Source organism: Impatiens glandulifera, chromosome 1 (genome assembly GCF_907164915.1).
Source record: "Impatiens glandulifera chromosome 1, dImpGla2.1, whole genome shotgun sequence".
Taxonomy (NCBI): Eukaryota; Viridiplantae; Streptophyta; class Magnoliopsida; order Ericales; family Balsaminaceae; genus Impatiens; species Impatiens glandulifera.
Genome location: NC_061862.1, coordinates 73867387 through 73939475, shown reverse-complemented (window position 1 = coordinate 73939475; position 72089 = coordinate 73867387). Strand labels below are relative to the sequence as shown.

Here is a 72089-nt window from a genome sequence, read left to right as displayed (position 1 = left end):
ATGCCATTTGTGTCTTCTAGGAAGAAATCTGTGAAATAACCGGCTTTGTGGGATTTTGAGGTTTACCTAAGAAAATAAACGTCTTCCTTGTTCTATCACCAGGTAACACATCCAAAAGGAATAACTAGGGCATCACCCTTCTTGATCATTACCAATTTCTCTTCTTTCTCTGGCATTACAATACCAGTAGCAACACCAGCGCCTATAAATGGTAACCATTGTGGAATATTAGAAATAGAAAAAATAATCTCAAGGAATGGAAACAGGACGTGAAGGGGTGTTTCAAACAGAATCAACTAAGTTATTTTCTCATGATTTGATCACCTGAAAATTAAGAACTCAAGAACATCCATCGCAGCTATAAGAGAATCTATTGCAACTATTCATTATTTGCATTCAATTTATCTCATGTACACCTAATAGGGGAATTTGGGAGCCTAATCTATCATTTTCACTCAATTTTTCTCTTTTTCAGGCTCAGTTATTTGGATTTTATTTGGATTACAGAGAAGAGAAGGCAAGTTTACTTAATTGAATAAAGCTTATTCGCTGCTACTGAGGTTAGTCGCCAATGTCAATCTATTACACTTTTAAAATTTATTATTGCATGTTACATCCACCATAGCTTTAAAAATAGTTTCTTTTCAATGACCAAAAACTAAATGCTGCCTAGATTGATTAAACATCAATACATACTTAAAACAATAACAATTTCTTCTTCTACCTTCGATCTCTTCAATATAGTCTAAACTTTAGATATTAGAGAAGTCTGGTTGTAATCCAAATAACTGAGATCGATATAAACTGTTTCTTGAATTAAATGAATATGACAAAATAATGACAGCATCTTTCAAATAAGCTGATCATAATGGTCTTCAATTGGTGTTTTTGAGAGTTGAGATTGATCGTTGTGGGAAGTTAAAATTAGAGGGAATTTAGAGATAAAGTGAGAAAGGAGAAAAATAGAACAAGAAACGGCTTTGATCCAGATCATTTGGATCAGCCGGGCAAAAAAAATTTGTGATTACAATCTTCAATTTGGATGCTACGGGTTAATTTTCTCAAAGGACTGGTGACAAAGTGCTTGGAGTTGGGGGCATCAAAGTGCTTGGAGTTGGGGGCATCGGCGACAGAGGAGAGAGGCTGGGTGTGAGGGGAATCAGAGAAACCAGAGATACATAGTAGCAGTTTGTACCAAGATACATCGTTGTCCTCTACATATTTTCTCAAATTGAAAAGCTAAAGATCATGAGGGGATGAACGCCTTCTCACCTCTCTTGAACATTTTTCCCACTCATAATTATTAACTTTAGGTCTTTTACCCAGTTGTTCACGTTAGTGAACAATCGACTTATTCACTCATAAACTCAAAATAAGATTAAAAAAGTGAAATAATTTTTTTTTATTTTAGTCCCTATTAAACAGAAAATAATAATGTCTAATATTACCTAGAATTTAATTTTTATTAAGACACTTATTAAACAAAAGATAATAACGTCTAATTTTCAATTAATTAATTTTATTTTCAATACTTCCCTATAAAATTATTTTTTCTTCATGATTCCAAGCATACTCCTCATTCTGTTGAAAACTTCCACTTCAAGAGGCTTCATAAAAATATCTGCAATTTGATCAACATATTTCACATATTCAAGTCTGATCTATTTTTTCGTCATACTCTCTCGGATGAAGTGATGTCGCGTATCGATGTGTTTACTTCGATAATGAAAAACATGATTCCTTGCTAGAGCTTGAGAAGGCTTGTTGTCGACAAAAATTGTGGTTGCTTCATTCTTTGACAAACCTATCTCCTTCAACATTCTTCTTAGCCAGATTGCGTGACAAGCACATGTTGTCATCGCGACATATTCAGCTTCACAAGATGATAGTGAGAATATCGCTTGTTTCTTCGAACTTCATGAGATTACATTAGACCTCATAAAAAACACAAATCTAGTTGTGCTCTTCTGATTATCTATATCTTCAGCACAATCACTATCGGAATATCCAACAAGTTGAAATTTCTTGGACGATGAATAAAACAGTCAAAAATCAATCGTACATTTCAAATATCTCAAGATCCTCTTTGTCGCCTTCATGTGCTCCGTCGTGGGCACCTTCATGTATTGATTAATAATTCCAACACTAAAAAGAATATCTAGTCGAGTACATGTCAAATACCTTAGACATCCAACGAGACTTTTAAACAATGTTGGATTCACTTTTTCTCCCTTTTCGTTCTTGCTCAATTTAGCTCCAACCTCCATAGGGGTAGCTATTCAAGATATTCAAGATATTGAATCTATCCAGAACTTCCTTCACATATGTTTGTTGTCCAATAAAAATTTCATCATCCGATTGAAACACTTTTAATCCGAGATAAAATGACATTAAACCAATATCTGTCATCTCAAAAGCTAATATCTATCATCTCAAATTCTCGGGTCATATCATTCTTGAAGTCTTTAAAGAGACTTGGATTATTTCCAATAAAAATAAGATCATCTACGTAGAGACAAACGTATAAACAATCTCCATATTTATTCATTTTCACATAAGTTCAAACCCAACTCATAAACAGGGATCTTATGAGTACTGGGGATGAAAGGTCTATCGTCTCTAAGTGGATGTTGATCATCTGTAATGTTGCCTTGTTTTGGTCAGCCCATTTCCTGTTTAGCCATGAACAGTTTCTTTCTAAAGTCAATATCATTAACAATGCAGGCCTTTAATTTGGTGGTTCACTTGCATTGCTATACTAAGTATCTTATACTAAATTTAGTATAGGAGGTTTGAGGAATGGGGGATAAATTGATATTGACTCACAAATGGATGTACTTGTGTTAGCTGACTATTATGATTTCTTACAAACAGCTAACTATCGATATCACTAGCATAGATAATTCTCTCATCCTAACCATGACTAGATCGACCCTCGTTATCTGTAGCGTCGTGGATATCTATAAACTCATGGAGCTCGATAACACAATGACTATCATCCTCGAGGGGATTCCGATATTGGTATTGGATGGATACAACTAAATGAATGATCATATTAATAATTGTTATAGTGGCTATTAATAAATAACGATAATCTATGTATAACGAGTCCCTTACGGATAATCACTCCTTATAAGCTTCGAGCATCCCATGTTGATGAATAACGCTACAGTTTTACTCAAATAAAATAGTGAAATTGAATGGCTACCCATGATCTTTGGACATTATTGATGAAAAAATTATTCTGGCAAATTATTCCAGAACATTAACAATGCCAATAAGGATGAGTTGTGGTGTCATCCAAAATAAAAATATTCCTATGGTCCCTTGTGTGCCAATGTCGAGGCACTCGACACACTCTTAATAGTTCCCGCCACCACATTAATAGAAAGATAAATCTCACTCCAGCCTCAATCATTTGAAGGAGTGTGACACTACTTTAGAAATAGGTCAATCTACTAACTAATCGATTAACAACACGGTCATATGCGATGACAGTTATAGAAAAATGATCGAAGGAGTATACGAGAGAATTATCAACAGGATTGTTACAGAAATTCTGTGACAATTCATCCTCGTCACTTGAGGGACGAGGAAAATATTAGTGAGCAACGATGAGACGAATAACAGAATGGTAGTGAGAATATGATGAGATATCTGAATCAGGCTTTTGAGTTTTTCTATTTTTTGAATGCTCTTTAACTTCCAAGGATTCGTTGGCATTTCATCTTGGTTTAATTCGTCGTCCTCTTGAATTATTGAAGCCTTTTTAAGAAACCGGATATAAATAATATAAATTATTAAACATGAAGTCTTAACAAGTTAAGGCGAGATGAAAATAATATTTATATTATTTTTCTATCAAGTTTCTTAATAAGGCTTAAATAATTAAAAAAGACGACAAATTAAGGCGAGATAGAAGGTCATTGAATACTTGGAAGTTAAAGAGCATTCAAGAAGTAGAAGAAGTCAAAAGCCTAATTTAGATATCTCATATTCTTCTCACTACCATTTTGTTCTTCGTCTCGTTGTTGCTCACTAATATTTTCTTCGTCCCTCAAGTGATTAGGATGAATTGTCGCGGAATTTCTGTAACAATTATGTTGATAATTCTCTCGTACACTCCTCCGATCATTTCTTTTATGACTAACATCAAATATGACAGTGTTGTTAATCGATTAGTTAGTAGGTTGACCTGTTTCCAAAATGGTGTCACACTCCTTCAAATGATTGTGGCTGGAGTGATATTTATCTTTCTATTCATGGTGATAATTGGAACTGTTGAGAGTGTGTCGAGTGCCTCGGGATTGGCACACGGGGGACCATAGGGATATCTGTATTTTGGCTGATACCACAACTCATCCTTATTGGCATTGTTAATGCTCTTGAAATAATTGACCAGATTAAAATTTTTCATCAAGAATGTCTAGAGACTCCTCGAAGCATAGGTAGTCATTATATTTCACTATTTTATTTGAGTCAAACTATGACGTTATTCATCAACGTTAGACTCCTTGAAGCTTATAGTGGTTATCCGGATATGACTCGTTAACATATTATTTTTATCTATTGCAGTTATCAATATGATCATTCATTTGGTTGTATCCATCCGATACTAGTATCGGAATCCCACCGAGGATGTCGAGCTCCATGAACTTATAGATATCCACGATGCTACAAATAACGAGGGCCGATTTAATCACGGTCAAGATAAGAGAAATGTCCCTACTAGTGATATCGATAGTCAACTAACACAAGTACCTCCATCTGTGAGTCAATATTCATTTATCCCCTATTCCTCAACTCTCCTACACTAAATGTGGTAGAAGACACTTAGTATAGCAATGCAAGTGAACTACCAAATTAAAGGCCAACATTATTTACTAATAGGAAGATTTTGAGAAAACGTTTATTGAACGAAGGGATCGAAAGAGTCTCCCATTATCTCGATTCGAAAACCGAAGCCAAGATTTGCAATGTTGTCTAGTGAATGAGATGATTGAGAGAATCATATGAACGTACACATGGAGAACTCCGGGTTGGTTAACATTAATTTATATTGTTTATTCAAAAGAGTTTCGAATGGTCTTCCATTTATAATCATACTAAAATTCAATTAAAACATATGTTTAAGATACACTAGATGTGTGTATCTTGGTGGATAGATCGTGGAAGGCGCTAAAAGATCTGTAGAAGACACTCGAATAGCGACGATCATGGAGCGAGAATCTTAAATTCTACACTGGATATGTGAATCTTGGTGGAGCGATCGTTGGAGGCGCTAAAGGATCTGTAGAAGGCACCGTCAATACCATCCTTACAAAGATCTTCAAGTTTCAATTCGAAACCTTTATAACCTCCCTAACAATAGTGAGTGTCAAAAATGCTTGAAAAGATCCAAGTCATTGAACGAAGTATCCTGTCCTTGTCCTTATCGTGCTAACTATTGTTGCCACTATTTTCGTAGAATTCGTTATTTCTGCAAATTTCGTCATTATCACAATTACACTAACAAATTCACAATCATACCAGCAAAAAGAACTCAAAATTATACCATGGAGTATCCTGCGGTTTCAGTTTCAGATTCATAATCAAATTAAGATAAGACACATAACTTGATCCAATTATGTTAATTACCTGCGTAGAAAACCGGCTTGGCTAAAAGCGCTATCATAACATAAGCCATTGTAGGTGTCTTTGAAGAGTTCAAACAGAGTAAAGCTACCCTAGTCCAATGAATCCAACAAACTAATAACAATTCACAAACAAAAGATTGTCATCACATGATCAATCAAACTCATCATTATATATGGCATCTTCACATAACATATACCCACATCACTTTCCTCGGCAACGTTAGTGAATACCTTTCTCCTATCATGAAATTCAACGCCACTTCTGCTATTGTTGTCCACGCTACAACCCTAAACCAAGCTGCTTACTTTAGATTCATATCAAATACCTAAAAAACACTCCATTTCATTCATTCTTCATTAGAAAAATATGAGACAATATGAATATGTTTGTTTACTTCCAGTTTTGAAGTAAACATGCATCCATGATAAAAGAACAAACTATCCCTGCATTAATATGAACATGATTCATCAGATAATGTGCGCATATTTGAAAATGAGAATGACAGGCTTACCCAGTTGTTAGTAATGTTGGAAAATATGATAGCCCAAGTGGGTAAATTCGAGAAAAAGAGTTGCAAATGTGGAAGCTCTCCGCGATTAACAGGAACATCAATAGATTTTCCTTGTCAGATTAACCGAAGTTCCTACTTTGAAATAGAAAGGCTATGATTGGGATCATTTGAAACAGAGTAAGCCCGTGTTGATAGCCATAACAAACCAAGAGATGCAAAGAAAATAAAAGGGTCTGAAATTCTAATAGTGGAGGAGGACAATGCAATTGGAGTTAACCCTAATCCAATAACATTACCCATATGAAATTGATATACCAACCGCGGTTGCTCTTTCGTGAGTGGGAAACCATCGAGAGAGAGAGAAGGGTGTTCATAGAAGAAAGAGCCACACCTCCCGTTAGACCGAAGAAGGCTCGAACCACTGAGAGGGTTGCAGTTGAATGGGCCGCGGCTAAGGGAATTTGCAATGTGGCTAACGAGTAATGAACATAAACCTATTCCCTTTCATTTATAGGTCTTATTCAGTTAGGGTTCTGGAAAAAATTTTGATAATGTTATGTTAGATGACTTTGAGAAAGTTAAGATATTATTTTTGGTAAAATTTTTTTAAGAATATTAAAATATATAAATAAAATAAAAATTTATAATTTATTATAAAGAGTATTTTAGAGTTTAAGTTAATAAATTTACTGTTTTGATAGATGATAGGTGGAATGAATTAATGTTTGATTTATTTCGATTATTTGAATAACTAAAACTCAAAAAAAGCCTAATAGTTATATATTAATTGACAACATCTTCTATTAACAAAATAAGACAAAGAATTTACATTTGGCTGAAATTGTGATCTTCCAAATATTCCTAATTAAAAAAAGAAAACAGAAAATGTGATGTCTTTCATTACTCCCAACCCTCTCATAGTAGGATAAAATAAAAAAAATGTAAATATAAAATGTTGATAAATTTTATACCAAATCACTTATACTTTTTACTTTGGGTGATTTTCCAATTTAATTATTATTGTGACTATGATTATAATAAAATATAGACTATTGTCTCTTTTTTTTCTTTCCGTCTAAAGCCATATTATTTTATTAATAAAAGACAACCAAACGTCACTATATAATATTTTTATTATAATTATCCGACCATTTTTAAGATAATATATTTAATAAAAACAAATCAAAGAAAAATCTCTGAACAATTCAAACAATTTTTATCATTTAAATTTCTCTTTTTCATTTTGTGATAATATATTTAATAAAAACAAATCAAAGAAAAATCTCTGAACAATTCAAACAATTTTTATCATTTAAATTTCTCTTTTTCATTTTGTGAATTCTACTGCTTGGGCTTTCCAATCCCCACTAACACTTTCTTTTATATGCATTCAGATATTTTTTTCATGTTTTATATCTAAAAACAAATCTTGATTTGATAATTGCACTTGCATTCCTTTAGTTTAAGCACATCCTAATTCATAAACAATTGTTGCAAAAGAACACTTTTAGTGATTTACTGTATTCTTTTGATCATCATGCATTTTAAATAAAAAAATTTTAAAATTTCATTTATATATAGAAACTGCCTTTTATAATGAGCCTATTTGTTATTGTATTCTTTATGCTGATCATTATCCAAAACAATATATACTTATTATGTTAGTAAAAATATGTAGAAAATAATTTTGATCTTCATACCAAATGAAACTTTAAATCACATTATAATTTGGATTATGAAAAAAATCTTATACTAAACACCAACAAATCACTTTTAATTTTTAATATGGTAATTTTCGAATGAGATTGTGATTGATTACAGATGTGAGATAAACTACCTGTTTTCAATTAGGCCATCTGTTATCTATAGATTTTACAGATATTAGTTTTCTTTTGGTGGCATAAAATGAAAATTTTTTGAGATCTCTTTTTTAATGCCATTTATTATTAAAAAAAACAATTCAGTCTTCTTATAATGCACGTGTATACTTTTGTGTTCTCTTAGGAACAATAATAAGGAAAATTCATTTGCCCACTTCACATGGGTAGAATAGTGCAGGACCAGTATCTTTTGATGATGGTGATTCACTAAGTTTTTATCCGGTCCTTAATCTAAAACAACGGTTCTTTTGGAAAAAAAAAGTTTGTGACGGTATCTTTTAACGTAAACCTTTTGACGAATCTTCTCATGTTCTCTTCAAGTATGTTTAAATTTTTAGTGACGGTTTTCCTTTAAATTATTCAGAAAGCTTTGTAAAAAAATTTGTGACGATAAATATTTTTTGTTATTATATTCGATGACTTAACTAAATTTTAAAAAAATACATTCAAAAATAATATTTATATAATTATTTTATTAGAAATAATTTTATTTTATATTAAACATTATTTTATAAAATCTCATAAATCAATAAATCAATAATATTAGATTAACTTAAATATTAATGTATAACAACCATTCTTTAACACACAATCGTAAAAATAATAAGTTAATTAAATCCTATTAAAATAACACCAATTATTCTCATATCTACTTCTAAAAGTGTAATATCATATCTTAATATAAAGTTATAAAACATATTCAAATTAAACCATAAGAAATATCTTCATTTCCAATAACCTGCAACAATATCAACAAACATAATTAAATTAGACAATTATCCTCACATAATATTAATATTTAAACATAAAATAGATGAACAACAAAAGAAGCCAATAAAACGACATGTTACATATACAAATAATCATGTAAATTACTAAAACTAATATAAGTTAATGATAAGAACAACAAAATGAATCAATAATGTCAAATGATACAAATTAGACAACTAACATCACAATCAATTTTTATTAAAATCAACACAACTGAATTATAACATTTTATTAACCATATTTAGCTTGATGTCATAACTATTTTTATAGATTTTAAGATATTTGAAATTTATTAGACTGATTTTAGATTCTTACAAGATTATAGTGCAAGCTAAAAAGGGAGCAAACAAAGAGTAATTGGTTGATTTAATGATTTAAAATTCAATTCATATCTAATTGAAAAAATAGTTTGCACCGCTTAATTATCAACTATTAAACTAGTTTGAAATTAAATCTTACACCTACCAAGCTATCTAACTTAATTTAAATTCCATTTTTATTGATCATCATCGATTGTGTTACTTACCAAGTTATGTTTTCTTTTGTGATCCTCTTCAACAAGTGAAAGACAATTATCCTATATATGTCTTTCATATCTTCCCAAGCCTCCTGCATTAATGTTCAAACATAATAGAATAAATCTACCTATGAGACTGATTTTTGACATAATGTGAAACGATAATCAAATTATACCATAAAAGAATGGTTGCATAACTTGTTGGGCCATCATTATCAAGGCTGTTAAAATCTCGAGTTAACTCTTAAAATCTTACGATTTTACGATTTCACATTAGGTTAACGAGTCTGATTTTAAGTAAACTCTTAAATAGGTAAACTCTTACGATTTTAAATTTACGATAATAAGATTTTACGATTTTACGAGTTTATAAATAATTTCGATTTTACGATTCTATACGATTTTACTTTAAAAAATCAAATTTATATCTAAAAATTAAAAAATAAAGTTATTGGTTATTTAAATTAATTAATTAATATAATTAATTTTGTAATTATAATTTTTTATAGTGTTATTTATTTATTATTATTTAATTAATTTTATATGAAAGTATATAATTTCTTAAAATTGGTTAAGTATAAAATATTTAATTATATATAAAAATAATAATAATATATAACTATTATTTTTTCAAATTAAACTCTTACGATTTCACGTAAACTCTAGATTTTACGAGTTTACAACCGGCTAACGATTCTACGTAAACTCTCGATTTTGACAGCCTTGATCATTATTTGGTATCACTTAGACAGATTTAAACATGTGCAAAAAAACTGATAATATATCAAAACACTGTCTTAAAAGATAAGAGTTTCTATAATATATAAAAACACAGCCTTAAAAACTAATAATATGTAAAAACACTGCCTTAAAAGACAAGTAAATACATAATTAATTTCTATAATATAAAAGTGCAAAGTGTATGAAATATCAAATTCCTTCATTTTCTAAAAATTTATAGCTCACAAGAATGATAGAACATGATAAAGTTGAAAATTCAATAAGAGTGTAAGAGGATTTCTAGCAATAAAGTGGGACTTACTTGTGGCCATGTGGAAGTGGAAGAATTAACAGAATGTCAACAATGAAGTAGGAATACATGTAACGCCTTGCAATAGCATAAGAATCTTCAACCAATTCATCCCTCCCTTCCAAGTACTTTTGAAGAAGTAATGAACCCAGTGCGAAATTGAAATATGATGCGCAATATGTAAAAAATATCTATGAATGTTCGTAGAACACAATCAATAATCTGCAAATTCCTGTCCAGCATGAAACATTTTTTCACGGAATCTATGACTGGTATGTATTAAAACAATGGATATACAGACACCGTTATTACACCATAAGAGCACAAACATCTTGTTCTCCTTCAAAAGCAATGATCCTTGAGGATGAAATATTTTCTTCTTGGATTCCCCCTTCTTCAGGGTTTTCATGTGGTTTAAGGCCATTCAGAAATTGTTTGAAGTTTTGAATACTTCTATAACCACATTCAAATCCTTTACTGAGATAATTGTATCACCATTTCTCTTAAAAAAAAATTGTTTTTTTGAAAACTTGGTGAACTTTGTAAACTAGGAGCCTTAAACATGAATATCGCATGAATGTAACATATTTAGAGCGATAATATAAAATTGGTTAAAATTTACTAACTAAAGAGAACTGTCTTCATGAACATCATCCGGATTTAGTTTGATAGTTTAGCTGAAAACATCCAATAGGAGAATGCAAAGTTATTAAGTAAATCCAGGACTTTTGAACCTTAATGACAGGTGCAGACTTCATATCTAATTAATGAATATGAACGGTAAAAAGAATCAACAGTAAATCTAACCTAACAAACCGGATAGGTTTGAAATTCATATCTGCAACTGAACTCCTTTTAGTTTCACTTGAAGTTTCAAATCCTTTTAGTTTCACTTGAAGTTTCAAATTATTGCATTCAACGACCTGCATATACATAGATTTCAGATTTCACAGTAAAATTTTAATTAGGTTTAGAAAACAAATACAAACATCATATTTCGTAACTCAACGAAGAGAGATAAATTAATATCACATACCGTGAAATAGAAAACAAATTGAAGCAAAAGAAATTTATGGTCCACCTATTTTTATGAATATGTCTTTAAACTTTACCCTTCTGAATTTATAACCCTAAACTTCAAAGTCGATTTGGACGGGATTTACTAACCGAACGGCTATGGACAAATTTGATATTGAAGTTTCCGCAGATTACACAAAAACCCAATAGTAAGTTTTCAACTTTATGAATGAATTTTTTTTACTAAAATTAAATTTTATCGAAAGTTTAGACAAAAAGTCTAATTTTAAACTTCATATGGATGAAGTTTACCGATGAGTTTATATTTATGAATTCTTAAATTTTCTAACTAGCATTTTTATTTTTAACATATATTATTATTAATTATGTTTTTTCTAAGTTTGTGTAGCGTAGTGTTTTTGCCTATTTCATTTTATAGAAAACATTTATAAATATATCAATTAAGAAGAGAAATTTTGATCAATTTTATTAAATAAATTTGATTTTTCGCTCACTATTTGTAAAAATATAAGTCACAAAAAAAGTGAGTATGGAGTTTGTGAAAAAATTTATCTAAAAGTTCTTGGGAGATATTTGACGGATTTTGTCACAGGTATTTACCTTCTAATTTAACGACCAATAAAAGGTGGATAAATATAATTGATTATTTGTGACGGTATTTCTTTAATTTATGAATATTTGTGACGAATTATATTTTCGTCGGAAATTCCATCACAAACTCCGTTGCATATTACCACTAAAACGTATCTGTCAATAATTATTCGTCGCTAATGACATGTTTTTTTAGTGACAATTGGGAATCATTTCCTCAAAGTCCTTTTGAAAATGAAGCATAATGGTGCCATACACAAGACCAGGGCTAGATTTATTGCTCTCTACAACTGTTTACTGTGTTCAAATGATCCAATGTATATTATTGTTGATTATTGCATCTTATTTTATGGCGAGTATGTTCGAATCTCCATGTTACAAGCTTGACGCTTTTGCTTAAATGAATAAATCTTATTTCAATGATTTTATTATGTGTCTTAACTTAAAATTAACTTGTCTAAAGATTGTGAAGGTTTTACTATGTTTCCCAATGGAATAACTTCCTGATCTTGCACCTATCATTCTCCCTGAGAATTCAATACAAGTTTTTGAATATTAATATCTTTGCACAAGGAAGAAATACTTTGATATGGTTATGCAACTATGAATTGGGTTATACAAGATTTAGTGACCTTCTTTTAGAGATTTGGTTTTGTCTTATTTTAAAAAATGTTTGACCTCCTTAGATAAAAAAGAAGTTAAATATTAAAATTGAAAAACAAACTGGGCCTTAAGGGGCTAAATCAATTCAACCAGTTTAAGTTACCCATACAATGACCCATCACACATTTTCTACCTAAAAGTAATTCAACTCGTAGCATTTCATTCTTTTGCTTATATAGTAGATTGCTACTTCCATTTTCTCCTCATTCTTTTTGGTTAACATGCTGCCCATTGCAGTATCAGTCATCGTGAGATATAAAATTAGTGACACTACAGGTCTTGGAGGCATTAGAATGGAAGGTGATTGCATGTAGCTCTTCACCTTTTGAAATGTGTGTTGACAAGCACCCTCCCAAAGAAACTAGTGGTTCTTCTTTAGCAGTTTGAATAATGGGTCACACGTGGTCTTCAACTTGTTGATAAATTGACTAATATACTATAACTTGCCTAGAAATCCTCTCACCTCCTTCTCGTTACAGGTTACTATCATAGCAATGATTGCCCCTCTAAGTGATGAGGAATCCCAACCTTTTTTTCTATCACTCTAAATTTGCACTTCTTTGGGTTTAGCCTTAGTTAAAACTTCTTAATTAGGTGTAAGAATTTCTTGAGGTTCTACAGATGTTCCTCTCGGTTCTTGACTTGAAGATCATGTCATTCACATATACCTAGACCTCTTTATGAATAATGTCATGTAAAATCATAATTGTGACCCTTTGGTATGTGGCTCCAGCATTTTTGAGACCGAAAGACATCACCCAATAGCAATAGGTTATATCGTCTTCTCTTTATCTTCCAGATTTATGAGGACTTGGTTGTATTTAGAGAATCTGTCCATAAACTAAAGTAATTTGTGCCCACTACATGGTCAACCTGAATGTCGATGTGAGTCAATGGGAAGCTATACATGTTACAATCCTCGAATAAGAAAGCGCGCCCTCCTCGGTCCTATAGAATAATTGGGCCAGCTTATGTTCCGTTTAATAATTCATCTTTTATCTTCTCTTATATTTCTTTAAAACCGAATTATGTTATTTTGTAAGTTGTTATAACAAATTTGTAACCGACTCTTGGGTACTTTAGCCTCTTTAAATGCTGATGCCCACCCCACTTTTTGGGGCTATGAATTGAATATTTTGGAACTTGGTGCTCTAAGTTATCTCTCGGCCCTCCTCCCCCTTCTTGGACCTCTAGGTGTAATCTAGTGATATTTCTCTCCTCCCCTTCGGCTCCACTCTTCCTAACCTCGAATTCTCCTCTCATTCTATGTCCGTTGCGCTTGAGTGTTGAATTCCATCATCAAGAACCCGTTTCTTGAATTAAAGAACTTGAAAGGCTTGGCCATAATTTAAAGTTTAACATCTTGGTATCAGAGCTGGCTGATTCTCAACATGGTAGAAACTCGCCAGCAATCAGAAATGGATGCGCTCAAGGCCCTTATTGAAAACCTGTCCCAATAAACAGCAGCAATGCAAGCTGCCATAGACCGAAGATTTGATGCGGCTGAAGAAAGAATGGCAGCCTTTGAGAGCGGGGCATCTGGAAATGTGCAAGAACCCCGCCACAGACCCTATGAAGATAACTCTTGCCACGGTCATTCCCCATTTAGGCCCCAGCACCCTAGCCAGAACCGCGACCAACACTATGCTCCTCCTACTTGGCTAACCAAGGTCGATTTTCCTCGGTTTGATGGGTCGGATGTCGAGGGCTGGCTAATATCTGCCGAGCAATTTTTCAGGGTGGATAAAACTAGGGATGCCACGAAACTAGAAATTGCACCCATTCACTTTTCTGGCGAAGCAAGAATGTGGTATGGATCTTATCTACAGAATAGAGACCATATGGAGGCCCTATCTTGGGACGTGTTCAAGAGAGATCTTATGACGCAATTCGGACCCTCTATACACGACACTCCAATGAGACAGTCGATGAATCTGAAACAGGTTGGGTCGGTTCAATATTATAATCTGCAATATATGTCGATCTCTCAAAAACTCTACAACATGCCAAGGGAATATGTCATAGATTACTACTTGTCCGGTCAAAGGGAGGAAATTGCAAACTGTATCAGGTTACGATTCCCGAATTCTCTAAACGAAGCCATGGCCATGGCTAAGGTCCAAGAAGCAACATATCGGTCCTTAATGAGCAATGGGAATTTGTACAGCGCCCAGCCACCACTACTGCCCAAACCGAGCATCGTCAAACCAAGTTGGCAAAGCATGAACAGAACCCCATACATCAAGCCGAGCTCGTCATATGGGTCTTCTTCGAGTGCAAATCAGGGCCATGTTAAGCAATTAGACCCAGCCTCAATGGATGAAAAGAGAAGGAAGGGCATATTCTACTCTTGCGACGAAAAATGGCAACCAAATCACAGGTGTAAATCAAAGTTATTCATGGTCTCGGCCAATCAAGAAGATCAAGAACCGGACCAAGAACCTGCTCCGGAGGTAGATCTTGATGATTCTCTTTTGCAGCCTGGCGCAGTGGAAGAATTAACCATATCCTTACATGCATTGACGAGTTCTAAAACCTTTCAAACGCTCCAGATTCTTGGAAAAGTTGGGAACCTACCGGTCGTGATCTTAATTGATATAGGAAACACTCATAATTTCATTAATAGCAGGATAATGAAGAACATTAGCCATGACATACTTCCCACCCAAGTGCTCTCGGTCCGAGTGGCAGACGGCTCTAACATTCTATGCTCTAGTTTCTGCCAAGATTTGGAATGGTCTATGGAAGGCATATTTTATCAAGCAAATATGAAGGTATTGACAATGACGGGGTATGATATTGTGCTGGGAATCGAATGGCTGATTACTCTAGGCCCTTCAAAATGAGACTTTGAAAAATTAACACTCTCTTTTAAAAGGGAAGGGACAACCACGGTCTTGCAAGGCATACCCCATACACAAATCAATTTAATGAAGGGTGATCACCTAAAGAAGTTATTAAAGAAAGGCAATGTTGCTGCCATGATCCAAATAAGAAGTGAAAACGAAGCACAATTTTTCTCGCTCTCTACAAGGCCACCAAATGATATTCTTGAAGACCTTCAGCAAATGCTAGATGATTTCAGCCCAATATTCCAGCAACCTGAGAACTTACCTCCCGCCAGGGAACAAGATCACCGCATCCCATTAAAGGAAGGCACGGAAGCTGTATGCATGCGTCCCTACCGATATCCCACCCTGTAGAAGACAGAAATTGAACATTTGGTCAACGATATGCTGGACAGGGTAGTCATAAGAAGAAGCCACAACTATTTTGTCGCCCCTATGGTGTTGGTCCGAAAGAAAGACTTATCATGGAGAATGTGTATTGATTATAGGCGGCTCAACTCAGTAACCATTAAGGATAAGTTTCCTATCCCGGTCATTGAAGAGTTAATGGAAGAATTGCATGGGTCCAGGTTCTTTTCCAAGCTCGATTTGCACTCAGGATTCCACCAAATAAGGATGCACCCAGGTGACTGCCACAAAATAACATTCCGTACTCACGAAGGCCTGTATGAGTTTTTGGTGATGCCTTCGGCCTAACCAATGCACCGTCCTCCTTCCAAAGTTTAATGAATGCGACCCTGAAACCATTTTTAAGGAAGTTTGTGCTAGTATTTTTTGATGATATCCTAGTATACAGCCCGAGCTGGAAGGAACATATCCAGCACCTACATAAGGTACTTTCAATATTGCAACATAACGAGTTATTCCTTAACAGGGGGAAATGTAATTTTGGGTGCAAGCAAATTTCCTATCTTGGCCATATCCCTGACGAGAATGGTGTAACCACAGATCTAGCAAAGTTAGAAGCAATGAGCACATGGCCAGTTCCAGAATCTCCTAAGCAATTGAAAGGGTTCATTGGTCTGACCGGATACTATTGAAGATTTATAAAAGGCTACGGCTCCATAGCACGACCACTCACGGCCCTGTTGAAAAAGGGTCAGTTTGAATGGAATAAAGAAGCTAAAGATGCATTTCTACTGTTGAAGCAGCGTATGCTTTCCCCTCCGGTCCTGGCGCTTCCAAATTTCGATATTCCCTTTGTAGTAGAGACCGATGCAAGCGGAATTGGTATAGGGGCCGTTTTAATGCAAGAAGGTCGACCAATTTCATTCATAAGCAAGGGGATTGAACCAGAAAAGTTACCATCATCCACATATGAAAAAGAACTCATGGCCTTAACTTTTGCGGTGGAGAAGTGGCGATCTTACCTTAGGTACAAGCATTTTATTGTAAAGACCGATCATGAAGCCCTTAAATATTTGCTAGAACAAAGAGTTCAAACCCCGACTCAAGAAAAATGGCTCTATAAATTGGTGGGATATGACTTTGTTGTTCAAAATAAAAGAGGAAAAGAAAACTTGGTGGCAGATGCTTTGTCTAGGCAGGTAGCAGGTGTTCAATGTGCAGGAATTTCGGTCTATCACACTGCTGTCCAAAAACAGATTCAGGAAAGCTATGAAGAAGATCCCAACTTGACCAAAGTCATTTGTGAAATTCTTGCTAATGTTGATTCTCACTCAGAATGCTCATACGACCACGGGTTATTGAGAAAAAGGGACCGGCTGGTGGTGGGGAAGAATAACGACCTCAGAAATACCTTAATTGCAGCCATTCACTTGGGAGCAGAAGGGGGGCATTCGGGGACTCTGGTCACCTAGAAGAAAATGCAACTTGTTTACTATTGGCCAGAAATGCTTAAAGACATTAGGGAATTTGTCCGGACCTGTGAAGTTTGCCAAAAAAATAAATCTGATAACTCAGCATATAGGGGTCTGCTTCAGCCCTTAGCAATTCCCAATCGATTTTGGGAATCGGTCTCCATGGATTTCATTGAAAGCTTGCTTAAGTCAAAAGGTAAAAGTGTGATACTTGTGGTAGTTGACAGACTATCGAAGATGGCCCATTTTATGAGTCTGCAACACCCCTTTTCTGCCCGGACAGTAGCTGAGTTATTTGTGGACAATGTTTCCAAGCTCCACGGAATGCCAACAACCATCATTAGTGATCGGGGCAAAGTGTGCTTAAGCACCTTTTGGCAGGAATTTTTAAGTATACAAGGAGTAAAACAAGCTTTATCTTCGGCCTATCACCCCCAGACGGATGGCCAGACCGAGATAGTCAACAAATGCTTGGTCATTTATCTACGCTGCATGGTTGGCCAAACACCGAAAGATTGGGTACGCTGGTTGCCTTTGGCTGAATGGTGGTATAACACTAATTTTCATACAGCAATACAAACAACTCCTTTTGAAGCCATATATGGATATCCCCCCCGGTCCACACACCGTATGTAGCAGGTGACTCGAGAGTGGAAGAGGTGGATGTATCGCTAACGGCCAGAGAAGCCTCACTCCAACTCATAAAATTCCATTTGAAAAGAGCCCTGAATCGTATGAAGCAGCAGTAGGACAAGAAGAGAAAAGATGTCACGTTGCAAGTGGGTAGTTGGGCATTGGTGAAATTACAGCCATATAGACAACGTTCGGTCCAGAAGTTATTCCACAAGCTCTCACCAAAGTATTTTGGGCCATTTGAAGTGTTGGAAAGGATTGGGGAAGTTGCTTACAAGCTGGAACTCGGGGCCGACAACAGAATACACGATGTCTTCCATGTCTCGCAATTAAAATCATTCAAAGGTACCCCTACTGCTGTTGAAAATATTCCCCAACTTAGCACACAACCAAACATGACCGGAAAAATTGTTGGTGAACAAGACATAGTGGTGCAAGGAAAAATGAAAAAACAGATGCTAATCAATTGGGATGGGGCACAAACAGAAGACCAAACTTGGGAAGATGCCGAAGTTATAAGTATTCAATGCCCAGAGATGCTAGCAGCAAGGAGGCAAACAAGACAACATTCTCTTCGTCGGGGGCGACGAACTTCTGATGGGGGAGATGATGTTACGATCCTCGAATAAGAAAGCGCGCCCTCCTCGGTCCTATGGAATAATTAGGCCAGCTTATGTTCCGTTTAATAATTCATCTTTTATCTTCTCTTATATTTCTTTAAAACCGAATTCTGTTATTTTGTAAGTTGTTATAACAAATTTGTAACCGACTCTTGGGTACTTCAGCCTCTTTAAATGCTGATGCCCACCCCACTTTTTGGGGCTATGAATTGAATATTTTGGAACTTGGTGCTCTAAGTTATCTCTCGGCCCTCCTCCCCCTTCTTGGAACGCTAGGTGTAATCTAGTGGTATTTCTCTCCTCCCCTTCGGCTCTTCTCTCCCTAACCTCGAATTCTCCTCTAATTCTATGTCCGCTGCGCTTGAGTGTTGAATTCCATCATCAAGAACCCGTTTCTTGAATTAAAGAACTTGAAAGGCTCGGTCATAATTTAAAGTTTAACATCTTGGTATCAGAGCTGGCCGATTCTCAACATGGTAGAAACTCGCCAGCAATCAGAAATGGATGCGCTTAAGGCCCTTATTGAAAACCTGTCCCAACAAACAGCAGCAATGCAAGCTGCCATAGACTGAAGATTTGATGCGGCTGAAGAAAGAATGGCAGCCTTTGAGAGCGGGGTATCTGGAAATGTGCAAGAACCCCGCCACAGACCCTATGAAGATAACTCTTGCCACGGTCATTCCCCATTTAGGCCCATGCACCCTGGCCAGAACCGCGACCAACACTATGCTCCTCCTACTCGGCTAACCAAGGTCGATTTTCCTCGGTTTGATGGGTCGGATGTCGAGGGCTGGCTAATATCTGCCGAGCAATTTTTCAGGGTGGTTAAAACTAGGGATGCCACGAAACTAGAAATTGCACCCATTCACTTTTCTGGCGAAGCAAGAATGTGGTATGGATCTTATCTACAGAATAGAGACCATATGGAGGCCCTATCTTGGGACGTGTTCAAGAGAGATCTTATGACGCAATTCGGACCCTCTATACACGACACTCCAATGAGACAGTTGATGAATCTGAAACAGGTTGGGTCGGTTCAATTTTATAATCTGCAATATATGTCGATCTCTCAAAAACTCTACAACATGCCAAGGGAATATGTCATAGATTGCTAACTTAAAGTTTAACACTATACTTGAGACTAACTTTGTTAAGATCCTTGTAGTCCACGCGTACTCGTATATTTCTATCCTTTTGGCCATAGGCACCAAATTGGAGACCCACTTTGGATATTCTACCACCTTGAGAGATACTGCCTCTTGTTATCTTTCTTGATACGAAGTCTAACAATAAGTTTTTCCACATTCATTTCCTTGCGCTTATATTTCAAGTACTTCTTAAAATTACTCCATCTATGTGGAAAAAGATCACTTAGAGTCATTCCTTCAGCGTGAATCTCATGAAGAATCACTTGGATTTCTTGAGTTTGGCTCATAACAGATTTAGAATCCACCATCTTAAAATCAAGGAAGCGACCCACATAAAATTTCTTGGCCCCGACATCCTCGAATTTATATTTCTTATTGAGGGAGATCCATAGTTGTTTAGTCATCTTCCATTGTACAATGAATCAACTAGTCCATTCAATACATTATTTCAACATGGGAAATCAGAATGTTTCCATGCATCTAACGCACTAATGGACTAAACACTACTTTCACCCTCATGGAGCATATCATCATGAGTGACAAATCTAGCCAAGTTTATGTTGGTTTTTGGGCTCATATTTTATTAGAGTTTATATACTGTAATTAGGCTTTAAGCTTTTATTGGGCTTAGGAGTAGTAGTTTAGTCTTTTGGTTTTTAATGTACTCCTATAAATAGAGACATTGTAACCTATGATTACTTGGACCATTATTCCATAGAAAATCAATAGAATGGACGACTCCCCGAGAATGTAGGCATTGTTGGCCGAACCTCGTTATATCTTGTGTTCTTTATTATTATTTACCACTATATCTCTATATCTTCTTTTATCGTGTGTTTATATTAGATCTTTTCTCAACAAGTGGTATCAGAGCATGTTTAACCTAATCTATTTGTGAAGATATGACGGATACCCTAACCACCATTGAAGAAGTTATTATGTTGGGTCAAATTATTTTGACTAAATATTGAAATAACTTAACCATTGAGATTTTGATGATGAAATGATTTATGAGTTTTGATGCAGGTGTATCAGAATCATATTTCATAAGACTTGGCTCTAATTAGGGTCATTAGACCGATTTTGGCATTAGATGCACAGAATTAGACGTACAGTCTAACTCATTAAGTTAGACGTGCAACTTAATAGATCTCGGAATAAGACGTGTAGTCTAACTCGTGGAGTTAGGCGTTCAGTCTAATAGATATCGGAATTAGACGTGTAGTCTAACTCAGCGGAGTTAGACGTGCAGTCTAATGTATTTGGAATAAGACGTATAGTCTAATTAGTGAAGGTTAGACGTGAGTCTAACTCCTTCAGACAAGTTTAAAGTAGAACCGGAATTAGACGTGCAGCCTATCTCAGCGGAGTTAGACGTGCAGTCTAATGGTTATTGGATAATTAGACGTGTAGTCTAATTAGTGAAGGTTAAACGTGAGTCTAACTCCTTCAGACAAATCTGAAGTAGAACCGGAATTAGACGTGCAGTCTAACTCAGCGGAGATAGATGTCCAGTCTAATGGTTATTGGATAATTAGATGTGTAGTCTAATTAGTGAAGGTTAGACGTGAGTTTAACTCTTTCAGACAAGTCTGAAGTGATTGTAATTAGACGCAAGTCTAATCCCATTAGACCAGGCGGTCTAATGGATTCTGCTCTTAGACGGAGATGTTTGATTTCATTAGACAAGGGCGTCTAATTGAAATACGTCTAATGCTCATCTTAAGCAGTATGCTTGAAGCTAGCACCCGCCTACCCACGTGCTATTGTTGTACCCTACTCCTGCTCTACTTTCTAGTGAAGATTAGTACAACAACTATATGCAACCAAACAATGAATGCCACGTAAGAGAATTTTTTCCTCATATTACTTATTTTGCAGGTACATCTTTGATGGAATATTCGGCGCACTACCAGTGGTGTACGGCCACGATCCTGGTGCTCAGAACCTGTTGTGTACAATGGAGGCTTTCCAATGGAAGAGTGCCACGTATCATTCTAAAGATTCGACCGTTAGTCTCTGCCTAGTATTTAGCATATCTCAAGGACAACGAACAAATTGCCTTACGAACTGCCAGATTTTATAAAGAGGCAATCGATAATTCTGCTTGCTAATTCAAGAGAGAGAAAGCAAGCCTTTTACTGTGAAGCTGCTTTCTGATTGTATTGTGTGTAAATCAAGAGAGTGCTAGAATCAAAAACACCTTTAGCTGAGTGATATTCTTAATATTGTATATTGAACAGAGTGTGTTCTGTTCAATAGTCAGCTAAGTGTGTGTAAACTGTATTTGATTCGAATCTTATTATAGTGAATCCTTCCGGTGGTTGGAAGAAGGGGTGACGTAGGAGAGTTTCTTCGAACATCTATAAACAAACTGCTGTGTTCTTTCATTTCTGTCATCTTTTCATCTTTCATCTTGAGCTTCAAACCCAAGTAAACAATTCCGCCTTGAATTTGTTTCAATTGTTTACAATTGTTTGCGTAGAATAGAACGTGAATTAAATTGTTATTTATAAGCCTTCATCAATAGCCAGACCCCCGTCTCTATCGATAAAATTGATCATATCAATTGGTATCAGAGCCCTGTTTCTATTCTCAAGCCTTTCCCGAAATATGTCGACCATAACCAAAGATGCTAGTGCTACAGCCATTACAACTTTCTCTCAAGAAAATTACATTGTTTGGAAGGAAATAATCCGTGCCCATCTCTCTTCTCTTCATGACGACATGTGAGTGTTGTCACAAAAGGTCCTATCAAGATTGGTAAGGAGAAGGCTGACTGGACCGCCGATGAAAAGAGGCAGAACAACCTCAACAACATGGCTCTTGATGTTCTGTACAGATCTCTCGATGACAGCATGTTCAACTACATTATCGAAAACGATACTGCCAAAGAGGTCTGGGACAGACTCACCCAACTGTGTGAGGGCAACGAGCAAACCAAGAAAAACAAGATCATGGTTGCCACTCAACAGTTTGACAGCTTCAAGATGCGTCTTGGTGAAAAAATGAACGATTTCGACACCAGATTCAGCAAGATCGTCTCCTCACTGTCTATCCTAGGAAAAACCTATAGCAACCGAGATCTTGCTATCAAGGTCATGCGTGCTCTTCCAAGGGAATGTGACATAAAGACAATGGTGATGAGAGAATCCAAAGATCTTAACAAGATCTCTCTCTTTGATCTCTTTGATGATTTTAAGGCCTATGAGTTCGAGCTGAACTATAGGATGGAAGAAGATCAACCCACATCCGTTATAATTTCCAAGGCGCTGGTGACTGCTGAAGAGCCACCAACCGCTCAGAATGTGAAGATGGCAGCTCAGTAGCTGAGCAGCGATGCCATGTCTCTCTTTGTGAAGAAGCTTGGCGACTTCATGAAGAAGAGCAACTCTAACTCAAACTCTTAAAATTCTAATGACAATAAAAAATCCAAATCTAATGTTACTTGTTTTAATTGTGGTATTAAAGGTCATTATGAATCGGAATGTTGGAAGCCAAAACGTGAAGATGCCAAGGATGATGAAAAAGAGCTGAAGGCTCTTATGGAAGGTGACGGTAAGAACAAAGGAAGCAGTTGTGGTTCTTACTTTTCATCCAGTGAAAGTGATGAAGAAGAGGTGGATGCTTCATGGCAAGAGAAGATGAAGAAAGAACTCAGGAGACTGAGGTATTTGACTTCTCTTTCGAAAGGTTTTCAAGGGAACAACTGGTAGCTGCACTAGATGACATGGTCATCGAGTACAGAAAGCTAGAAGAATCCCTAAATGAAACTAAATCTTCAACAGATGTAAACAAACCAAATCTGTTTCAAGCTGAAGAGTCAAATGTTTTTGAAAAGAAGATTGAAGAGATCTCATCTGAGAATGAGATGCTCAAAGAACAGATTCAAACTCTTTCATCTGAAAACAAAAGGTTAAACTATGTTGTCTGTGCATGGACAAGATCATGAGATGCTGCCAAACATCATATCAATATGTTGAAACCTGTTGAATCTAGATCCGGATTGGAATTTGATAGAAATGACCCTAACCTGTCATGCAAAAAGTACAACTCATCTGACAAGCTTAAGCCAATAAGTTTTGTCAAAGGAAGTATGTCTAACATTGAATCTGATCCTATTCATGAAGAAGTTGCTTTAAAAAATGAAATAGTTTATGTTCCATATACTGTTAGCTGGCTTGAGAATAAGCTAGAAGCAGCTAACAAGTCTGGAAATTTAAAACCTGACTCTAAGTCAAGGAGTTTTAAAAGAAAGTCTTCTTCAAAGGCTAAAGGATCAGTGGCTAGCAGGAAGTCATATGCTAAGTCAAAATCTTATGCATTAATCACAACACAAAATGGGAAATCCATAAGAATAACTCAAATATTGATTCCTAAGGGACTAATTGATCGAGGACCCAACTGAATATGGGTACAAAATTGTGTAAATAGTTTCTTTTATAGGTGATGCAGGAGGATTACAGGAAGGAAGCAAGAAGAATACTCTTTTGAGTACACAACTTGGAAGATCAACAATGGCTTTTGCCATTTCAGTAGATTAAATGTTCTTATGTGTTAAAAATGTTTTGGTCTTTGCACCACAAAAATTGTCTTTTATGCTTTTTCTGTCCATATACAAAATGAGAGGGAAAATTACTTTGGAAGTAAGGATACCCTCTAGACGAATATTCTTAATTGGTCTATTAGACAAGTTTGTCTAAAAGAAATGATTTGTACTTAGACGCATTTTTGCTCAAAATATATATATCTAAGTCTATATGTTGAGGTGTTAAACCTACGCGATTAGACGGACACGTCTAATAGACGTTAGACGTTTTTACGTCATGAGCAAGAGGATGCTCACATCTAATAAACACACGTTTAACACGTGGTGTTCATGTAGAATTAAACGTACACGTCTAATAGACATTAGACGGATTGTTACACAACACGGAATTAGACGCATGCGTCTAATAGACCCATCCGTCTAATAGACGTTTATTTATATGGATTTTTTCAGTAAGAAAAACGTCTAACTACGTGCCGATTAGACTGATCAAGGACAGCTGTCTCACGTGAGGATATATCCGTTTTTCCTGCTCAAAACATTAAACAGTCATCTCTTATTAACATGAAGACACGTGTCTTTCAAGTTTAGAAAAAATGACTGACATACCCTCATTTTTAATGATGACTCCTTAAAAAAGGACGTCTAACATTTATTGATGGGCTATACCCTTAAGAAAAGTGACGGTTATTCTGTGTATCTTTTCTTTGTCTATATAAGGACATTAGTGCATGAGTTTTAAAGTTGTTCATCTCCCAAAATCCTTAAGAACCCTAGTTTTCTTTGCATTTCTCTCTCTAAATCTCTCTGAAATCTTGTGTCGGTTCATATTCCTTCAAAAATGGTGAACAAGAGAATCACCTTGGGTCATTGTACTTTGCAGGTGGATTTTCCATCGGTCTACACTTTCGATCAACCGGAAGTGGTGGATATGTTCAGAACCTTAGAGTATTCTGGGTTGAGGAAGTATCTCGGTGGTCCGTTATTATTCTATGAGAAAGAAGTTCACGAGTTCTTCAAATCTACAACTATGGTGGGTGAATCCATCGTAGAAACCTTCAACGGCGTGAAATTTTCTTTCGATGAAACTGTATATGCGGAGTTCTTTGAACTTCTGACGGAGGGACACACTTTCGACTTGATTCTTTCATCAGAAGTGATGCAAGAGATGAAGAAGAACTTTTCTGCCGATGACTCGATGATCCATGTAAATGGAAACAAGAAGATCCTCAAACCCCACTTCATTTTGCTGAATGACGTGGTAGCAAAAGCGTTACAAGGGAAATCTGGCTCCTTCCATCTCTATAGTCAAGACCGTTTTGACTATATGTGTGCCATTTCAAAGGGAATCCAGGTAAACTAGGCCTCTACCCTTTTCCAGAACCTTTGCTTTTCGATCTGTCAATCAAACAAGGAAAGCATAACGTATGCGGTCAACTTAGTTGATTGATGGAGCATTTGGGGGTTCCTGTGGGTGAACCAGAGCAGATCAACTCTCCGAGGATATTCTCTGCCCTTACAGTCGCTAGTACCCTGATAAGGATGAAGAACAACATGAAATGCGCCTCTGGTGCATCTAGTTTTCAAACAAGTGGTAAATCTTCTGCTCGATCCAAACAAATGTCTGCTTCTGTTATGTCAATGGGGGCAAAGAGATAGAAAACAGTGAATGAATCGGAGGCCAGTTCCCCCAGTCTGAAAAGCTCAACGAAGGACTCTGAATCAGTCGATTCAAGGTTAAGGCAAGGTCCAGGCGTACTTGCTGTAACTCCTATGTCCTCTCTATCTACTCCATCAACTATTTTGAGAAAGCCTTCGAGATCCTGTGTCTCAAAGGAAAAGAAGATGAAGGCTCCCCGCGCGTCTAAATCATTGAAGGTAACCTCTTCTAAATCTTTGACCGTTGTGCCTAAGTTTGATGTTCCTGTAGTGGAACAAGATGAATATTTTTTTTCTCCCGTAAGAGAATCTACTGAAGGGCCCGCTGTTGAGTCAGCTAGTCCAAATGATGAAAATGATAACTGGACTATGTCTCCTGTTGTTCAACCCGATCAAGTAGCCGCAGGTGTTACAGAAAATGCTCAACCAGAACAAGGTGATGTTCTTACCCTTGTTGCTGGTGAATCTGCTGAAAAAGACTCTTTAGTAGCCGGGAAGGTTACTCGTGTAGAGCTCTCTACCGAGCTGTGCAAGAAATCCAAATCGGCATAAGAATTGATGCGTTCCGCAAGGCAGACAGGTGGAATTGTGTTCAGTGAACCCGGACCTGCTCTAAAACCCATCGAGGCGGTTGGAAAAGGTAAATATATTGCAACTCCAGTTTCTAAAGATGTATCGGAGGCAACAAGCATTGTTGACCTCGTGTTAGATCAAGTTAAAGCCATTGCGGCTGAAAAATTGGAAATTTTTGAATCATGGTCCTTGGAAAGATTGTCTGTTAAGTACAATGAAACCCTGTCAAATTCTGCGATAACCCGAGAGTGGAAGAAGCGTGTAGCCAATGAGACAAAAGTTCTCAAGTGGGCTAAAACATCAGAGGTAGCTGAGGCTCTGAAGAGAAAGGATCTCGTTGAAGCATGCTTATGTGGAAGAGCCCTTTTCCCAATTCTGGAAGCCAGAAAGGCTAATTTTAATCATGTTGAGAAAGGCTCTGAGGTGTAAGTGAAAGTGTTGAAGAGGTTGGATGACATCATGGATAGCTACGTCTCGGTGGCTACCCGATACGTTCATGGCGCTAATTGCTCTGATGCAAAACCATTTGATGATGATGAACCGATGGACATCCTTGATGCTGATGATGATGCCGATGAGCTTGATGCTGCTCTTTTGATTGAATTCGGAAATCTTTCTGCTGAAGAGAGACGTATTCTGGATCAACCCATTCAAGAGAATCCTCATGAAGAAGAAGAAGTAATTGTTCAAGAGACTGAACAAGCTCTTGTAACGAATGAAGAAGAAGTTCTTGAAGAAGATGTTGTTGAGGAGGCTGCTCAAGCTCCTATTGAAAAAATACTGTGATATCCTCTATTGTGAGAACAGAGGAAGCCCAAGAGAAAGTGGCTGAGGTAACTCAGCTAGAGATTATCAAATCTGAGGGGGAACCCTCCAAAGAGAAAGATGTTGAAGAAGAGAGTTCCTCATCTGAGAAGGAACATAATCAATACGCAAGTTATGCAAAGCCCCTTCTATTCCCCAACACCATTGTGGGAAGTGTTCATGAAAATGTTAACATTCCTCTTCACTACTCTGGTGATCTTTATGTAAGATTTCAAAGAGCTGAAAATTAAATTTTAGAAGAGGAGCAGAATGAAGCTGCTTATGTAGCTGAGAAGAATCAACCGGAGCAATCCATGCAGATTCATACTCACTTTGAGCCAATTCAGAGTATGGCAACAGAGTCTCAAGAGAATTAATCAAATGAAGAATCATCTGCTGAAGGTAACAAGTTGTTAAAGTCTATGAAGTCTATGCTCTCATCTCTTCATAAGAGCATGATAAAGGCCTTGAACACCCAGGAAGAAGAAAGAAAGGATTTTGCCGAGGTTATCAAAGTCCTTACTGAATTGGATAACACCCTGAAGAAGAACACGTATGAGACTCATGTCTCAAATTTAAACTTCTCCAAGTTTGAAAAAAATCTCTTCAGCAGTCAATCTGAAATGATGGACCTTGAAAGACACATCAATGATGACCGTCATAGGGAGACTTTGGATGAATTTAGTCTGGTGAAGAATCAGATGGTGGAAATTCAGGGTTGTTTAAGAAGAAATGATAGTGAACGACAGGAATTTGTTGACTCTATTGCAAGGAAGTTTCAAGCAAAGGAGAACGCAAAAGCTAATGCTGAAAGAGATCAACCTCGAATCACCCAAGGCGAGTCAAGTAGAAGAAGTGACGGTGTGTCAACCGGCACTAGATCTAGACGAGCTCCAAGAAACGATGATAATCCTAGGCCAACCAAGAGAGGTGGAGGTCGAAGCGGTGGTGATCGTGGAGGCAGAAGTAGTGGTGGTGATTGTGGTGGTAGATCAAGTGGAAGCGGTCGTGGTGGTCGCAACTTTCCTCCTTTTCTCAACATGTTAATCGGTCAAGACATGAGCCCAACCGATCCTCGAGTAAAAAGGGAAGAACAATAATTTCTTTTCTTCTACTCTATTTATGTCTTTCAAACAAAGTTTCTTTGATAATATTCTGAATATTGGTTTTTGGAAAATTGATGTAAGTGAACAAGGATTTGTTTATTTATGTGATGAATGCATATTTTGGTATATATATATATATATGCAGGTTTTCAATTTCTTCATCAAAAAGGGGGAAATTGTTGGGTCAAATTATTTTGAATAAATGTTGAAATAATTTAACCATTGAGATTTTGATGATGAAATGACTTATGAGTTTTAATACAGGTGTATCGAAATCATATTTCATAATACTTGGCTCTAATGAGGGTCATTAGACCGATTTTGGCATTAGATGCACATAATTAGACGTGCAGTCTAACTCATGAAGTTAGACGTGCAATCTAATAAATCTCGGAATTAGACGTGCAGTCTAACTCGTGGAGTTATACGTGCATTCTAATAGATATCAGAATTAGACGTACAGTCTAACTAAGCGGAGTTAGACGTGCAGTCTAATGTATTTGGAATTGGACGTGTAATCTAATTAGTGAAGGTTAGACGTGAGTCTAACTCCTTCAGACAAGTCTGAAGTAGAACCGGAATTAGATGTGCAGTCTAACTCAGCGGAGTTAGACGTACAGTCTAATAGTTATTGGATAATTAGACATGTAGTCTAATTAGTGAAGGTTAGACGTGAGTCTAACTCTTTTAGACAAGTCTGAAGTAGAACCGGAATTAGACATGTAGTCTAGTAGTTATTGGATAATTAGACGTGTAGTTTAATTAGTGAAGGTTAGACGTGAGTCTAACTCCTTCAGACAAGTCTGAAGTAGAACCGGAATTAGACGTGCAGTCTAACTTAGAGGAGTTAGACGTGCAGTATAATGGTTATTGGATAATTAGATGTTTAGTCTATTGGAATGTGAAGGTTAGACGTGAGTCTAACTCCTTTAAACAAGTCTGAAGTGATTGTAATTAGACGCAAGTCTAATCCCATTAGACCAGGCGGTCTAATGGATTCTGCTCTTAGACGAGGATGTTTGATTTCATTAGACAAGGGCGTCTAATTGAAATACGTCTAATGCTCAGCTTAAGCAGTATGCTTGAAGCTAGCACCCGTCTACCCACGTGTTATAGTTGTACCCTACTCCTGCTCCACTTTCTAGTGAAGATTAGTACAATAGCTATATGCAACCAACCAACGAATGTCACGTAAGAGAATTTTCCTCATATTACTTGTTTTGTAGGTACATCTCTGATGGAAATTCGGCGCACTACCAGTGGTGTACGGCCACGATCCTGGTGCTTAGAACCTGTTGTGTACAATGGAGGCTTTCCAATGGAAGAGTGCCACGTATCATTCTAAAGATTCGACCGTTAGTCTCTGTCTAGTATTTATCATATCTCAAGGACAACGAACAATCTTCCTTACGAAGTGCCAGATTTTACAAAGAGTCAATTGATAATTCTGCTCGTTAATTCCAGAGAGAGAAATCAAGCCTTTTACTGTGAAGCTGCTTTCTGATTGTACTGTGTGTAAATAAAGAGAAATCTAGAATCAAAAACATCTTTAGCTGAGTGATATTCTTCATATTGTATATTGAACAGAGTGTGTTCTGTTCAATAGTGAGCTAAGTGTGTGTAAACTGTATTTGATTTGAATCATATTATAGTGAATCCTTCTGGTGGTTGGAAGAAGAGGTGACGTAGGAGAGTTCCTCCGAACAACCATAAACAAATTGATGTGTTCTTTTATTTCTATCATCTTTTCATCTTTCATCTTGAGCTTCAAACCCAAGTAAAAAATTCTGTCTTGAATCTATTTCAAGTGTTTACAAGTGTTTGCGTAGAATAGAAAGTGAATTAAATTCCTAACAGAATTTCTTTCAAAACCGTTTTTCATAAGCCTTCATCAATAGTCAGACTCCCGTCTCTATCGATAAAGTCGCTCCTATCATATTGGATATTTGTGCTTTTAAAAAAGATTGTTGGCTATTTGAGAAAACAACATTGGTTGCAGAAGAATTAGCCGCTGTGAAGATTTGAGTCGAAATCTTCAATTGCTAAGGAGATGTCAACGGTCGTTAAAATATTTATTAGTTTTGAGTGACGCTCTATTGAAAAGAAGAGGGAAGAAAACAATGGGTCTTTTGTTCTTCTCGATGGCGCCAATGGGTGCAGGTGACGAAAAGTCGTCGTGTAGGTAGCGACACCAGAATGAAGAAGATGAGGTATATTCTTTTTGACATATTTTAATTTGGGACGTATGGTATATTAAAATATAAAAAGGAAAAAATATATATCTCCATATATATTCCATATATATCTCTATATATATTCCATATAAATAGATATTATAATATGATATAATATAATATATAGAGAGGAGCCAAGAATCTTTGAAGCGGTTAACAACTAAGACTTTTTCAACTAAGACTTTTTATTTAAGTCTCGTTTGATTTCATAAAATAGGTTTAAGACCTATTTTTATTCCAATTTTCACAAGTAAAAATTAAACTCTCAAAGCATTGTATGCTTTGATTTTGAACTTGTATTAAGGCTTGTTTGAATTAAATTTCTCAAAGATGGAAATTTGTGATTTATCTGCTAAGAGATTTGTTACTCGTCAATATGGAGATTGAAAATTAGAGTTGAAAAAGAATATGGAGTGCTTATTCGATGCAACATGTAAAGGGTTTTATAATTAAAGCGGGTTTCTTTAATGTTTGTTTGTAAGAGTGTAGTTTGATATGTGTGTATAAAGGCTGAATTTGGATTTGCATCAAACATTGTGAGTAGGTTTTGATTGCCAATATCCGGTAAGTGCTGGTGCGAAGTTGTCAAGTGGGTGTTTATGCCTCAAGGGTTTTACCAAGAATGATGATTTCTAAGTTATGGGTTGAGGGTGCAATAATCATATATATGGTTTATTATATTTCATCTATGCAGGATTTCACTAGAAGTATGTGGAGAACAAACGATACATCTTCATTCTTGTTGAAAATTAGTTGGAGGTTTCATTATAACTGGTTGTTGTCTTAGCATACATGAGTGACATTATTTCACTATGTTGAAGGCTTTGACTTGAAGAAATTCTCGGCTAATATAAGTTTGGATAGATTTTCTTTAGAAAACGGTTATTGAAGAAGTCAACATTAAAAGAGAGATAGAGAGAAAATCTAGCAGCAGATTTTCGCCTACAGCCGCACAGGGTTCATCAAACCGACGATCGAAGATTCAAACGAAGTCCAAATAAGTTGAGATTTTGTCGAGAGGGTTGGTAATTCATTCCTCTACATTTTCAACAGTCAAAATCAAGGTTTGGGCGTCTCGAAATTTTTTTTTCTGGGGCTTAAAGTGTCTGCCTATTTTAGTTTTATTTTGACTTGTTTGGGACCAAAAATTTTGTATCTTTTTGGTTATGACCTTATCTTATTAGAAGAGCTAATCAAGATGAAGAAGGTGGTGATATTATGTGCTCTACACTTTACAAAAACATGGTCAAGTATGGAAATTTATTATAAAAATGGTGTTTACCGATGATAACATTGTCGACATGTTGACAAGGAAATCATTTAGGCCAAATTACAAGATTGCATTGATTTAGCAGGTTATTAATGATTGGAACAAATCCAGTTAACACACAATACGAATGAAAGACAAGGAAGAGGAAGACTAGTGAAAGGCACTTATAAGTTGAGGTGGAGACATCTTAAGAGCAAGTCTCAAACGAACCAAGAAGAAATTATTGCATTATCTTCTAATGTGAAAATATAAATAAAAATTTTGAGTGGGATTTCTAGTCATGAAAAAGGAGCTAGATGGGAGACTCGGTTAATTCGAAGGTGGTGATTTTGTTACTTCATATGTTCTATCTTAATTGTCTATACATTATGGATCATAGTTTTGTTGAATGAGATGATTGATTTGTCATCTTATTAAGGAGATGATTGAGACCTTGAATGGGATTCCTAGTCATGAAAAGGGGACTAGATGAGAGGTTCGATCAATTCAAATGGAAGGATATTCGATTTCTTTTAGAGAAACTATGGATGATCATTTGAAGCATTGGTGAAGACAATTGAAGAGAGATAGTGAATCTTGAAATAATATTCTTGGAGTGCTAGGCGTTTTTGGATTCAAGAAACTAGCATATTGCAAGTTAACGTGTTCAAGGAGAAGTATGAGGTTCAAGTTGGTTGAGTATGCAACGTTCAAGACAAGATGGGTGACAAATAGTTTGTCAGATCTTGAGCTAGAGAAAAAAGATGTCGTGATAGCCTAATTTATTTGTTGTGAAGTAGACGATAAAAGTTCGTCTTGAGTCTTCTCGCTTTTCAATCGATATCTTATTTTGAAGAAGTAGACGATGGAAGTTCGTTTTGGGTGTTCTCAACTTTCGATAGATATCTGATTTTTGAAAAAGTTGACGATGAAAGTTCGTCTTGGGTCTATTCGGTATTTTGGTTTCAGTCGATTGTTGGACTTGAAAAATAAGGCACTTAGTTTATGCCAAACAAGGGTAAAGATTATTTTGACATAATAAAGAATTGTTATTTCTAGTTTTCGCATATGTCAACGGGTATGATCAAAGATTGAGAAGAGTTGTTGAATGTCTCTTATTGTTAAAATAACGTGGTTAATCAAATTTATTTGGTGTATAAACTCTATGATTTTATCTTCTAAGGGTTTTTGAGTGGAACTAGAGGTATAATGGTTTATGTCGTGAATGGCTCGAGCAGTGAAGATTGATGTGTGGCTCATAATTTTTGATGGCATGATATACGTGATTGTGGAAATTGATATTCTTCTAAGGGCTCTTGAATTTAAGTGGAGGTATGAAAAGTTATCTCATTAATGACTCGAGCAAGTTATCTCATTAATGACTCGAGCAAAGGTGAAGATTGAAGTGTTTTACCCACTTATTTCTTGATAGCTTGAATTTTGTCAAGGTGAAGATTGATGGGTACGACTAATTTATTTCCTAAGGGACGTGAAATTCGTCAAGGTAGAGATTGTTGAATTTGTAATTTATTCATCACATCTCAATATGCGCGGTATTCGCCCAAGGTGGAGATTGTTGGGTTTTGGGCTCATATTTTATTAGAGTTTATATATTATAATTGGGCTTTAAGCCTTTATTGGGCTTATGAGTAGTAGTTTAGTCTTTTGGTTTTTAATGTACTCCTATAAATAGAGACATTGTAACCTAGGGTTACTTGGACCATTATTCCATAGAAAATCATTAGAATGGACGACTCCCCGATGATGTAGGCATTGTTGGCCGAACCTCGTTATATCTTGTATTCTTTATTATTATTTACCACTATATCTCTATATCTTCTTTTATCGTGTATTTAGATTATATTTTTTTCTCAACAGTTTAGAGTCGTCAAATAAAACAACATCTTTTATTACCACCTCTTGAAATCCACACCGGAGAACTTTTCAGGTTTTTGCCATGGGTGTTATGCGCAGGAATCATAGTAGAATGTGCGACGATATTAGTTACCTCTTGACCGCTAACATCATTTGATTTAGTAGCCATAACTGAAAATCAATAACACGTAATAAGTAGAAGAAAGTGGATATGTTTTAAGACTATTAGAAAACTATACCAATAAACACAAAACGTGAACAAAAAATTCAAAATCGAGACCTATACAAAGTACCGTTTCCTTAAAACAAATTCGTCTTCGTCCCCTACGGTTGTGCTTCAAGGATTAAATAGACATCTGTTTCCCAAAATTCAACGTTTCCCAAAATACAACGGGAAACCCAATAATTACTTACCACAAAAGTATTACACAGGCGAACTGAATACTTACCTGAATATCAATATCGATAAGGACTGAGAGGATCGAGAAGATTTGAGATAGAAGGAAAGGGATGTTAATTGATTTATCACTTCAATTAATTTTATCTCTTTGATAGATGATAGGGAAGTTGAAGTGATAAAATTAATTGATTTTAGTATTATAATAACTTAAAACCGAACCAGCTTTAGAAACTTTCTTATTATTTAATTTTTGTTTTATCTCCATTTATAAATTATTTAAGAAAATACATCTAACAAATTAAAGGTATAAAAATGATCTTTCCTTTTTTTAGTTTATTTTTAAAGAATCATTTTTAAAGTGGCGGATTCTAGATGATCATGAGTAAGTAATGTTAGTCTGGTGGAGTCTTCTCTATCAAATAAATGTCACAAATTTTCTTTTTTTTATTATTTTCCTGTCCGTAAAATAAAATAAAAAATGAATTGGTTTCAAAGGGTCAGCTTTCAAAATGTGGGAGGATATAATAATTTTCAAACGTAATATTACAACACGGAATGTATAGATAAGAAAGTCATTATATCCACCTGCAAGCTTTTGTACACAATTTCTTCTTCTCTTCCATTCTCATCTCTATGTCTATCCGTTTTCATTTTTAACTTTTTGTTATATATACATAATCAGATATGTAACAATTGCCTCATCAATCTCAATATTCTCTTTTCATACTCAATATAAGGTTGCTATCTTTTTTCTTTTTTTATGAGCAAGTGAGAATATAAAGAGAAATATGGATGCCAAAACAAGGTATGCTATTGTGACAGGAGGAAATAAAGGATTAGGGTTTGAGGTATGCAAACAATTGGCTGCAACTGGCATCACAGTTGTTCTAACCGCAAGAAACGAGAAAAGAGGACTTGAAGCTCTTGAGAAGCTCAAAGAGTCCAGTGATGATGTCACCAATATCATCTTCCATCGCCTTGATGTGGCCGACCCCTCTACAATTGCCCCTGTTGTTGATTTTGTCGAGGCCAAGTTTGGAAAGCTTGATATCTTAGTAAGTGGGATATAGTGGACTTAATGAAGAAACTAAAGTCTAAATAATATATTTTCTTTAATCCTTTTCTCTTTTTCTTTTGATAAATCATGATATATGCAAATGTTTTTAGTATAATCATGTCTCTTTTGATAGTTTGAAAGTTTTTGTAATCTGTTAGGGTTAGTTTCTTGCAATTCCATTAATCCTATTGATCTCTAATTTATATATTTGCTTCACATTTATTACCTTTAAAGTAGTTCATTAGTTAAAAGAATAGAAATTTGAAATCTTGTTTGTATATGACTATGATTTTTGTTGTGATCCACAGATCAATAATGCTGCTCTTCTAGGATCCAATGTTGATTGGAAATACCTGGAAGGCATTGTTGGTAAGGTAATGTCTAATTCTAATGTCATACATATGACTATGTTAATAAATGGACACTAAATCAAAGGTGGCAAAAGAAAGTATAAAAACAAATGAAAACAAAAGGTAGTTACTCTATGGAGTGAAGTGAAACAGGGATACATAAAAGAGGATAATTCAAATATAATTTGGATCATATCATCAATATATATATATGGCTCACTTTATGTTAATCAGTTTTCTCAACTTCTTGACTGTGATGATCTATGGGCTTTTGTTGATGTGAGTTTTTTTTTGTTATAATAAACTCTATTAATCTTTTTCTAATAATAGTTTATCATAATTGTTAACTTTTTTTTTTGTGTGTTAATTTATAATGAATATAATGTCATAATTTTTAACTTATTTTTCACGACACTGTGACCCCTCGATAGTGGTAACCGACTTTGTGTCTCCCTTCACATGTTTCTTATGCATACAATTCTCATCTTTTTACTTTTGATGTCGTGGTTGATCATGTGCTTCTACCACACATATTGTTCATTCAACGCAAATTTTTTATGTGAATAACCATCGCAAAATGTTTATTTCCTATGTTAAAGACGCGTTGTTCGGTCTGGCTCTGGCTGGTGATATACGGAGAATTGTCCTTGTGACCTCTCAAGGGAGTAATAATTAAAAATAATTAAAAAAATAAAAATATTACATTATTACCCGGTAAAGAGGGCAATCCCGTCACAGGTGGAGGAGCGGTCACACCGACCAACTTCAATTAATTAGTCACTCTCCTTTGTGTTTCCTCCGGTTTGTTCATACGTACTATGTTTCCCATTTTGTTTAACTTTGAATTTTCTAGATGTTATTTGTTAGTATTGAGTAAATATGTTAAATTTGTGTGATTAATTAAAAAGTTGTACTATTCATTGAATATAACCTTATTCTCTAATCAATTATATGTAAACTTTTATAGATTAAGTTATTACAAATATTGTAACTTACTTTTGTAATTTTTTGGTGTTTTTCTTATTGTACATGCATGTATTTCTCACGGTAACTTGGATCTTATTTTAAAAAATGCATTAACGTTATAAACATGTTTTAATTTTGAATTAAAACTTATTTGGCAGCCTGGATGGACAGATGGCATACCTGGTGAATTAATAGATTCTCAGTACGAGATTGCAAAAGAATGTCTACAAGTAAATTATTTTGGCACAAAAAAGATGATTGAAGCATTTGTTCCTCTACTCCAACTTTCTGATTCTCCAAGAATTTTGAATGTTTCTTCTGGTGCTGGAAGTTTACAGGTAAAATTTGGCTGCCTTCCTTTCCTTCGAAGCTCAAGTAAATTAACAATCTTTCGGGCACTTTTGCCTTGTTTAACCTGTAGTTATCAAGGACAAGTTTTCGATCTGATTCGCCCCATTGACATGAGTAGTTTTTACTTAAACACATTTGGTCTTTTTTTTTTCAGAAGTTGCCGAATGAATGAATGTTAAATGACGTTGACAACCTCACTGAGGAAAGAATAGATGAGGTGGTGAAAGAGTTTCTCAAGGATTGTAAAGATGGAACTAATTTGGAAACCAAAGGTTGGCCAAAGATTCTAACTTCTTATATAGTATCAAAAGCTGCTTTGAATGCTTACACTAGAGTTGTAGCCAAGAAGTTTCCGGGTATTCTCGTGAATTGTGCTTGCCCATTGTTAGAGTTTGTGGCCCGAATTCTTGTTGGGTCAGCGGGCTTTGCCCGCACTGTATGGACTTGTAATCTTAATGGCTCTGACCCCTTTTAATTACATCATATTTTTAGGGTTAGACAATATATTGACAACCGTCTTTTCTCTAATACAGTATTACGTTGTTCACCAAAATTTGTACAATCTTTGATATAGTGATACTTCTCTTCTTCCCGTGGTTTTTCACCCGTAAAGGGTTTTCCACGTAATCTTGGTGTTCGTTCTTCTTTATAGCTTTTATTCTCGTTTATTGTGGTTTAGATTCTAACAAATTGGTATTAGAGCCAAATTTGTTTGTTTTATTTTTATCATGACCACTATGAAATACGATATTCCACTATTGGATCGTAACACCAGATTTTCGTTATGGCAAGTGAAGATGCGAGCTATTTTGGCACAGATGGATCTGGAAGATGCGCTATATGGCACTGACAAGATGCCGTCTTCGTGGACTGATGAAGAAAAGCAAAAAGCTGATCGTAAGGCTCTATCGCAGATTTATCTACATCTGTCGAATCAGATTCTTCAAGACTGTTTGAAGGAAAAAACAACAGTTGCACTCTGGCTAAGATTGGAGCAGTTATGTATGACAAAAACGCTGACTAACAAGCTACACTTGAAGCAACGCTTGTATTCCCAACGTATGTCTAACCGTATGTCTTTAGAAAATCACTTAACTGTTTTTAAAGAAATAGTCTCTGATTTGGAATCTATGGAGGTTAAGTACGATAAGGAAGATTTAGGGCTTATATTATTGTGTTCACTACCTCTTTCGTATGCTAGTTTTAGAGATACCATTCTCTATAGTCGTGAGACTTTGACTCTAGATGAGGTTTATGATGCACTCTTCTCGAAAGAGAAGATGCATAAACTCGTTGGTTCAGATAACATGGCTGAAGGCCTTGTTGCACGAGGTAGACAACAGGAGAGATATTCTAGCAGCAATAACCGTGGTAGGTCAAAATCCAAGAATAAGGATAAGACGTGTAGGTACTGCAAGAAGAAATGTCATATTGTTGTTGAGTGTTATAAGTTAAAGAATAAGAATAAGAGGGTTGGTGAGGATCATAAGAGCAATCAACCAGAGAAATATGGCGAAGCTGATGTTGCTGAAAAGTACAATGATGGAGAACTCCTCGTTACGTCTGATATTGATTCGAAATAGAGCGACGAATGGATTCTTGATTCTGGATGCACGTTTCATATGTGTCCTAATCGAGACTGGTTCTCTACATATGAAGTGGTCTCTAGAGGTACCGTTGTGATGGATAATAATGCATCTTGCAGAATTGCTGGTATTGGTACGGTTAGAGTTAAGATGTTTGATGACACTATTCGAACACTTGGTGATGTAAGGCACGTTCCTAACATGAAGAGAAATCTGATCTCATTGAGTATTCTTGATTCTAAAGGGTACAAATACACCGGTGAAGGTGGAGTTGTGAAGGTCAGCAAGGGGTCTCTTGTTGTGATGAAGGGACTCAGGAAAACTACCAATTTATATGTTCTGCAAGGCTCTACGATTACAGGTGATGTTGATGTTGCTAGTTCGTCTATGTCTGATTCCGATGCTACAAGATTATGGCACATGCGTCTAGGTCACATGAGTGAGAATGACATGGTCGAATTGAACAAGAGAGGGCTTCTTGATGTGCAGGGTATTACGAAGCTAGAGTTTTGTGAACACTGCGTTTTTGGTAAGCAGAAAAGAGTTAGGTTCTCGGCTGGTATTCATAATACGAAGGGGACACTAGACTACATTCATTCTGATTTGTGGGGGCCTTATAGAGTACCATCTAAAGGTGGTGCGTTTTATATGTTGACTATTATAGATAATTTCTCTAGGAAGGTTTGGGCATTCTTTTTGAAACAAAAGAGTGACGTGTTTTCTACCATTAAAGAATGGAAGTTAATGATTGAGAAGCAGACAGGGAGGCAAGTGAAGCATCTCCGAACTGATAATGGTTTGGAGTTTTGTTCTAATGAGTTTAATACTTTATGTAGAACTGAAGGTATTGTGAGGCATCATACAGTTTGACATAATCCTCAACAGAATGGAGTTGCAGAGAGGATGAATAGGACTTTGATGGAGAAGGTGCGTTGTATGCGTCTTAATGCTGGGCTACTGATCTCGTTTTGGGCTCAGACCGCTGCGTATGCATGTCATCTCGTTAATCTCTCTCCTTCGACTGATATTGATAAGAAAACTCCACAAGAGGTATGGACTGGTTCTCCTGCTAGTTATTCTGATTTAAAAATTTTTGGTTGTCCTGTGTATACTCATGTGGATAATGGAAAGTTAGAGCCTCGTTCGGTGAAGTGTGTGTTCATAGAGTTCAAGAAAGGTGTGAAGGGATACAAGTTGTGGTATCCTGAGACTAATAAAGTCGTCATCAGTAGAGATGTTGTTTTTGATGAGACTAGCATGCTTAGGGGTCTCCATCTTCAACTCCCTCCGCGGGAAATCAACAGAAGTCAAGTATTGATGCGGAGCTTGAGATTGGGTTGAAACCTACACCAGAGCAAACTCCAGAGCCTATCTTAGTTTCTATGGATGATGCTAGCTCCTCAGAAGCACCTCCACAACATTCAATTGCTAAAAATAGGCCTCGTAGAGAAATTAGACGCCCTCAGAGATATTCAGAGGCTGATTTAGTTGCGTATGCATTAAATGTGGCTGAAGAGATTGATTCAGAAGAAGAACCCGCGACGTATTCAGAAGCGGTTACTTGTGAAAACTCTGGCATGTGGATGATCGCTATGCAGGAAGAGATGAAATCGCTTCACAAGAATGCTACATTGGATCTAGTGAAGCTACCAAAGAGCAAGAAGGTTGTTCGTTGCAAATGGGTGTATAAGAGAAAGGAAGGTACAATGGGAGTTGAAGAAGCTAGGTATAAAGCCAGACTTGTTGCAAAAGGATATAGTCAAACTTCAGGTGTTGATTTTACTGAAGTATTTTCTCCAATTGTGAAGCACAGTTCTATTCGGGCTTTACTAGGTATTGTGGCATTCCACGATCTTGAGCTTGAGCAGTTAGATGTAAAAACTGCATTCTTACACGGAGAACTTGAGGAAGACATTTACATGTACCAACCAGAGGGATTCGTAGCCTTAGGAAAGGAGGACTACGTATGTCAGCTGAAAAAGTCTCTTTATGGTTTGAAACAGTCACCAAGACAGTGGTATAAGAGATTCGATACATTTATCACCACTCATGATTTCAGGAGGAGCAGTTACGATAGTTGTGTCTACTTTAAAGTATGTGATGATGGTTCGTTCGTTTACCTGTTGTTGTATGTTGGCGATATGCTAATTGTCGCTAAAGATCAAAGAGAGGTCAGAAAGGTGAAAGCACAGTTGAGTAGCGAGTTTGAGATGAAAGATTTAGGTGCAGCAAAGAAGATGCTTGGAATGGAGATTCTTAGAGATCGACCGGCTGGTAAATTGTACATAAGTCAAAAGAGGTACATCGAGAAAGTCCTTAGTAGGTTTAAAATGCAAAGTGCCAAGCCGGTAAGTACTCCACTAGCTGCTCATTTTAGACTTTCGTCTTCTTTGTCACCACAGTCAGATAGTGATGATGATTATATGTCGCGAGTGCCATATTCTAGTGTCGTTGCTCACTTATGTATGCTATGGTTTGTTCACGACCTGACTTAGCATATGCAGTTAGTGTTGTTAGTAGATATATGGCAAACCCTGGTAAGGAACATTGGAAAGCAGTTCAGTAGATTCTCAGATACTTATGTGGTTCTACTGATGTTTGTTTACAGTTTGGGAAAAGTAGAGATAGAGTTGTCGGTTACGTTGATTCAGATTACGCTGGAGATCTTAATAAGAGAAGATCATTGTCTGGTTACATTTTTGTGTTGGTGGTTTTGTTATTAGTTGGAAGGCTATGTTGCAGACTACAGTTGCTTTATCTACTACAGAGGCAGAGTACATGGCGATTACAGAAGTTTGCAAAGAAGCAATTTGGATGAAAGGTTTGTTTGGCGAACTCAGTGATGATTAACAGATTTTTACAATCTTTTGTGATAGCTAGAGTGCTATTTTTCTGACAAAGGATCAGATGTTTCACGAGAGGACTAAGCACATTGATGTACGGTTTCATTTTGTGCGTGATGTGATTGCTCGTAGTGATATTGTTGTGAGCAAGGTGAGTACACACAATAATTCTGCAGATATGATGACCAAGTCACTTCCTATTACCAAGTTTGAGCATTGCTTGAACTTGGTTGGTCTTCATTTCTGAGCTATGCCCTTAGGGGCTTTGGTGGAAGAGGTTTGATTTTGTGGTTATGTTATCAAAGATTGGAATTCGTTTCAAGGTGGAGATTGTTAGAGTTTGTGGCCCGAATTCTTGTTGGGTCAGCGGGCTTTGCCCGCACTGTATGGACTTGTAGTCTTAATGGGTCTGACCCCTTTTAATTACATCATATTTTTAGGGTTAGAAAATATATAGAGAAGACAACCGTCTTTTCTCTAATACAGTATTACGTTGTTCACCAAAATTTGTACAAACTTCGATATAGTGAAACTTCTCTTCTGCCCGTGGTTTTTCACCCGTAAAGGGTTTTCCACGTAATCTTGGTGTTCGTTCTTCTTTATCGCTTTTATTCTCGTTTATTGTGGTTTAGATTCTAACAATGTTATGTTAAGACAGACATGACCGACAATACCGGCATACTTTCTGTGAAAGAAGGAGCCGAAAACCTTGTTAAAGTGGCTTTGTTGCCTGATGATAGACCTTCTGGAGCATTCTTTCAACAAGCTAACATCTCTTCTTTTTAATGAAAATAAGTTAAATGTTCTTATATTTACCATGAAATTGTATATGATTACTCGTTTTAGTTTGCCTATATAATTTGTTTTAGTAATTTATATGTTTGAACTATATGAATATTTGCTCATAAATATTTATCTTTTGTGATAATTTTTATTTGGCATAGGTGACTATATATCAGTCTAAAAGTTTGGAGTATCATAAGGTCACTTTTGTTATTAATATTTTTTTACATTAGTGTTTGAAAAATGAGATTTTTACCGACAGATTATACCAAGATGTATAAATCTTTCGGTAAAGGTCCCAACAAGAAGAAATCTTTCGTTATTATAAATATTTTCAGAGAGGTATAAAATTTTCAGTAATATAATTTTTACCGAATTTTTATATAAAACTCTCGGAAATACTCCAACCCCGAAGTGTTGGAATGGAGAAGTACCGAAAGATGTATATACATTTTTCGATAAATATTCATAGTAACGAAAATTATTCGAACATCTTTCGGTATTGGCTTTTTCCAAAAAACAGAAAATAATTCTAAGTGTTGGGATGAGGTAGTATCAAAAGATATATCAATTTTATTCGGTATTGACTCTTCCCAAAAAAACAGAAAATAAGTTGAAGTGTTGGGATGGGGTATTAGCGAAAGATATATACCCATATATTTTAGTTTTTGCTCTTCCAAAAAAACAGAAAACAATTCTAAATGTTGGGATGGGGTAGTAGCGAAAGATATACCCATATCTTACAATATTGGTTTTTCCCAAAAAAACATAAAATAATTTTAAGTGTTGGGATGAGGTAGTAGCGAAAGATATAACCATATCTTTCGATATTGACTCTTCCCAAAAAACATAAAATAATTCAAAGTGTTGGGATGAGGTAGTAGCAAAAAATATACACATATCTTTCAGTATTGTCAGAAAAATAATTTTAAGTGTTGGGATGATATAGTATCGAAAGATATACCCATATCTTTCGGTATTGGCAAAGGTCATTACCGAAAGATATTTAACATATCTCTCGGCATTCCATATTTTTTTTGGGAATGTGGTTAAAACCATTTCATTAAAATCTCAAAAGTGGGAGGGTCAGAAATCAAAACTAGACAAATCCTAGCTATGATTAAGGATGACATTCAAAAGACCCTAAAAAACTGATTAGTATTATTCATACATTCCAAAAAAAAACAGAGATTACAAATAGAAAAGACTACATTCAAACCTAACTATTCCAACTTGGGATTTTCACATGTCAGCTATCTTCATTGAGAGGTCTTCATTGAGAGGCATTCCATATTAAAACCAAAAGTTTTGGTAAATCTTTCGATATTTGTTTTTCACTATCTTAGCTTGTCTAAACTCCTAAACTAATCAAGTGTGTGTTATTTTTAAAGTATAGGGATTGTGTTTAAATTTATAAGTGTATATGATTGCGTTTGATTATATAAAAAAATGTATTTGTATGTTTGTGTTTGATGATAATTATGATGTGTGTAGTGTTTGATTATTAGATGTGTGAGGGATTGTGTATAATTTTAAAATGTGTGTGCATGTTTTAAGAATATAAAATGTGTTAAGTTAATGTTGTTCAAGCTAAAAGAGTGAAAAAACAAACAATTTAAGTCTAATAGCGATAGATATATTAAATATCTTTCGGTAATTAAGGGCATATACCAAAAGGTATGGGTATATCTTTCATTATTATCCTTAAATACCGAAAGATATTTAACATATCTCTCGGTATTGGACTTCTTTGTTTGTTAATCTAAATAGTGTTTCACTTTCTAATTAGCTTGTCAAAACTCCTAAACTAATCAAGTGTGTATTATTTTTTAAATATAGGGATTGTGATTAATTTTGTAAGTGTATATGATTGTGTTTGATTATATAAAGGAGTGTATATGTATGTTTGTGTTTGATGATAATTAGGATGTGTGTAGGGTTTGATTATAAGGATGTGTTGGGATTGTGTAATGTTTTTAGAATATGAAATGTGTTAAATTAATGTTGTTCAAGCTAATTATAAAGTGAAACACCAATTAGTTTAATAAATTAAGAAGTCAAATACTGAAAGATTTCTAAATATCTTTCGGTATTGAATGGTAATGCCGAAAGATTCAATACCAAAATATATACCCATATCTTTCGGTATTTGATCTTTTCCAAACCATTTAGCCTAAGGTCAAAAGCTAAGAGATTTATAAATATCTTTCACCATTACCATTCAATACCGAAATATATTTAGAAATCTTTCGGTATTTGACTTCTTAATTTGTTAAACTAATTTTTGTTTCAATTTGTAATTAGATTGACTATACTCCTAACTAAGCTAATCAAGTGTTTGTTATTTTTGAAGTATATAGGGATTGTGTTTAATTTTATAAGTGTAAGTGTATAATATGATTGTGTTTGATTATATAAAGTAGTGTATATGTATATATGTTTGTTTGTGTTTGATAATAATTAAGATGTGTGTAGAGTTTGATTATAAGGATGTGTATAATTTTAATCTAGATGAATGTCTTACATGATTTTAAGAAAAAAAATCTAGGCATACCATGAGAGATGAAATAATCTCTCGGTAATCGGGTTCAAAACCGAGAGATTTATGTATATCTCTCGGTAAAAATTAGGACCAAAACCGAGACATATACACAAACCTCTCGGTTTTCATATACTATAAATACTAAGAGATTTATGTATATCTCTCGGAAGTGGTAAATCCAGAGCCAGATTTCAACGGGTACTCCAAAATTTATCAAGTATAATATTTTTTACTATACATCACTTATATAAAAAATAAAAGTTTAATTAATAATGATAATAATAAAGATATCAAATTACGCCGATACTAATAAAATATTTATCCTTTTACAATTCAACTACTACTATACGTACAAATAAATGGAGTCAATTGAGTTCTTCGGGTGTTCATTTGTTGAAAATGTTGTAAAATTTGTTCATTTTCAATTGTGGCAAAAATCTCCTTCTCGATGTATACTACCAAACTTTCGTTCATCCACTCATCACTCATTCTATTACGTAAATCAGTCTTGATAATTTTCATCGCAGAAAAAACCCTTTCAATAAAAGCAGTCGTAACAGGTAAAATCAATGCAAACTCAATCAACCGATATACCAATGTAAAAACTATATGTTTCTCAGCTTCAACCATCTTTTTAGCAAGACTTTCAAAATCTTGAATCATAGAAAATTTATTTCATACATTTTGAATGTAAGTCTGAAGCTGGTTCTCAAGTACTATACGGTCAGTTAATGAAAAATCCTCCAGATAAAGTTTATTAAGGTAGAGTATCTTACCAATATCAAATTGAGAAAATGAGTCATTTAGATCTAAACAAGAAATGCAAGTACCTCCGTAGTTGATTCCGAAAAACGATTGATCATCTCTTGAATCATCGTATCAAAAACCTATTATTATAAAAAAAAAAGAGAATAAAAAATGCTATTAGAAAACAATAACAGATATTTTTGCCTATACACTATATAGTATAGTACAATTTTTTTTGCAGCAACATGCAATTATAAATGAATACAACAGTTTTAATGATAAGTTGAACATTAAAATGTAGCATAATAAGGGTATCTTTCACAAAAACATACATTAATGGTATATTTTAAAATCCCTATATACTTTTAGGGAACTAGCCCCCCAAAAACATTCGGTCATACATAGAGAAGTGCTCCCCCACTATCAAAATAAACCAGACAAAACACATTATTCAAAAAATAGGGTGAGAGAGGCTTGAACTCTCGACCTCATGATTACTCGTAGAGGCGTCAAAATACATATTTGTATAAATTATACCCAAACTTTTCACAAAAGTCAGAGAGTGCTTAATCCCCTTCTTGTACCCCCTTGGATCTGCCAGTGTCTCTCGGTAGCAAATTAGGGCCATTACTGAGATTTTGGTATATCTCTCAGGAAACAATCATATTTTAGATCTAGCCCTGTTTCCCGATCACTTTCCACGCCTGCCCCCTCTCGTCTCCCGAACCCTCTTTTCTTGTCGTCGCGCCGCCGATTGATCCATTGCCTCGCCCCTCTTCTTCCTCTTCAACGACATGCTTCAAGGTTAGTAATTAATGTATATTTGGGTTGGATTTAGATAGATATAGGTTATATATATATATATGTTATATATGTTAGATTTAGGTTTGGTTAGAATTAGATTATTTATATATGTGCTAAATTTAGGTTAATTATGTTAGATTTAGGTTATTTATATTTGTTAGATTTATGTTAGATTTGGTTAATTAGTATATATGTTATATTATTATTTAGATTTTATCAAGATTGTTGAAATATGCTTGAAGCATGTGGTTTCTCTTTTTAGTTTATTTGTTAGAGTGTCTTGAATCAGATATGATAATTTTAGAGTTTGATTTCATTTGATGAATTTGTTGAGTTGGCGGAGTATAATTAATTAGGGTATTAGTGGTTTAGTTTGACTTGATTAATTAGGGTATTATACTGGATTATGGTATATATACGGAGAACCGTCTCACATTTTAGGATATATATATATATATGAGGGAATGTAAGCTTAATTTATATTTAGATCAAGCTAAGAAAATATTAATGCGGGTTGTTTGCCATCTTATTAGAAAGATGGATGTAACCGATATAACTTGGATGAGCTTACGTCGAGATCATCAAGAATACGTGGAAGGGGTTGACAAATTCATTGAGTTTGTAATGAGTAGTATAAGACGACAAATAGTGAAATGTCATTGCATGAAATGCTTGAACATGACTTTTCTGGAAATAGTCAATGTGAAGACTCACCTCATCATTTATGGAATAAATCTTAATTATGAATTCTGGTATTTTATAGAGAAAAGAGACTTACTAGTAATGTGGTTAATGATGATAATGATGTCGTTGACTTGGATGACGATGACGGTGATAATGGTGATGATGATGTCAATCGGATATTTGCATACGTGGTGTATTGCATACGTGACGTTCGTTCAATTAATACAATTAGCTGGCTTGACAGACTGCACATAAGTGAGTGGAGCAGGAGTAACAAACAATTAGTTGATCGTGGTTAACATATGATTTCTTCAGACAGCTGCTAAAGCAAGGCATTAAATGTGCTCCGTTAGACCAAGTCTAAGGGAGTTAGACGTCCTCGTCTAACTATGCGTCCCTTTAGACCAAGTCTAAAGGAGTTAAACGGCATTGTCTAACTATGCATCCCTTTAGACCAAGTCTAAAGGAGTTAAACGTCCTCGTCTAACTACGCATCCCTTTAGAGAAAGTCTAAAGGAGTTAAACGTCCTCGTCTAACTACGCATCCCTTTAGACAAAGTCTAAAGGAGTTAGACTACCACGTCTAACTACGCATCCCTTTAGACAAAGTCTAAAGGAGTTAGACTACCAAGTCTAACTACGTTTCCCTTTAGACTTGGTCTAAAGTAGTTAGACTACCACGTCTAACTACGTTTCCCTTTAGACCAAGTCTAAAGGAGTTAGACTACTAAGTCTAACTATGCATCCCTTTAGACCAAGTCTAAAGGAGTTAGACTACAACGTCTAACTACATTTACCTTTAGACCAAGTCTAAAGGAATTAAACTACCACGTCTAACTACGTTTTCTTTTAGACCAAGTCTAAAGGAGTTAGACTACCACGTCTAACTACGTTTCCCTTTAGACCAAGTCTAAAGGAGTTAGAGTATCACGTCTAACTACGTCTAATTAGTCTGCTTAGACCACGTCTAAATTAGCATAGTTTTATGCACCTGTACAAAACAAAATAGACAGCTTAGCTTTATTCAGAAATCATCAAAATAAGGTCGGCATAAAATATGCTTATTCTTTAGTTTATTTTAGTAAAATAATTTGACCCAACAGATTTTGTTTTAACGATTTCAAACACCGTTAATTTATTATTTGCCTGCTATTTATAAATAAATAAATTTTTTATGTAACAAATTTAAGTACTAAATTTGATAAGATAAAAGATAAAAAATTTCGAAAAATTCTCCCAAGTCAGTTTCCAAAAATCCGGCCAAATAAAATTCTTCAAAACAAAACCGGCCTACATTTGCATTCTTACATGATTTTGAATATTTTAAATAAAATAATCAAAAATGGAGAAATTATTAGATAAAATTAGATCGGTTAAATAAAACTTAACAAAAACAAAACTCTTGTGCAGAAATAGGCAAAAGACCGAACCGGTCAAATTACAAAACCGGTTAAGAAACTCAACCGGTCAAGCAATTAAACCGACCAGAAATATGACCGCACAAGAAAGTCAAGATCGGTTAAATTAGAAGGCCAAAAACAATTAAACAGTCGGTCAATCAGAAGCCATGGAAAAACCGGAAGTCATCCGGTTAACATAAATAACCGACCAGCATAAAAAGACACTTCGGGTATCTGTTGAGAATGATACCGAAGGAACAGACTGAATATTACCATATTCTTACAAGTCTGAGGAAAGTCTGCAGGCTGCAGAAGACCGTCCTATAAGATCTTTCTACTTCAGGATAAATCAGAAAGACAATCTTCAAGGTATAGACAACTGTCCAACCAACAGTTGCCATATTGAGTAAAAGACAAACCTTACCGGTTTGACCTACACACTGAAAGACTAGACCGCCAGGTCTGAATCAATGAACCTCTGCTCAACCAATCAGATTCAAGGAAATGAAATGTGACCGTTGGCACATTTCACCTATAAAAGAAGGAGCTGAAGAGGAATAAATGCGGGTTACAAGTTATGAATTTTCAATATCGTGTTCTATCTCTAGAAAGCTAAAAAGCGCTTATTTGAAGTGTATTCTACAATTTCGGTTAAAATTGTACGAGTGTTATCGAGCAGGAAATAAGTCTCGATCGGATTGTGTTTGTATTCCTTAGGAATATCCTTCTCGCGGTTTCGAGAGGAAGGGGTGACGTAGGAGTTTTATCTCTAAACATCCATAAAACCTGTCTTGTTATTTACTTTCTGCCTGACTTACTTTATAACCGATCTGCACTAACCTACTAATACTGCTCCAACCGAATTACTAATTTCAAAACCGACCCAGCAATCTCCAAACATGTCCTATTCAAATCCGGTTCTGCCTATCTTGTGTGTGTGCTGCTTCAACCTAAAACAAACCACTTCCGCGCTTGAACTTTGTTCAAGGGTTTGTGATAGTTTGTGTAGTATTGAAACCCCGGTATTAATCATTAACCGGATTACTCACCACCCCTTTGAGTGAAAAGCGATAACCGGCCAACCCCGGTCCCCCAGCCTCGACCTAGATCCTAACAAAATTTTAGCGAATTAATGATTTTCACACTTGAATTTTAGATAATCGATAGTCAAAAAAACATTAACATTAATTCTTTGAAATTTCGTAGTTAAAATAGTGACATTAATTATTTATTTATTTATAAATGTTACAGAAATTATATTTGGTTTGTTGACTTGACCTCTTAATATCACACTTAAAAGTGTATTTGATTTTAGTTTTTATTTCATTTAGAAAAACATGTTTCTTTATAATTTATTTTATTAAAATAAATTAAAAAATGTATTTGTTTTTATAATCTAAAATTTTATTTTTTTATAAATGATTAATTCTATTTATTTTAGATCACACAAAATAAACAAAATATTAGAAAATTTAACAAAATCAAAATAAAATGTATGCATTTAGATTTCACACCATTAAATTTAATACAAAAGAATAAGATATTTAGAATATTTACTTGATTTGAAAAAAAGGCTAGATCACATAAAAACGAATTTGAAATTATGTTTGGTATCCAAGTATATTTAAAGAGTTAATTGGTTGGCACCAACAATAAAAACCATTTGTTAATTGGTTGGCACCAACAATAAAAACCATTTGTTTTTTAACATACTTTATTCTCTCTTCTGTATTTTCTTCTAATGGAAACAACAAAGGATCAAAGCTTCTTTTTCTTGTGTAAAAATGTTAGATTAAAATTAAATATTGATTCTATGGTTGGATTAGTTTAAGGGGGTGTCATCTAGAATAAGAGAAAAAAAAAATGCTTACTTCAAAAATTAGGAAAATATTTCTTTGGTTTTTTTTCTTTTAGTTAAAATATTACTATGAAATTCAATTTCTTAAAATTGTTTTTTTTATCAATATTTATTAGAATTACTAGTTAAAACGCTTAATTCGTTCAAATTTATTAATTAAATTAGTTTTATAAATATTTTATTTATTTAAAATGATACGTATATAATAAATTAACGATATTTCAAAATCGTGAAGATAAAATCTCGTTTTATATAATTTTAATAATAAATAGTTACATAATCTAAATAAAAAAATTACTAAAATTTGATTTAACCCAATAAGAAGCCTCAGTCTAACCATTATAAATCAACTTGTACCATTTTTATTTTGAAAACATAAGGTTTTGATACCCTCTCCTCTTTTTATTGATCGATACAATTTATTATTATTATTTTAAAAAATAAGAAGTTTATTGAGACAATGGTTATGTACTGTGTCCTTTTATTGTAAATAAAATTTAACTTCTAATTTTCTTTGACTAATTTGCAACATTTGTTAATATTTAATTAATGAAATGATTTTATCTATTTTTTATAAAAACATTGTTTTGTATATTTTTAAATGAAAAAAAAATGTTTTAATAACAGACCAAATTTATTATTGTAAAAAATATTAAGGTCGCAAACGAAACAAAATAAGAAAAAGATCTGTGAAGTAAAAAAGTGAGTGCACCCAATCATGTTCACTAAATAACAATTAATAAATTAGAGATTCAAATTTGACATTAAATATTTCTGACTTAGGTTTTCCTAACGAGTTATTTTGGGAAATTTGGATTTTTTTTTTAATTTTTAATTTTTAATTTTTAATTTTTAATTTTTAATTTTTAATTTTTGTTAAATATACTTAACATGTATTAATATATAGTGATAAATAAAAAATAATAATTTATTGAGTATTTTAATTAATAAATTGAGTAATTTGATGGATAAAAATGAAGGGAAATAATGTTGGATTAAGTTGAGATTATTTCCGTGCCTTAGAATTTAAATGTTTTAAAAAAGATTTTGTTTTTGATTTTTATGACTGTTGCATATAATTGTATTAACTTATGCTAATTGATAGAATATATTATTATAGTTCGGATTATCCTAATATTTGATTTGAACTTTTTGCATCATCATCTGCCAATCAATTTAAAGGACTCACCTCTTAAATTAAAGAATAAAAACTAATTTTAGGTTATTCCTATTTTATTTTGAAAGTGTAATATGATTCTAAGATTAAAGCTCCAAATGGAAAGGACAAACTTATTTCGGTTGTTAAATATGCTCTAAAAAAAACTAGATAGAAGAATCCAAATGGATTAGGAATTCCGACTTGAGTCCCTGATTAACCGGTTTTTGTGATAATTGATGTTTATGATATTTTTGAATTATTACTCTTTTTTATCACACAAATTGGTTTATTTTTTTTTTTATGATGTTTGAGTTGGACATGAATAACTTAGGACAAATAATGTCAAAACTTAAACTATATTATTTTTTATGGGTTTTTTAGCATTTAGTTGCAATTTTCACGATTAATTAGATTAATGAAATAAATTTAATTCTCTTAAAAAATATCAAAGATAAAATAGCTCTATATACATTTAACTAAGTTTTAAATTTATCCATATACATTATCTTGTTTTAAATTGCTTTTTTACGTTTTTATTTAAAATTGCTTCTTTTGCATTTATTTTTATTTAAAATTTCTCCTTATACATTTATTTTGTTCAAATTTATACCTTAAAAATATGCACTAAAATTTCAGGTATATCCATTTTTTTATTTTTTCAAGTTCTACTGTGGATAAGATTTCACCTTCGATTGAGATAATTTTTTCAACTTGATTTTTAGACGACGACATATTTGTTTTGTTTCATTTCTAGACAACGATGTTGCAGACTAAAACGACGACAAAGTTATTACTCATTATTCTCCTCCATATTTATATATTGCGTGTTTGTATGTTGTCCCAAAATTATCAAATAAAATAATATTGATGTTGAAAGAGAGGAAAATGTCCAATATATAGTTATATAGTTAAAATGTAAATAATAGGATAAATATTACAAAATATAAATAATTATTTCCTAATACAAAACTCGTAATATGCTTGAATCGGGCGGTTATACAGGTTTTACACCAAAATGACGAATTTCCCTTTACTGAAATTAATTGAAAGTGATATTGAATGTAATTTGATTTGAAAAGGAAATGAGTTTATTAGTCAAAATAAATTTATATATTTCAAACAAAATTATATAGAGATATTTAAAACTTAATTAGATGTTATACAAATTATTCACACCAAAATAAATTCCTAAACACAGTTAGAATAAAACTTCAAAGTGATCCAAATATATAGAACACCTCACAATTTAATTCTACCAAGCATTATTAGAATAAGAATATTATTCTTTCAGTCAAAAATCTCTTTTATGCATAGACTTGACTTGTAATATCTTAACTTACTCAACAAGAATGAGAAGTTCATTACAGAAAAGGCATCAGAAATGGTTAGAATAAGAGGACAAACAAGAAGACAGGAGGTAGATTGACATAATGTGGTATGGTCTTCAAAGATTATTCCTCGTCACCAATTTATTCTCTAGCTGGTATACAAGAAAATATTGACACTAAAAGACAGAATTCGAAAATACACAAACATTCCTAATATCAATTGTGTCATATGTTCGGGAGTTAAGGAAAACATAAACCATTTATTTGAGGAATGCTCTTTTATAATATAAATCTAGAGGAGGTATGCTGCAAACATGAACATCATCAACTTTCTAGGAATATGGGAAGAAATCCAAGAGTAGATGAAGAATAAAGCAAAAGGAAGATCCTTCTATGTAAGTATGTTGAAATGCTACTTTGGAGCAGTAATTTACAATATCTAGAAAGAAAGAAATTCAAGAACTCACAGTAGAAAAAGTAGAACCGATGAAGATATTTGGAGAGATATAACTGTTGAAATTAATGTTTTTAATTAAAATCAATATTTTTAATTAATTATGGTATTGATTAGGATAATATTAGGAGGTTATAAGTTAAAATATTTAATTCTAAGATAGCGAAAAGATTTTGATATTTATTATATTTTTACCTTGTAATGGGATGATTGGAGAATCACAACAAAATAATAATATTTCATTTCCTTTTGTAACCTTCCTTCCTTATTTTTCTCTTCAACTCAACATAGTGGTGTTAGAGCTTCGAGATTGATCCATGGCGATGCTAGGAGATTCTTGGATGATACGAGGAGCTCAACTCATTTTCAACGGAGAAGATTATGATTATTGGAGTGTTATGATGAAGACACTCCTAGTCTCATAATAATAAATTTATACTTATATAATAATGCTTAATTTGAATTTGCTGGATCGAGAGGTGTAGTTAATTTGGATATATATGTGAGAGTAAATAAAAATTGGATGGATTGTGGGTTGACCCACTCATAAAATTTAAAACGGTTGAATATATATAGATATATATTATTATAAAAATGCTTAATTTGAATTTTCGGTTCGAGAGTTGTGATTAATTTGGATATATATATGAGTGTAAATGGATAATTTCGTCGGATCGTGGGTTGACCCGCCCATAAACTTGAAACGATTAAAAATAAAAGTAAAATGCTATATATGTATGTTTCGAACTTGTAACCTAACAAAACAAGTAAAACCTTTAACCAACTAAGCTAATAAGATTTTATATTTTAAATTTACACAAAATATGATAATGCGTGACATTCATAACAATATAATCTTTATATATATATACTTAATTTGAATTTGTCGAGTCGAGAACTGTGGTTAATTTGGATATATATGTGAGAGTAAATTAATATTTGAGTCGGATTCCAGGTTGACTCGCCCATAAACTTAAAATGGTTAAAAATAAAATTAATGATGTTAAATGTATGTTTCGAACTTATGACCTAAAAAACAAGTAAAACCTTTTAACCTACTAAGTTAATAAGAACATATATTTTAAATTTGACACAAAATTTGTTTAACGCGTGACATTCATAATAATATAATCTATATATGTATAATAATGCATAATTTGATTTTGTCAGATCGAGAGATGTTGTTAATTTAATATATATGATAGAGTAAATGAATACTTGAGTCGGATCGTAGATTGACTCACCAATAAACTTGAAACAGTTAAAAATAAAATTAAAAATACTATAGGTATGTTTAGAACATGCAAATTAATTAAACAAGTAAAATCCTTTTACTAACTAAGCTTATAATACCTAATATATATATATATATAATAATGATTAATTTGAATTGGTCGGGTCGAGAGTTGTGGTTAATTTGGATATATAAAGTGAGAGGAAATGGATACGTGGATCGGATCATGGGTTACATGCCCATAAATTTGAAACGATTAAAAATAAAATTAAAAATATTATATGTATGTTTCGAACTTGCAACCTAGTAATACAGAAAAACTTTTTAACCAAATAAGCTAATAAAACTTTATATTTTTAAAATCTACACAAAATTTGATGAACGCGCGACAAACATAACAATATAATATATATAATAATAATAATACATAATTTTAAATTGACGGGTCGAGAGTTGTGGTTAATTTGAATATATATGAGAGAGTAAATGAATACTTGGGTCGGATCGTAGGTTGACACGCCTGAACTTTAAACTGTTAAAAATAAAATTAAAAATTCTAGGGGTAGTAGCGGAAGAGGAGGAAAAAAATGGACCGCTCTTTGCGAACCGAAGGACGAGGGAGACATCGGCTTGAAGAACTATATCGAGTGGAATAAAACTCTAACCTTCAAGCATTTGTGGGCTTTAGAGCGCAATTAGGAGTCACTATGGATCAAATGGGTGCATACGAGGTTTATGAAATACAAAACCAGCATCTGGACCTGCAAAATTCATGAAGGTATGAGCCGGTCTCTAAAAAAGATTCTTAAACTAAGAAGTGATATTGCAGATCTTTATGACATCCGACTAGGGGATGAGAAAGACACTCTATACTGGCACGACCCCTGGTTCGAAAACCAGCCTATAATCCACAAAGAGGAGTTTCAAAATACCCGCATCAGAAGGGACTGCACAGATGCGAAAATCAGAGACATTAAAGACGGAAATTGGGACTCACTCCTGAGAAGAAATCTAGAAGGATAGAAGATACTTGTTCATATAAGTAACATACAATTACACGACAGACCAGATATTCATGAATGGAAAGCTGAGGACAATGGGAAGCTGGTATCGAAGAAAATATGGGAGGTAACCCGGGAAAAAACACAGAAAGTAGAATGGGCTCCTCTTGTATGGTCAACGAAGATTATCCCTAGACACTAGTTCATCCTATGGCTCGTCTTCTGGGAAAGACTCAACACTCATGATCGTATCAGCAAGTATATGAGCATCCCAGATACGAACTGTCTTCTATGTAGAGGAAATGAAGAAACCATATATCACCTATTCGGGAGTTGCTGTATTGCTTCAAAGCTTTGGGAAAATTTCTATAAAAGCCTAGAGCTGATCAGTTTCTCGAGTGAATGTAATGAAATCAAAGATGCAGCACTACTCAAAGCCAATGAAAATAGATTTGCAACAAGCGTGTTCAAGTGTGACTTTGGAGCAGTGGTGTATAACATTTGGCAAGAACGGAATGCAAGGGTATATGACAAAACCTGCAGGAGCGTTGAAGAGTTATAGAAAGATATTGTATCGGATTGTAGCGCCCTCGCGGGAACATGGACAAGAATTCCAAGCACTGAGCAAAACTGGAATATCTGTAGGAACTGGAATTTATCGTTTTTTAAACTCACTAAAATTGAAAGCATTGTAATCAGATAATTCATTTACGTTTTTAGCTTTTTAGTTTTTACTTAGAATGTTACGACTTCAAAATCATTCTAGGCCTATTAAAAATTCTATATGTATGTTTCGAACTTACAACCTAACAAAACAAGTAAAAGTCTTTAACCAACTAATCTAATAAGACTTTATATTTTAAAGACTACACAAAATTTTATGAACACGCGACATTCATAACAATATATAATAATGCTTAATTTGAATTTTTCGGGTCAAGAGATATGGTTAATATGGATATACATGTGAGTGTAAATAAATATTTGGATCGGACCGTGAGTAGACCCACCCAAAATCTTGAAACGGTTAATATTTATAAATATATAATGATTAATTTGAATTTAGTGAGTCGAGAGCTGTGGTTAATTTGGATATATATGTGAGAGTAAATAGATACTTGGGGTTGGATCGTGAGTTGACCCGCCCATAAACTTAAAACGGTTAAAAATAAAATTAGAAATATTATATATATGTTTCGAACTTACAACCTTACCAAACAAGTAAAACCATTTAACAAAATAAGCTAATAAAACATTATATTTTAAATTCTAATAAAAAATTTTGATTAACGCGTGACATTCATAACAATATTATCTTTATATATAAAAATGTTTAATTTGAATTTGTTGGGTCGAGAGCTATGGTTAATTTATATATATATATATATGAGAGTATATGGATATTTGGGTCAGGTCAAGGATTGACCCGTTCATAAACTTGAAATGATTGAAAATAAAATTAAAAATGTTATATGTATATTTCGAACTTACAATCTTAACCAACTAAGCTAATAAAACTTTAAATTTTAAATTCTACAAAAAAAAAATTGATGAACGCGTGACATTCATAACAATGTAATATATATATATATATATATATATATATATATATATATATATATATATATATATATATATATATATATATATATATATATATATATAATAATGCTTAATTTGAAATTGTCGGGTCGGGAGGTGTTGTTAATTGGGATATATATGTGAGAGTAAATACATACTTGGGTCATATCGTGGGTTAACCCGTCCATAAACTTGAAATGTTTAAAAATAAAATGAAAAATATTATATGTATGTTTCGAATTTGCAACTTAGCAAAAAAGTTATCCTTTTAACCAACTAAGCTAATAAGAATTTATAATTTAAATTTTACATAAAATTTGATGACGCGCGACATTCATTAAAATATAATATAATATATATATATATATATAATAATGCTTAATTTGAATTTTTCAGGTCGAGAGGTATGGTTAATTTAGATATATTTGTGAGAATAAATTGATACTTGGTTGGATTTTGGGTTGACCCACCAATAAATTTGAAACGGATAAAATTATAATTAAAAATGTTATAAATTATATTATATATTGAGAAAAATAGGATATAATAATAATTATATATATATATATATGTATCATTATTATTTTTATTTAATATTATATATTTTTTGTATGAGTAAAAACTTTATAATATATATAGTTATTCAAAATGTAACTTACAAAAATAAATACATACACAAAATTATTGAATTATTTCAACAATCATAAGTGGTTTAGTAGTTAAAATGTTAATATTTCATACTTAAGACTATGGTTTGAATGTCTCTAAAAATAATTATTATACGTGGGTGCATGAACATTGCTAGAGAATCAGAAGCGAGAATGTGTGACAAATGTTGAGAATGTCGTCTTAAGTAATGCAAACATCAGTGAGAAAATCTAAAGGTTCATCCACGGAGGGTGATCTAGGGACTAAGATCATGTCGAAAGGTGTAATCGAATGTTAGTAAGTGATGCACATATTGGTGAGAAAATCTAAGGTTCGTTCACGGAGGGTTGAGTAAAACAAACATTGGTGAGAAAACCTAAATGTTCTTTCATGAAGGGTGATTTAGAGCCTAAACTTATGCCAAAAATTATAATTGAATGTTGGGAATGACTGCTTGATTAATGAAAATATTGGTGAGAAAACCTAAATATTTCTCAACGGAGGGTGATTCAGGGACTAAGATCATGCCGAAAGATGTAATCTAATATTTAAGAATGCACATTGAAGACCGCAAAGTTCTTCCATAGAGGGTGAACAAAAGTTAAAAGGCATAGTCGAATGCTTAAATAATGTGGTAATTGAGAATGGTTAAGGTTAATAATGCATCATTCAAAAGATAATTTAGATGATATATATGGGTGCAAGTGATTTTAATAATGATATTTTTAGTATTAAAATTATTAATTATATATATATTTGTAATCGAATGTTTAAGAATGCACATTGAAGACCATAAAGTGCTTTTATAGAGGGTGAGCAAAAGCCAAAATGCATAGTCAAATTCTAAAGTATCATGGGAATTGAGAATGATTAGTATTAATAATGCATTACTCAAAAGATATTTTAGATGATATATATTAAGGTTTTGAAAACCGTTCCGGTTATCAACCCGGTGTTTTGAGCGAACTTCGGTCCAATCAGTCCAACCGGTTAAACCATTGGTTGAACCGGATTTTAGTTATTTTTAAAATATAAATAAATTTAGAGATATTAGTATATAGATGGTATATATATAATCACTTAGATATATATAAAAATAATTAAATAAATATTAATTAAATTAAATATTTTGTTGATTAAATTATTATAACATTAAATATTTATAATTTAAAATATCAAAAATTAAAACTATATATTAATGATAATATGTGGTAAGTGAGGAAGGGTGGGACTCTGAGATGATAGCCATTGACAATCAAAAAGTAAAAACTTCATTTTATTAGCTTTCATCTTTCTTCGCTTTCTTTCTCTATCCTCCCAGATCTGATCTAATTTTGGATAAAAGCAATTCGTTTTCAGTTTAGGGTATGCCAAAACCTTTGCTCGCGGTCTAGACGAAGAAACAGATCTAAAATAACCAGAAGAAAGAAAAGATAAGAATACTGTATAATCCCTGGACCTTTCGAACAAGAAAATTCATGTTCCGTTTTTCGGTAGAATCGTCCGGTCGGACAGGATTGTGACCGGTTTGTAAGGTTAACGTATTAGAGTTAAAAACCGGACCATTCTTTAAACCGTTTCGCGGTCGAACCGGTTGAGCCGTCGATCGGACCGCGTATTTTAAAACATTGATATATATATATGGATGTAAACAAAATTAATAATATCTTTTTTTTTCTTTTTGGGATTAATTTGTTTAATTATATATATATATATAATAATTCATAAAATATAATAAATATTTGTTATTTTAATTTATAAAGTTCTTATATGTATATTTTAAAAAATATATAAATTAGAAAAAAATATAAAAATATTTAAAAAAAAATTGGTTTATTTATTATTAGAAATAAACAAAATAAGACATTATATACTTAAAATACAATTTTAGAATTAACAAAAAAATTAAAAATATATATATCAATATATATTTAATATATTATTAATTAAAAATACTGAAAGAAAATAAATAAAAAAGAATTTGTTAAAATAAAAATAATAACGTAAAAAAAATTAATAAAATTATTTAAATTAAAACAATTAAATATATATTTATGTTTTGTTTTAAATTTATTAAAAAATGTATTTAAGACATATTTATTACTAAAAACACGATAATTGAAAAAATCATTTTTTATAATCATATATTACTTATTTAATTATTTATATATATATATATATATATATATATATATATATATATATATATATTAATTTTAAATAATTTGTTATTTAAAAAAAATAAATTAAGACATTGTATGAACAATTTTTTTTATTAGCACCTAGTTTTTTTATTTAATTATTATATTAATTTAATTATTTTTAATATTTATCCAATTATTCATTATAATAATTTATTATATTAAATAAATTAAGTCACTGTATACAACAATTTTATTATTTCACATTTATTTTAATTATTTATATATGTACATATATTAATTTTAAATATTTTATATTTTTCTAATTATCTGTTATATTAATTAATTTATTTATTTTAAATAATTAATTATATCCATTTTATTTATTTTGATAAATGTTAAATCTTACTAAATTTGGTTATTAAATAATCAAAATTATTATAAATATAAAAATTTTAAATGAATTAGTTAGATGATTTTTAATATTTTTATTTTTCAAATAAGTATATAATAATAAAAAAATATTAGACCTAAGTAACACTTTAATTTTATTGGTAATTTGATCCAAAATTCAATGTTTGATGAATTTACTTTTTTAAACTTTGTTTTTTTTTGGTGGGGGAGGGAAACGGTTAAAATCATTTTATTAAAATTCCAAAAGTGGGAGAGTTATAAATCAAAACTAGACAGACCCTAGCTATGATTAAGAATAACAATCAAAAGATCTAAAAAACTGATTAGTAGCATTCATACATTCTAAAAAAATAGAGATTAAAAATAAAAAAGACTACATTCAAACCTAACCATCCCAATCTAAGATTTTCGAATGCCATCTATCTTCATTGAGAGACCTTCTTCCCCTTTCTCTTCCTCTTCCTCTAACAATAAAAGGAGATTGTATTGAAGAGGATGATGAGTATTTTTATTTCTTATTTTGAATTTTCTCTTTGTACGAGTCCATTCTAATTTGATGGAAATAATTGTTTTTAAGAATTTCAGGGCTTTTACCTTTGTTATCTTCAACTTAAATTTATGTAATCTTGTCTTCCTTATCTTCACCTTCAGCTTCAGACTCCACATCGGTTTTGGAATCTTCTTTATTGGATTTAGAAATCTCTGTTTCAGCTTTGAAATTTTGGGTGTTTAATCTTGAGTTTCCTTAACAACAACTCGAGATTCATCTTCCATTTTAGGCCTAATCCTTTACATTATAGAAAAATTTCTTTTCCTCTTCACCTTAATTCCCTTTACTTTCTTTCTTTCGCTACTTTTCTTTTTTCTCAGAATCCTTCTTGCTTTCTTCTACAAATATTTGATCTTTGAGTTTAGTCTCCCATGTTTACATCTTTTTCTTTTCTGTTTCCTGATTTTTTGCTCTTCTTTTTTAGCTTTACCACATTTATTGTGCATAAAAGCATTACAAAAAACACACTTTTTTGGTGTTCATTCATAAGAGATCTCCATGACATTGCGATTTCCTTTTCTGTCAACAACTACCATTTTCATTGGCAGGACACTCCTAGGATGTACTTCAATGTTAATTCTAGCAAAAGACAAGTGATCTCCTCCTTCAGTTATTGGGGTCCATATATAATGGGTTCCCAATTGTACCTATAAAGGGACTAATTATTTCAACATTGTACATGTGGGATGGAATGTTCCAGAGCTTGAACCAAATCTGGGCAGTTTCTTTTGGTCTTCTCTATATATTCATCTCTTCTGACTACTTTTCCAGCTTCATGCAATTTGATCTTATGTAAGTTTCCCATTCTCCAAGATTTCTTTCAGATTTGAGCCTTTTTTAACTATAAGAAGTAAATGTCATGTATGTTTGCAAAAACTTTTTCAAACCATTTTCTCCCCACTATTTAATTAGAGCCTCTTTGGTAGTTGGGAATGCTACTCTTTTTTTCCCAATAAAGTTTCCAACCACCACAAACTCCCAATCTTCAATTCAATTCTCCTCTACTTTAGAAGGTATTTTAAATTCAAAAGGAGAGGTTAGTACCTCTACCTTTATTTGGATATCTCCCAAGTAGATTTTTCCTTTGTAGGCATGATCTTCAGATTCCTTTTCTTCTTTATTCTTCCATACCTCGTTGACTTTCCATGTTGAATTACTCCTGATAATGTAGGTATTGGTTTTGGGAGCCTTCATCAACTCCTCTATTGCATAAACTGGTCATTTATCTATCTCCTCATATTCTATTTTTTTCAGTAAATTATAGTCCCATAGATAATGAATATTGAGTTAGACTTTTAATTGTTGAGCTTTCTCTTTACTGATTGTGATTTCTCCCTTCTTATCATGCATTAGGTGTTTGGTAATCTGGTTTTAAGACCAAACATGTAGGGTCTTTCATTATAACCAACATTACAAATTCCTTCTTTCTTCCCCTATTTTTTTACAGCATTTCTTCAGAATTTTTAACAGCAATTGGTTCTTTACCGTAGATACATTCCTGTTTTTCCTGGATTATTTCTTCAACAATCTTATCAATTTTCTTTTCAGCTACCTCCCTTAAACCTTCAATCACAAATTCTTTGACTTCCTTATACTTATTATTCTTCTTTCTTCCCATTTTAATGAAAAATTGAACAAAGCAACAAAGAAGAACAATTACATAATAGAGTACACCAGAAACCCTAGTTTTAAAAAACATGGTAAACCAGAAACTCTAACCTTCCAACCAAGCTTTGTAGATGAGTGACCAACCTAGCAATTAGAGCCGATATCATGTCGTTCGTGTCGATTGTGTTGATTGTGCCGATCGTGCGCATGTTTAACAAGCGATACTAAGCAACTAATTACATGAACACAATAAGCAAGTCGCGACCTTGATATAGTGCAAATCGTGCGTATCGTGTCGTTCGTGCGATTCGTGTCGTTCTTGCCGATCGCGTCATTCGTGTCGATCGTGTTATTCTTGTATTCGTGATGAGAGAATTTTCTGCCGGAATTTACGCCGAAAAGCAAAAATCTCCAAAGCTTTTCTCTTTCTTCCATTGATTGAAACTGTTATTCAAACTATGTTTATTCTCATATAATGAATGTTGTCAATTTATATGATTGGTCCGCATACATTATATATTCTTTTAGATGTTTTCTAATTTTATATACTTGATTCAAAAATATAAGTAAACATTAAATTTGGATTGAAATTAATTTTACAAATTAAAACCAATTAAAATATTTAAATAATATTGTTTTTATTTAAAATAGTTATATATAAATAATATTTAGTTTATATCTTTACCCGTGTAAATGTATGGGATCAATGCTAGTAAAATTAAAAATGTTATATGTATGTTTCGAACTTACAACCTAACAAAAACAAGTAAACTCTTTAAACAATTAAGCTAATAAGACTTTATATTTTAAAGTCTACACAAAATTTGCGTGATATTCAATAAAATTAGAAATGCTATATATTAATGTTATATATATATCATTATTGTTTTTATTTAATATTATGATAAGTGTATAATTATTTTCATTATATTTTTTTATGTTTATAAATTTTTTATATAATATATATATGTTGGGTCAAATTATTCAGACTAACGGTATTTTGATGATGAACTTGTGTAAAACTTAAATAAGAATGAAACTAAACCATCTAATTATTTTTGTGCAGGTGCATCAATACATGCTAAGTTTGACTTAGCTTGAATCAGGTTCATTAGACATGTTAGTTGTTAGACGTGCAGTCTAACAGATACGTATTTAGACGTGCAGTTTAATAGATACGTAGTTAGACGTGTAGTCTAACAGATACGTAGTTAGACGTACAGTCTAACAGATACGTAGTTAGAACGTGCAGTCTAACAGATACGTAGTTAGACGTGCAGTCTAACAGATACATAGTTAGACGTGTAGTCTAACAGATACGTAGTTAAATGTGTAGTCTAACAGACGTAGTTAGACGTGTAGTCTAACAGATACGTAGTTAGACGTGCAATCTAACAGACGTAGTTAGACGTGTAGTCTAACAGATACGTAGTTAGACGTGCAGTATAACAAATATGTAGTTAGACGTGCAGTCTAACAGACATAGTTAGACGTGCAGTTTAACAGATACGTAGTTAGACGTGCAGTCTAACAGATACGTAGTTAGACGTACAGTCTAACAGACGGGCAGTCTAACAGATGAAAGTTAGACGTAGGGAGTCTAACTCCTTCAGACTAGTATGTAGGGACACGTAGTTAGACGTGCTGTCTAACTCTATTAGAGTTGGTGGTCTAATGGATCCTGATATTAGACGGGGGCGTCTAACTTCATTAGAATTGGCATTCTAATGGAGCACGTCTAATGCCTCGCTTCAGTAGTTGCTTGAAGTTAGCATCCGTCTACCCACGATCAACTAGTTGTACGCTACTCCTGTTCCACTAGTCCGTGTAGATTACTACGACTGCTAGTTGCATCTAATGAATGAATTCCACGTAAGCAAATATTCTTCCCACTACTTGTTTCTTGCAGGACAATTCTAGAAGAATATTCAGCGCACCACCAGATTGTTATGACCACGATCTTAGTGCACAGTGTCTTCTATACTTATGTACTATGGAGGCTGTCCAATGGGTGCTTGCTACGTGGCAATGCAGAAGATTGGACCGTTGGTACCTTTTATCTATTTAAATATACTCAAGGACAACTGACGAACCACCGATCTGCAAAACTTACAATCAATCTTTCTAATTGCTCACTTGTTTACTTACTGAGTTTGTATATCAAGAGAGAGATAAAATCAAAACTCTATCTAGTCGAGTTATATCTTTAAATATTCTGTAAGTTGAACAGAGTCTGTTCTTTTCAACAGTTAGCTAGCATTGAAAATGTATTTGATTCAAAGAGAAGTATAGTGAATCCTTCCAGTGGTTGGAAGAAGGGGTGACGTAGGAGAGTTTTTGCTCCGAACATCCATAAACAACTCTCTGTGTCTTTTACATTTTGTCCTTCATTCTTTAACTGTTCTTAAACCCTAAACTGTAAACTGATTAAGGACAGCTGTCCTACATCCTGATTAAGGACAGCTGTCCTACATGCCGTGTCATCTAATTTTCTTGCTCAAACATAAAAACAGTCATCTTCAAATAACATGAAGACACGTGTCTTTCAAGTTAATAGAGAATGACTTATATACCCTCAAAATTAATTATGAATCTTTGGAAAAAGACGTCTAATATTAATTAATGGGTCATACCCTTTGGAAAAGTGACGGTTAAGCCATGCGACTCTTGGAAATCTATTTAAGGACATCTTGCATGTGATTGAAAAGTTTTTCACTCTCAAATCTCTAAATAACTCTAGATTTCTCCAAACCTCTCTCTAAAAACCCTAGTTCATCTTGTGTCTGTTCATCTTCTATAAAAATAGGCAACAAAAGGATTACCCTCGGACATTGGACTTTGTAGGTGGATTTTCCCTCCGTATATACGTTCAATCAATAGGAGGTGGTCGACACATTCAGATCTCTAGAGTATTATGGCATCAGGAAGTATCTCGGCGGGCTGTTAATCTTCTACGAGAAAGAAGTATGGGAGTTCTTTAAATCGGCAACTATGGTTGGCGATTCTATCACGGCAACAGTGAATAACATGGTTATTTCTTTCAACGAGGCATCTCGTGCGAAGTTTTTCGAACTTCCATCTGAGGGCCACACGTTTAATGTGAATCTCCCATCAGAAATCATTGGGGAAATGAAGACTGTTTTCTCAGCCGATAGTTCAGAAATCAGATTAAATGGGAGTAAGAAGGTTCGCAAACCCCAATTCATCTTGTTGAATGATGTTGTTGCAAATGCTCTTCAAGAAAGGGCATGATCTTTCCATCTCTATAGTCAAGATCGTTTTGACTATATGATGGCTATTTCCAAGGGTATTTAGGTTAACTGGATTTCAACGCTCTTCTTGAACCTATGTGCGACGATTGATTCCAAGAACAAAGAGAGTGTGAGCTTTGCTGCTCAACTCAAACGATTGCTGGAACACTTAAGGGTTCCTATGGGGAATTTAGAACCTATTAATTCTAGCCGAGTGTTCAACGTCTTCACCGTCGCTAACATTCTCACTTGAATGAAGAACTCCAAGGTCTCTCTCTAGCGCGTCGAGCCAACAAACAGGTGGAAGATCCGTCACCCGTTCTAAGCAACCGGGGTCTTCTATTCTTTCGACGGGAGCCAAAAGAGCAAGAACCATGAATGAATCAGAGGCTAGTTCTATTAGTCAGAAAAGCTCTTCGAAGAAAGACTCTGGGGTAGTTGATTCTAGTGTAAATCAAGGTCCTTCTGCACTTGCTGCTATCCCGATGTCTCCCCTGTCTCCTCCCGCAAACCATATGCAAAATCCAGAAAAGTCCTCCTTTCAAGAGGAGAAAAGTTTAAGGCGACCAGGGCGTCTACGTCTTTGAAAGCTTCATCCAAGGTAACCCCTACCTAATCTCAGGCCGAAGTGCTTAAGTTTAATGTTCCTATGTTGGAACAAGATGTGATTGTTTCAGTTTCGTTAGTGGAACATGTTGTCGGGCCAACTGTTGAGCAAGTTGGTCCAAATATTGAAAATCTTGACAGGATTCCATCTCCTGTCCGTCAACCTGATCCAGTAGCTACTGAAGCTACAATTATTGTCGAAATAGAGCAGGGTGTTGTTCTTACCCTTGCTGCTGGTGCCATATGTGATCAAGAACTTTCTTGACAAATGAAGAGCCCCCTGTACCCAATCAAGTTCAAATAGAGTCCGTAGTAATAGGAAAGTTAGTCCAGTCTAACGCTTCACCTGAGCTCTTTGCAAAACCCCTTACTCCTTCTGAGGTAATGAGAGCCACCATAAAAGCTACTAGTATAACCATCAGAGAACTAAGGCCTACTCTAAAACCTATTGAGGTTATTGGAAAAGCAAGGCAATTGCAACAAATTCGAATGAGGAGGTCTCAGAGGCAACGCGTATCGTAAACTTAATGATGCATCAGGCCAATGTAAAAGCTGCTGCGAAGATTGATATCTTCGATACCTGGGTTATGAACAGAATGTCCAATAGGTATGATCAGGTCATCAAAGAAAGAAGAATAAGCGAGAAATGGTTGAAGCTGGTCAACATTAAAAAGAGAGTCCTGAAATGGGCTAAAACTTCTGAGGTTTATGAAGCTCTAAAGAGAAAGGAGTTAGTTGAAGCCAATCTCAGAGGTCAAACTCTTTTTCCGATACTCGAAGTGAGAAAAGCCAACTTCAATCCTTTGGAAAAGAATGCTAAAGTAGAAGAGAAGGCTTTGAAGAAACTTGGTGACATTATGTAGGAATTTACCTCAATCGTTCTCAGGTATGTTCATGAAGCAGACTACTCAGAGGTAAATCCATTCGAAAATTCTTTAGATGAAGATGATCCGATGCAACTCTCTGATTATTTTGATCTTATTCTACCAGAAGAAGAGAAAGTCACTGCTCATCTCATTGAATTGGGAAGTTTGTCTGTTGAAGAAAAACGTCTTATGGCTCAACCCAAAATTGAACAAATTGAGGAACCAGTTCAACCTGATCCGATCATTGAAGAAGAAGAGATCAATATCGAACCTGTTCAGCCAATTACAACCCAAGAAGAAGAAACGTTGGAGTCCCCTATTCACGAATCAATGGAATCTCCAAAGAAGGAGAGTGAATCCAGTCAGCCTATTGAAGCATATTTTGAGGGAGAACCCTCAAAAGAAAAGGAATCTAATAAGTGTTCTTCTGTTGAGGGGGAACAAGACAACAATGATACATCTTCCGAAAGTTCTGAAGATGTTCCTCGACAAACTTCAGTAATTACAGCTGCGAATATTCATGATGATGTTGTTGACCTTTCTCTTCACTCTGACGATACGTCTAATCAGATTTATATGTTGTGTGAAGATATTATGGGTAATGAAGAAAAGTTTAAAGATGTTTTTGAGGAGGATTAACTAGAGCAGTCCTTGCAAGTTCACACTCATATCAGTCCTATTCGGACAACTCCCGTCGACTCTCATGAAGTCTCAATAAATGAAGGAACATCCGTTGGAGGAGCAAAACTATTAAAGTCTATGACATAAATGATGAGTACTCTTAAGAAGAATTTTTTGGATTTGAATTCCAAAATGATGAAAATCGAAAAGATTCAAAGATCAAACAAGAAGGAATTTGCCTCTCTCATTGAAACTCATAAAGAAATGGAGAAGACTATGAAAAGGAACACATATAAGATCAACATCCTCAACAAAACCTACTCTAAATTCGAAAAGAACCTATTCAAACAACAGTTTGATATGTTTGATTACGCAAGGGAATTCAACATTGAACTTCATCAAGAAGTTATGGTTGGAGTGAGCTTGATTCAAAGCCAAATGGTTGAGGTTCAAAGTCATATGAATATAGTTGATGATGAACGAATGGAACAAGTTGATTCCTTTGCAAGACAAGTTCAAGTCGTTGAAGATGCTGAAGTTACTGTTAACAAAGAGAAGAACCTCATTTTCCGTGACGATGATAATGTTAAAAAGGGGGAAGGAAGTTCTAAAGGCAGTGGTAGCAATAGAGGAGGTGTTTCAACTGGCATCAGATCCAAAAGGAAACCAACTGATGAAGGAAGATGCAGACCAACCAAAAGAGGTGGAGGTGGAAGCGATGAAAGAGGTGGTCGTGGTGACCGTTCTCTCCTTCCATTTCGAAACCTTCTGAGCGGTGAAGGATTCAACTATCCAATCGTGAAAAGGGAAGATCAATAATCTCTCTTCTTCTAAACTATCTTTTGTTGGTTTTTTTAAACTTGGTCTTTGGAATATTGGTTTTTGGAACCTATTTCTATAGTTTGCGAACAAGTATCATTCTTTCTTTTAATTTGATGGGTTCTTGTCTTATCTAATTAATTTTGCGAAGTTTTAACATCATCAAAAAGGGAGAAATTGTTAGGTCAAATTATTTTGACTGAGGGTCAAATTTTTCTGATTAACGGTATTTTGATGAAGAACTTGTGTAAAACTTAAATAAAAATGAAACTAAGTCATCTAATTGTTTTTGTGCAGGTGCATCAAAACATGCTAAGTTTGACTTAGCTTGAATCAGGTTCATTAGACGTGTTGTTTGTTAGATGTGCAGTCTAACAGATACTTAGTTAGACGTGCAGTCTAACAAACGTAGTTAGACGTGCAGTCTAACAGATACGTAATTAAACGTGAAGTCTAACAGATACGTAGTTAGACGTGCAGTCTAACAGATACGTAGTTAAACGTGCAGTCTAACAAATACGTAGTTAGACGTGCAGTCTAACAAACGTAGTTAGACGTGCAGTTAAACAGACATAGTTAGACGTGTAGTCTAATAGATGAAAGTTAGACGCAGAGAGTGTAATTCCTTCAGACTAGTCTGAAGGGACACGTAGTTAGACGTGTCGTCTAAATCTATTAAACTTGGGGGTCTAATGGATCCTAATATTAGACGGGGGCGTCTAACTTCATTAGACTTGGTAGTCTAATGGACCACGTCTAATGCCTCGCTTCAGTAGTTGTTTGAAGTTAACATTTGTCTACCCACGATCAACTACTTGTACGCTACTCCTACTCCACTAGTCCGTGCAGATCAGTATGATATCTAGTTGCATCAAATTAATGAATGCCACGTACGCAAATATTCTTCCCACTACTTGTTTCTTGCAGGACAATTCTAGAAGAATATTCAGCGCACCACCAGATTGGTACGACCACGATCTTTGTGCACAGTGTCTGTTGTACTTGTGTACTATGGAGGTTGTTCAATGGGTGCTTGCTACGTGTCAATGTAGAAGATTCGACCGTTGGTACCTGTTCTCTGTTTAAAGATACTCAAGGACAACGGACAAACCATAGATCTACAAAACTTACAATCAATCTTTCGAATTGCTCACTTGTTTACTTACTAAGTTTGTATATAAAGAGAGACATATGATCAAAACCCTGTCTAGTTGTGTTATATCTTTAAACCTTCTGTAAGTTGAACAGAGTCTGTTCTGTTCAATAGTTAGCTAGCACTAAAACTATATTTAATTCAAAGAGAAGTATAGTGAATCCTTCTTGTGGTTGGAAGAAGGGGTGACGTATGAGAGTTTTGCTCCGAACATCCATAAACAACTCGCTATATCTTTTACATTTTGTCCTTCATTCATTCATTCATCCGTTCTTAGCTTCAAACCCAAGCAAACGTTTCCGCACTTGAATCGCTTCAAGAGTTTGCAAAGGTTTATGGAGAATAGAAAGTGATATAAATCCTTAACAGGGTTCATATCAAACCATTTTTTCAGAAGATGTCATCAATAGTTAGAACCCTGTCTCTATTGGTGCCACCGATCCTTTCAAAATATATATATATATAGTTAATGAAAATGTAACTTACATATATGTATATTCACAAAAATATTGAATTATTGAAACAATAATACGTGATTTAGTGGTTAAAATGTTAACATATCATACTTAATTTTAAGCATTATCATAAATACTAGAAATTTCACGTAGGATACACACAGAAATCATAAAAAACAAAATAAATTTAATAATAAAAAATTAACAATAATTTTAAAATATGTAGTCAATATGTCTTATACCTAATAAATAAAATTATGATAAGAAATATAATTCATTTTGTTAGATAAATTAGACCGGTTAAAATAAGAACCTAACAAAATAAATTTCATGTGCAGGAGAACGGTTAAAGAATCAGAATCGGTTAAGCAACCCAACCGGTTAAGAATTTAACCGATCAGGAAGACAAGACCGGTCAGAAAACAAGACCAAAACCGTTGGTCATCCGGTTAACCTGATGCTATGAAAAACCGGAAGTCATCCGGTTAACCTAAACAACCGATCGGTGCAAATAGATACTTTGAGTATCTGTTGAATATGATACCAAAGGGACATACCTTAGTATTGCCATATTCATACAAGTCTGAGAACAATCTGCAGGCTGCAGAAGACCGTCCGACAAGATCTTTCCACTCTGGGATAAATCAGAGGCGCAACCCTCCAGGTGCAGGCAACTGTCCAACCGACAGTTACTATATTAAGTAAAAGACAAACCTAGTCAGTTTGACCTATACACTGGAAGCCTAGACCGCCAGGTCTGAATCACTAAACCTCTGCTCAACCAATCAGATTCAAGGTGATGAAATGTGACCGTTGGCACATTTCACCTATAACAGAAGGAGCTGAAGAGGAGTAAAAGTAGTTCTAGAAGTTACAAACTACAAGAGAAAACATTTAAGAGTTGCACCAACCTAATTTATAACTGATCTTTATCTCTCTAAACTAAAAGAGTTTAAGCGTGTATTTGAAGTGAGATTACAATTTCGGTGAGAATTGTACGAGTGTTATCGAGCAGCAAATAAGTCTCGATCGGATTGTGTTTGTGTATTTTTAGTGAATATCCTTCTCGCGGTTTCGAGAGGAAGGAGTGACGTAGGAGTCTTATCTCCGAACATCCATAAAAACCTGCCTTGTCATTTACTTTCTGTCGGCTTTACATTTTAACCGACCCATACTAACCGACTCACTCCGCCTTAACCGATCAAGTAATACCCAAACCGATTTACTAAATCCCAAACCAACTTACTAAACTCCAGACCGACCTTATCCAAATCCGGTCCTATCCATCCTATGTACGTACTGCTTCAACGTGAAACAAACCACTTCCGCACTTGAACTCGGTTCAAGGATTTGTGACAGCTTGTGTAGTATTGAAACCCCGGTGTTAATCTCTAACCGGATTAATTACCAACCGTTGAGTGAAAGGCGCTAACCGGCCAACCCCGGTTCGCTAGCCTCGACCTAGATCCTAACACATTTTATTATATATAAGGTTATATATATCATTATTAACAAAAATATTTTTATTTAATATTAGGATAATAGATATAATTATTTTTATTATATTTTTTATATGAGTATGGAAAATTTATATAATATATATAGTTATTCAAATATAACTTACCAAATATATATATATATATATATACTCAAAATTATAAAATTTACAGGTCAAATTTTTTATGTTTACAAAATATGTATATATATATATATAATTATAATATTATATTTGGGTCACCTTATACAGGTCATATTTGCGGATTCAAATCATCTGAGCATTAGAAATAATAGCAAACGAGAACAATATATGACACGAGATTGGAAAATTTAATGGAATAGATTATGCATTCTGGAGGATGCAAATTGAAGATTATCTCTATAAAAAGACAAAGATGATGAATGAAGTGTAATGAAAACTCCTTGATAAACAAGTTTTGGGAGTTGACCGATTAATATTAGCCAAAAATGTTGCTCACAACGTAGAAAAAGAGAAGACCACAATGGGTCTGATGAAAGCTCTATATGATATGTATGAGAAACCATCTATTAAGAACAATGTATATTTAATGAAA

At 34.0% G+C, this 72089-nt stretch overlaps 1 pseudogene; it reads left to right on the top strand.

Annotated features, from left to right (window-relative positions):
* Positions 1 to 34874: 34874 nt before the first annotated feature.
* LOC124932495 lies at positions 34875 to 37356 on the top strand (annotated as a pseudogene).
* Positions 37357 to 72089: the final 34733 nt, after the last annotated feature.